At 33.6% G+C, this 61,645-nt stretch overlaps 1 protein-coding gene and 5 pseudogenes across 2 annotated transcripts; 3 read left to right on the top strand and 3 right to left on the bottom strand.

Annotated features, from left to right (window-relative positions):
• Positions 1 to 11,980: 11,980 nt before the first annotated feature.
• On the top strand, positions 11,981 to 13,560 carry LOC148586567 (stemmadenine O-acetyltransferase pseudogene; annotated as a pseudogene).
• A 6,549-nt stretch (positions 13,561 to 20,109) lies between these two features.
• LOC132173503 (stemmadenine O-acetyltransferase-like) lies at positions 20,110 to 22,881 on the top strand (annotated as a pseudogene).
• A 4,503-nt stretch (positions 22,882 to 27,384) lies between these two features.
• Positions 27,385 to 28,671, top strand: LOC148586568 (stemmadenine O-acetyltransferase pseudogene; annotated as a pseudogene).
• Positions 28,672 to 30,053: 1,382 nt separating this feature from the next.
• On the bottom strand, positions 30,054 to 33,439 carry LOC148586569 (UPF0481 protein At3g47200-like; annotated as a pseudogene). The gene is made up of 2 exons (XR_015911968.1): positions 33,327 to 33,439; positions 30,054 to 31,554 (listed from the first exon to the last, which is right to left on the bottom strand). The product of XR_015911968.1 is annotated as a UPF0481 protein At3g47200-like (transcript).
• Positions 33,440 to 48,072: 14,633 nt separating this feature from the next.
• On the bottom strand, positions 48,073 to 49,598 carry LOC132179671 (UPF0481 protein At3g47200-like; annotated as a pseudogene).
• A 6,064-nt stretch (positions 49,599 to 55,662) lies between these two features.
• On the bottom strand, positions 55,663 to 57,020 carry LOC132178355 (UPF0481 protein At3g47200-like). Its single transcript, XM_059590798.2, has one exon. The coding sequence runs from the start codon at positions 57,018 to 57,020 to the stop codon at positions 55,743 to 55,745; it is 1,278 nt and encodes a 425-aa protein (XP_059446781.2). The 3' UTR covers positions 55,663 to 55,742.
• Between the last annotated feature and the right edge of the window lie 4,625 nt (positions 57,021 to 61,645).

The following is a 61,645-nucleotide window of genomic DNA, read 5'->3' on the forward strand; positions in this document are numbered from 1 at the left end:
ACTTTTATTTTTGGATTCTTTGCATTTAGAGAACCCAAAGTTAAATTTAACATTGAGTAGTATTTTGTGAATTTTATTAAAATTTTAGTGAAAAGCTTGAATATAAAGTTCATTGCGCTAAATACATTGGGAGTCATTTCCCACACCCTTTTTCCTCCCCTTATTTGTGAACACATTTAATCAGTACTCTGTAGCCATGTGACCTTCTCTGATTATGATCTGACACTCCTGATAAGTTTCGTCCTTGTGACTACTTTTTCCATTGTGTACTTGACTATTGATAGGGAAATTACAATAGGGAAAAAAAAATAAACGAAAAAAATTATTTTTTCTCGTATCTTTGTGAAGAATTGAATTTACGAAGAACCCATATGATATATTCTACAAAGAATTTAATAATAAATTTATTAGATTTGTAAAATTAGATAATTAAAAGATGATTGAAAAAAGTATATGTAACATATTTCTAAAAAAAATAGGTGTTTTGAGAGCATTCATTGTGAATGTTGTATAAAGTTTTAGAGAAAAGCTTGAAGTATAAAGTTTATTGTGAATGCTGTAAGTGTGCTAAATACATTGGGAGTCAAACTAATTAGTTCACAATTTTAGATTATATTATGGGATTTGATTTAAGTTATAATTGAATGTATTCAAATTATGAGATATAGTTTTATTGTATTTGATTTGATATTCTCTAATAAAATGTTGATATGTAAATGTTGTATAATTAATAATTAAATGGAACTTAGAGAATGTAAATGTTGATGATGACAAGAGTCTTCAGCAGCCAAGTTGTATAAGCAAGAAAAAGGGCAAGAAGGAAGAACAACTAAACTGGCTGGTAGGTGATATTGGGCTTGAACATGCACCTTGATTTTATCGGTAGATGGATATGTAATTGTCAGCTTGAAATTCATTAACATTAGTGATAGAGGTTTTGTGCAATGCATTTGGAACGGAGACTCGTACAATTTGTTTAGAACATGAGGCCTATTGATGAAGTTGTGTGAAAGAGGTTTTGTGCAGTGTATTTGGAACGGAGACTTGTACAATTTGTTTAGAACACGAGGTCTATTGATGGAGTTGAGTGATAAAGGTTTTGTGCAATGCATTTGAAACGGAGACTTATCAATTTCACCTATAGTGTCCCTTATACTTCATGTTATTTAACTCCAAACCCTAACAATATGTGTAACATTGTAAACTTTTTAAAGATGGACACATTAAATTTAGAGTTTAGGAAGATGATTGCAAAAACGTTAAAAATTTAGATACATTAAGTGAAGCTTTCCCTTAAAAGTATCATATTAGTAATGATTCTACACATACTTCCTCGAGGAAGTCAAATCTGTCTCCATTTTAAATTTAAGCTCAATTTGTTTCAACATATAATCTTCTTTTTGAAAATATTTTTCATATTTTCCAATGTTTAGTATGAATAAAAAATAGGAAAAAATATATTTTAACCATAGGAACTATCACTCATTTTACAATTATGCCTCAAAACTATAAAAAGTGGCATCGAGGCTCCCACATATTATCCTTCGTGCCAAATTAGACACTTTACAATGAGCTTATTGCAAATAATTTTGAGTATTATGTGAGTTTTTTTTTGTGTTTTGGAATATTTCTTAATGTCTTTTTTAAAGACAAAACAAATAAGTGAAGGGAAAAAAAAAATTATAGATACACATTGTTGATGCATAGTTTCCGAGTGATGACGTGGCACAATCTTCGTGAGATGCTGTTGTGTCCGAGGAGGAGTCGAGTTGCAAGAAAACAAACAAAAGGATCAAAGCTACTGGCGGCGGGAAAGCTTCGATGCCTAAGTCAATATTTGGGGTGAAGAGAATATGAGCAATAAAGAGCTAGAGAGCAAGGGTTACGATTACCTCAAAGTTGAGTTGAAACTTGTATTTTATAGGCATTGAGCAGTTTGTTTCCCGTATGCTTCAGCTCCCATATCCCTGGATATTTGCTGTGCAATTATCCTTGAAAGATATGGGTTGTTAGTCATTCTGTAATCTTAGGAGTCTAGAATCGTGGGATAAGCAGGTTTGCATTGTTGGCGCTAGATAGGGGTATCCAAGTCTTTGTGTTTAAACGCTCACAGTTGATCCATCTTTATTGATAGTAGATAGCTGTTTGAATATGAAAGATAGGATTATCACATTTGTATAGGGGTAGTATATATCTCTTAGGTGAGATGACCATTATTCCCCATGAATCGACTAGCTGTCAGGCTAGCTTACCGAGCTTTCACGTTGGCTTAATCTTAGCGAGTTTAGTTATCAGATTTGGGCTATGAGGTCAGTTGGGCCTTGCATGGCCAATCCCTGACCCAACACACATGATCCAAACACTTTCATTTTTTGTATTCCTTTTATGCATACATAGATAAGTACGCCTATGTAAAATCTGTTCTCTTTTTTCTTAAGATCATCATCAAGTCTTGATGGAATAACTTCTTATATAACCACAAATCAAATTTGACCATGTGGGAGCCAATGCTGTTGCCGGACATGTTAGCTGGGAACCATTTTTACAAATTCAAATTACAGAACATGATGGATAGAAAAAAAAATAAATCGTCGACAATATTTTAGCATGTTAGAGAAGGAAAACAAATCGAAAGAAAAAAAAAAAGAAGAAGGGTAATATTGGAACTTACTTTGGGTAAAAACTTGACTGTAGATGGCCTCTCAGATTGTTTCTTTGCCTTTAATCAAAACGCTAAAGCATAGAATTAATACAAGACGAATGACGACTATAGTGGCTCTTATAAGGAACTAGCTTTGCTATCTGCGTCAGCATGTGACGCATGTCTGAGAACACCTACGTTGTTGCTTACCCGGTTTTAATTACTGATCGACAACCAAACATGTCCCACACACCCTTTTTCCTATTTGTGAACACGTTTAATCAGTAGCCATGTGACCTTATCTGACTATGATATGAGTCTATGACACTACTGAAAAAATTTCGTCCTTTGACTACTTTCATTGTCTACTTAATTGTTGATAGAGAAATTACAATAAGATATATAAAAAAAAAAAAAAAAAAAAAAAACCGAAAAAAATTATATTTTCTCCTATCTTTCACTCATTTGAATACAGGAAAGGAGTTAATTCATAATTGAATTTGGGTAAGAGTCACATGATTTCATAAATTTAATAATAAATTCATTAAATTTGTAAAAATAGATAGTTGAAAGATGATTGAGAACATTATGTATAATATGCCTCTAAAAAAAATAAGGTGTTTTAAGAGCATTCACAATAAGTAGTCTTTCATAATTTTTTTAGAATTTAATTCTGAAAGTCCACTTTAATTAATTTAACTAACCACTTTTTAAAATCACTAAATATTAAACTCCCTAAATATTTCTCTACTTTAACTAAATATTTTATTTTATTTTATTGATGGAACTAACTTTTGGACTCTTTGCCAAAATAAATGACTTTTACTGTTGGATTCTTCGCATTTAGAGAACGAGAATTAAATTCAATATTGAATAAAAAATTTGCTAAATAGTGTATTTTGTGAGTTTTGTTAAAATTTTAGAGAAAAGCTTGAACTATAAAGTTCATTGTGAATGTTGCAAGAGCATTTCCAATTGAGGAGTTAAATTGTACTTTTATTTAAAATAGCTAATTAGATTAGCAAAAAAAAAAAAAAATGTTACATATAGCGGCACTTTTCTCAGGAACCATTTCTTTTTCTTTTTCATTTTTTTTTTCTCACTTGTTTTCTCTTTTCCAAATTTTTTCTCCTACTATTTCTCTTCAACATCTCTCTTTTCTAAAATTTTCTCCTACTATTTCTCTCTCTAGGTTTTGAACTAATTAGTTTGAAGCAAGTTCCTATTTTTGCTGTTGTCCTAATTCCTTAACAACATGAAGAGAGATCTCTTAATATTTTTCATGTTCTCATCATAATAGTTTTATCTTTTAAGAGAGATCTCTCTTAACAACATGAAGATTGCTAGTAGCTCAGGAAACTTTGACTTGAGGGATTGCCGACAGGTTTGAAAGCGATTCCTACTAGTAGTTTGATCAATCGGACATCGATCGTACATCAATCGAAGTCTTGAATTTTTCACCTTCAGCCCTTTTTTTTTTACAATTTGGGGCAAAACATAAACAACTATACAATTCCATGCATGGGGTTGAGCATTTTCAATTGAAGAGCCAAATTTTTATGTAAAATGACTTTTCAAAATGCACTTTATCTAATTTAACTAATGAATTTTTAAAAGTCTCTTACATCTGATTAGTTATATTTTTATCTATATCATTTAAATATTATTAAAAGTGAAAAATTTTTTGATAAAAAGAGAACATATGAGAGGAAAAATGGGAAAAGTTTTAGGAAAAAAGAGAACATGCGAGAGAAAAAGTAATAAAATATTTAGGAAAAAAAGAAAATAGTTGAGAGAAACAATAAAAAAATAAAATGGCTCCCTTGAAAAGTACTGTTACATTTAACTTCTTTTTTTTAGCTCTTTTAATCAAATATCTATTTTACATTTTTTTTTTTTTTTTGTTAATCTAATGTAGGAGGTTTTTTAAACATTTGAAGAGTCATTTTAGATAAAAGTAACATTTGGCTCTTCCATTAGGAATGTTTTTGCAAGACAATCCAATCAAACCACTAAGAGCATTCCCAATGGAAGAGCCAAATTTTTATGCAAAATGGCTTCTCAAAATGCACTTTATCTAGTTTAGCTAATGAATTTTTAAAGGTTTCCTCATTTAAATATTATTAAAAGTGAGAAAAATTTTGGAAAAAAAAAAAGAACATGTGAGAGGAAAAATGGGAAAAGTTTTGGGAAAAAGAGGACATGCTAGAGAAAAAGTAGGAAAAGATTTGGAAAAAAGAAAAAACAGGTAAAGAAAAACAATAAAAAATAAAATAGCTCCCTTCAAAAGTGCTGATGCATTTAACATTTTTTTTTTAGCTCTTCCAATCAAATATTTATTTTACATTTTTTTTTTGTTCTTCCAATCAAATATCTATTTTACTTTTCTTTTTTTTTTGACTAATTTAATATAAGAGTTTTTTAAACATTTGAAAAGTCATTTTATATAAAAATAACATTTGATTCTTTCGTTGGGAATGCTATGTACTTCAACGATTTGGCTTAAATATGGTTAACAAGTACAGAGGAGTCAAAAGCATAAAAAACATCAACTCCATCAAAAGCATCTATCAAATATCAACTATCCTCCTTTTATGCTCTAACGTGTAAACTTAATAATTTAATACCAACATTTTGATGCGAGAATGGTTGCTTTTCTTTATTTAGAATTTGGGAAAAAGAAAACGAAGAATAAGATTTTTTTTTTTTTTTTTTCTAGTCACTTATCTAGCCTAGTCCTACCTAATAAAGAATCACTATGCATGAGATGCAGCACTCAATGCAACACATTAACAACCTGTCAGGTATCATTGTTGAACTTTAACTTTGTAGAGTGTCACAATCTCTCACACTCAAGTTCATGGCATCTTTATTAGGGCACATGTCATTTTGTAGTGCTCCACATGATGTTACTATCTTGGCTCTAATTCTATAAATGTCACACTCTAAAATGACTAGTTACAATTAAAGTTTCTTAAAATCACTTATATAGTCCAATCTCACTTAATAAGAAATCAATAAAACACCTTTACAATCCTTCCATTAATGTGAGACTTAACTTTTTGGTGTGTCACAAAATGTGCATTCAGTTACAACCTAACAACCCATAAACCCCTATAGTGGTTCTCCTTGCAAAAGCTCTGAAAGGTTTTTTTTGGGAGAATTTTGTGTTGTCTTTGTAGCAACCCTTTGTTGCTGCTCTTGTTCTCTTGATGGGCCCCATTATTTTTTGGACCCATTCTCAAATGTTTCTTGGTTCTCTGGTTGCCTCACCATCTTTCTATTTATTTATTTTTTATTTTTTAAAGAAATAATAAGTCAGCCTCCAGACCTAAAAAGAAAAGCATCTGTTTTCTCAAAATACACCCATAAAAAGGTGTTGCAAGTATTTTTGAAAAGTGTTTTGTGTTTTGATTTTGAAAAAAATCTAGTGTTTTAAGAAGTAAATCCTTTGTTAATTGTTTTTAAAAAAGTGTTTCTTTTCTTTTTGAAAACAGAATATAGTTTTTGAGGAGTTAAACAAACACAGCCATTAATTACTCATAATGCATACCATCTTGTTCTCTCTTTTCATAGCCAATCAAAGAACTCTTTTCCTCTATGTTAGATTCAAGAGAACATGAAAGGCTCTGAACCATGGAATTGAATCATGATCTCCTTGTATTTCTTCTAGTTAATTTCGAGGGCATAGATAGTAGTAGCCAAAGCCTAAAGGTCTTAAATGCTCCTACGTACTCACCACACTAAATTCCATGGCCAATAGGTAGTTGGAACTACTTTTAGCGTACATTAACAATTTTTGTCCCTTTCAAAAAAATAATTGTTGGAAGTGTTTTTAGTGTACATAAATAATTTTGGTTGGAAGTTGGACAAGCATGTGGCTGTGTTTGCCGTAAAAGATTCGGCTTACATGCTATTATTTTAATAATAGTATATATGCGATAGTTTAATCAATGATCAAGATTAAATTTCTTAAATTTTTTTTTTTCATTTTCTCTCTCATATTAAAAGCTTCTAAAAATAAGTCAACTTTAAGATTCAATTTTGATCATTGATTAAACTACATTATACATGTATGCCGGATTCGCCAAAAAAAACTTGAAAAATTAAGTGGACTAAAAATGTAGCAGATTTGATTGATGTGAGAACAACTAATAATGTTTTGTATGAAAAAGAGAAAAAAAAAAAAATGTTTTGTAGGAATTTTTTTATTTGAATAGTAATAAAAAATGATTAATGTGATGTAAAAAGTAAGAGAATGGTCCCTAACTTATTCTAACCTAGCAGTAGCCGCCTCCTCTCTCACTCGCACTCTCGCCTCACCCTTGCCACTCCCTCTCTCTCTCGCCGCTCCCGTCTCACCCTTGCCACTCCCTCTCTCTCTCGCCGCTCCCGTCTCACTCTCGCCACTCCCTCTAGTCTCGGAGCACTGATCTAGCCACTGCACCGAGGTTTCTCTCTCACATCTCTCTCTCTTTCTTTGGGACTCAAAAAAAAGTTTCTACTATTCGTCTCAAAATTAACTCCAACATTCTTACTTTTTACATCACATCAATAACTTTTTATTATTATTCAAATAAAAAAAAAATCACTACAAAAAAATTTTATTTTATTTTTTTTTTAACTTTTTCATACAAAATATTCTTACTTTTTTTCTTACATCAATTAAATCTGTTACAGTTCCAACTCACTTCATTTTTCAAGTCTTTTGACAAACACAGCTCATGTGATTAAGGCTTTTGTGCATTCTCCCACCCATCTCCCCACCATCTTCTCTCTCTTAATTTTTTTTTTTTGTTGAAAAAATCAAGATATTAAAGAGAGAAGATAGTGGGGGAATGCATTGTCGCAATCCTCATAAAAGGACGCATCTCTAGAAAATAAAATATTTAGTTCGATAGAGTTTTGCTGATTTTCCAAATAATCGTCAAAAATGTGCAGTTGGACCATTAAATTTCTGACAAATTATGCTATAGTTTAATCAATGGTCAAGATTAAATTTCTTAAAATTTTTCTTCATTTTTTCTCTCATATTAAAAGCTTCTAAAAATAAGTCAACTTTAAGATTCAATTTTGATCATTGATTAAACTACATCATACATGTATGCCGGATCCGCCAAAAAAAACTTGAAAAATTAAGTGGACTAAAAATGTAGCAGATTTGATTGATGTGAGAAAAACTAATAATGTTTTGTATGAAAAAGTGAAAAAAAATAAAAATAAAAATAATGTTTTGTAGTGATTTTTTTATTTGAATAGTAATAAAAAATGATTAATGTGATGTAAAAAGTAAAAGAATGGTCCCTAACTTATTCTAACCTAGCAGTAGCCGCCTCCTCTCTCACTCGCACTCTCGCACTCTTGCCGCTCCCTCTCTCTCTCGCTGCTCCCGTCTCACTCTCGCCACTCCCTCTAGTCTCGGAGCACTGACCTAGCCGCTGCTCCGAGGTTTCTCTCTCACATCTCTGTCTCTTTCTTTGGGACTCAAAAAAAAGTTTCTACCATTTCTCTCAAAATTAACTCCAACATTCTTACTTTTTACATCACATCAATAACTTTTTATTATTATTCAAACAAAAAAAAAATCACTACAAAACAATTTTATTTTTTATTTTTTTTTCACTTTTTCATACAAAATATTTTTACTTTTTTTCTCACATCAATTAAATCTATTACAGTTCCAGCTCACTTCATTTTTCAAGTCTTTTGACAAACACAGCTCATGTGATTAAGGCTTTTGTGCATTCTCCCACCCATCTCCTCTCTCTTAATTTTTTTTTTCTTTTGAAAAAATCAAGATATTAAAGAGAGAAGATAGTGGGGGAATGCATTGTCGCAATCCTCATAAAACAACGCATCTCTAGAAAATAAAATATTTAGTTCGATAGAGTTTTGCTGATTTTCCAAATAATCGTAAAAAATGTGCAGTTGGACCATTAAATTTCTGACAAATTATGCTATAGTTTAATCAATGGTCAAAATTAAATTTCTTAAAATTTTTCTTCATTTTCTCTCTCATATTAAAAGCTTCTAAAAATAAGTCAACTTTAAGATTCAATTTTGATCATTGATTAAACTACATCATACATGTATGCCAAATCCGCCATAAAAAACTTGAAAAATTAAGTGGACTAAAAATGTAGCAGATTTGATTGATGTGAGAAAAACTAATAATGTTTTGTATGAAAAAGTGAAAAAAAATAAAAATAAAAATAATGTTTTGTAGTGATTTTTTTATTTGAATAGTAATAAAAAATTATTAATGTAATGTAAAAAGTAAGAGAATGGTCCCTAACTTATTCTAACCTAGCAGTAGCCGCCTCCTCTCTCACTCGCACTCTCGCCTCACTCTTGCCACTCCCTCTCTCTCTCGCCGCTCCCGTCTCACTCTCGCCACTCCCTCTAGTCTCGGAGCACTGACCTAGCCGCTGCTCCGAGGTTTCTCTCTCACATCTCTCTCTCTTTCTTTGGGACTCAAGAAAAAGTTTCTACCATTCCTCTCAAAATTAACTCCAACATTCTTACTTTTTACATCACATCAATAACTTTTTATTATTATTCAAACAAAAAAAAAAATCACTACAAAACAATTTTATTTATTTATTTTTTTTTTTCACTTTTTCATATAAAATATTTTTACTTTTTTTCTCACATCAATTAAATCTGTTACAATTCCAGCTCACTTCATTTTTCAAGTCTTTTGACAAACACAACTCATGTGATTAAGGCTTTTGTGCATTCTCCCACCCATCTCCTCTCTCTTAATTTTTTTTTTTTTTGAAAAAATCAAGATATTAAAGAGAGAAGATAGTGGGGGAATGCATTGTCGCAATCCTCATAAAACAACGCATCTCTAGAAAATAAAATATTTAGTTCGATAGAGTTTTGCTGATTTTCCAAATAATCGTCAAAAATGTTCAGTTGGACCATTAAATTTCTGACAAATTATGCTATAGTTTAATCAATGGTCAAAATTAAATTTCTTAAAAATTTTCTTCATTTTCTCTCTCATATTAAAAGTTTCTAAAAATAAGTCAACTTTAAGATTCAATTTTGATCATTGATTAAACTACATCATACATGTATGCCGGATCCGCCATAAAAAACTTGAAAAATTAAGTGGACTAAAAATGTAGCAGATTTGATTGATGTGAGAAAAACTAATAATGTTTTGTATGAAAAAGTGAAAAAAAATAAAAATAAAAATAATGTTTTGTAGTGATTTTTTTATTTGAATAGTAATAAAAAAATGATTAATGTGATGTAAAAAGTAAGAGAATGGTCCCTAACTTATTCTAACCTAGCAGTAGCCACCTCCTCTCTCACTCGCACTCTCGCCTCACTCTTGCTGCTCCCTCTCACTCTCGCCACTCCCTCTAGTCTCGGAGCACTGACCTAGCCGCTGCTCCGAGGTTTCTCTCTCACATCTCTCACTCTTTCTTTGGGACTCAAAAAAAAGTTTCTACTATTCCTCTCAAAATTAACTCTAACATTCTTATTTTTTACATCACATCAATAACTTTTTATTATTATTCAAATAAAAAAAAAATCACTACAAAACAATTTTATTTTATTTTTTTTCACTTTTTCATACAAAATATTCTTACTTTTTTTTCTCACATGAATTAAATCTATTACAGTTCCAGCTCACTTCATTTTTCAAGTCTTTTGACAAACACAGCTCATGTGATTAAGGCTTTTGTGCATTCTCCCACCCATCTCCCCACCATCTCTTCTCTCTTAATTTTTTTTTTTTTTTTTTTGAAAAAATCAAGATATTAAAGAGAGAAGATAGTGGGGGAATGCATTGTCGCAATCCTCATAAAAGGACGCATTTGTAGAAAATAAAATATTTAGTTCAATAGAGTTTTGTTGATTTTCCAAATAATCGTCAGAAATGTGCAGTTGGACCATTAAATTTCTGACAAATTATGCTATAGTTTAATCAATGGTCAAGATTAAATTTCTTAAAATTTGTCTTCATTTTCTCTCTCATATTAAAAGCTTCTAAAAATAAGTCAACTTTAAGATTCAATTTTGATCATTGATTAAACTACATCATACATGTATGCCGGATCCGCCAAAAAAAACTTGAAAAATTAAGTGGACTAAAAATGTAGCAGATTTGATTGATGTGAGAAAAACTAATAATGTTTTGTATGAAAATGTGAAAAAAAAAATAAAATAAAAAATAATGTTTTGTAGTGATTTTTTTATTTGAATAGTAATAAAAAATGATTAATGTGACGTAAAATGTAAGAGAATGGTCCCTAACTTATTCTAACCTACAGTAGCCGCCTCCTCTCTCACTAGCACTCTCGCCTCACTCTTGCCGCTCCCTCTCTCTCTCGCCGCTCCCGTCTCACTCATGCCACTCCCTCTAGTCTCGGAGCACTGACCTAGTCGCTGCTCCGAGGTTTCTCTCTCACATCTCTCACTCTTTCTTTGGGACTCAAAAAAAGTTTCTACTATTCCTCTCAAAATTAACTTCAACATTCTTACTTTTTACATCACATCAATAACTTTTTATTATTATTCAAATAAAATAAAAAATCACTACAAAACAATTTTTTATTTTATTTTTATTTTATTTTTCACTTTTTCATACAAAATATTCTTACTTTTTTTCTCACATCAATTAAATCTTCTCCAGTTCCAGCTCACTTCATTTTTCAAGTCTTTTGACAAACACAGCTCATGTGATTAAGGCTTTTGTGCATTCTCCCACCCATCTCCGGAATAGGATCCTCTCCATTTCAAAATCCCTCCATTTCCTCCATTTAGTGCATTTTGAAGGGTATTGCATTTATTGTACTACCATCATTAAAACTTTTGGACAACACTACCCTTCAAAATACACTAAATGGAGGAAATAGAGGGATTTTAAAATGGAGAGGATCCTTTTCCCCCATCTCCCCACCATCTCCTCTCTTAATTTTTTTTTTTTTGAAAAAATCAAGATATTAAAGAGAGAAGATAGTGGGGGAATGCATTGTCGCGATCCTCACAAAAGGACGCATCTCTAGAAAATAAAATATTTAGTACGATAGAGTTTTGCTGATTTTCCAAATAATTGTCAGAAATGTGCAGTTGGACCATTAAATTTCTGACAAATTATAGCTTTGAATGTTGTATTAGTGATTCAAAGTTTCTTACAAATTAATGCGACTGTCCATGTGATTCAAAGTTTCTAACTAAACCATTAAATTTACTTTACAAATTTTATTATTTACTTCATTTATTTGATCTTGAAATTTGAAAGAGATGTCTCCATCTCATTTCTATAAAAGCTAGCTGCAAGCTCTATCTTTAGAAAAGCATAAAACTTCAGTGGGCGGGTTAGCTTCTGGCCTAAATATAAAAGAGATCTATATATGGAGATGATGAAGGTTGAAATAATCTCAAAGGAAATTATTAAACCATCATCTCCAACACCCCATGAGCTTAGAAACCTCAAAGGTTCCTTCCTAGACCAACTTGCACCCACCACTTATATTCCTATCATTCTTTTTTATCAACCCAAGAGCGGCCATGACTTTGATCAACCCAAGAATCGCCTTAAAAAGTCCCTACAACAAACCCTCAACCACTTCTACCCTTTGGCTGGATCCGTCAAAGAAGACCACTTCATCGACTGCAACGATAAAGGGGTCGAGTTTTATGAAGCTCGAAGTGCCTGCAACTTATCACAAGTTCTCCAACACTTCAACTTGGAAATCTTGAACCAGTTTCTGCCATTTGAACCCCTTGGAACCCATGAAGTTCTCTTAGCTGTCAAATATAATGTCTTTGAATGTGGCGGAGTAGCCATTGGTGTGTGTTTTTCGCACAGGATCGCAGATGGAGCTTCAGCCACAACATTTCTTGGCGCCTGGAGCGCTACATCACGTGGGGGATCGGATGAAGATCATGTCTGTCCAAAATTTGATGTGGCCACGTACTTCCCACCAAAAGATTTGCCTTGGGGCATGGGAGACATTAAGGTCACAAAGGAAAAGATCGTAACAAGAAGATTGGTGTTCGACAAATCAAGCATCGCAGCTCTGAAAGAAAAGGCTTCCTCAACGCGCGTTGAGGCGGTTTCAGCGCTCATATGGAAACGTCTGATTGCGATAAACAAATCAAAACCGGTACCAGCAATAGTGCATGTAGCTGTTCATGCGGTGAACTTACGCCCCAGGATGGTCCCACCCTTGCCAACGCATTCCTTTGGGAATCTTTGGTACTTCGCCATGGCTGTATTATCACCGCTTGATCATCAGCTTGATCATGATGATGATCGTACGCTGGCGATCAAACTAAGTCATGTAATAAAAGAAATCGACGGTGATTACGTGAAGAAACTACAGAGCGATGAGTTTCCGGATTCGCTGACAAAGGCGGTGGAGGTGTGCTCGATGGGTGACGAGGAGTTGTATAAGTTTACAAGTTGGTGCAGGTTTCCTCTTTATGAAGTTGATTTTGGGTGGGGGGAGCCCACCTGGGCGTGCTGTCCCAGTATGCCTTTTAAGAATCTTGTCGTCTTGACGAGTACAAGAGATGGACATGGAATTGAGGCATCTGTCAACATATTAGAGGAAGACGCTGTCGTTTTTGACAGGGATGAAGAACTCCTTCCATTTGTTTCTTGGAAAATAGCTGAGTAGCTACTGAATGCTAGCAGCTGGGGGAAATATATATATATATATATATATATATATATATATATATATATATATATATATATATATATTTGTTTCTGTCGGAATAAACTTTATTTAATCAATGCTTAATTTGTTTAATTATCTGGTGACGAATGGAGTAATTCATGCACGCATGCATTATTCTGAATGTAATTCGCTCTTCTTCTCTGGTACTGTATCTCCAAATTTAATTGGAGTTTACTTGAATAAAAATTAAATATGCTTGATGTTGATATATATGGACTAGTAAGCTTGTGATTCGATTCAATGATTAATTTGGAGGAGAATATTTGAATATATGAGATGGGTTAATATGAGTCATATGACATGAATTAATAGGTGGGTGATGAATCGATAAGATAAGAGTGTCATGGCATGCATCACACAACATCCAATTAAGCGTAAAAAGAAATGAAGACTTTTCTTTTAATTAGTTTGTTTGATTCTACGTTGGATTTCCATGAATCTCGATCCATGAAACAGAGATTCTTTTGTTTCTTCTATGAGCGTTATAAAGCCTGTTGGTAGCAAAAGGTTTTACTCAGATTGAATGATTGGATTACCATGAGACTTTCGCACATGTGGCAAAATTGGTAACCGTTGGTACCTTGCTTTATATTACATCCATCAAGCAATGGTCACTACATCAACTTGACATTAATAATGTCTTTTTACAAGGTGATCTTAATGAAGAGGTATATATTAGGGGTGTCAACTCGGTTCGGTTTTTCGATTTTTGGCCAAAACCGGAACCGGAACCGGGGTACCCCGGTTATCGGTTTTGAGAAACCGGAACCGGAACCGGGACCCCGGTTCCCGGCCGGTTCCGGTTTTACCCGGTCCGGTAACCGGTTTTTGAAAAAAATTAGTATTTGGGGCTTATTTTAGGTATTAGGCCTAAAATAAGCCCATTATTTTTTTTATAAGTTAGCTCATTTAAAAAAAAAAACTATTAATCTTTTTGTCTAAATTAAAGAGGCTTTATTGTGATTGCTCCAAATAATTAAAAAAATAAACCTAAAAAAGCCTAAAAATCCTAAAAAATCAATGTTTTTGCCTATATGAGCCTTAGAAATAAAAATTCAAATTTTTTAAAATACCCTAAAAATCATTTTAAAACCTTCAAAACCAGAAAAGTGAGAAACCTAATTGCCTAAGGTCCTAAACGCTGCGTAAAAGACTAAAAGAATTAAAAAATATATATATATAATAATATATAAATATTATTTAATAAAATAAGACCCGTTTTTTTTTTTTTTGGGCAACCGGAACCGGAACCGGTCCCTGGTTTCCCGGTTTCCGGTTTCCCTGTTTTCCAGTCCCGGTTCTAGTTTCCCGATTATTTTTGACACCCCTAGTATATATGATACTTCCACCTGGGTTTTGCCGAAAGGGGGAGACACGGATTTGTAAACCGAACAAATCTATCCATGGGTTGAAGCAAAGATCACATCAGTGGTTTGCAAAATTTTCATCTACCATTATGCAAGCTGGTTTTTCTCAATCTAAGTCTGATTATTCATTGTTTTTTAATTATAATGGCAATTCTTCTACTTTTGTCTTGGTCTATGTAGACGACATCATCATTTAAGGAAACGATGATTTGGCTATTAACCAGCTCAAGCAATTTCTCGAGAAGAAATTCTTTATCAAAGATTTAGGAAAGTTTAAATATTTTCTTGGCACAGGGGTTGCCCGTTCGAAAAAGGGCATATTTCTTTTCAAAAGAAATACATCTTAGACATTCTCAAGGATAATGGTTTGACTGGAGGATGTGTCTCTGATTTTCCTATGGAGCAACACTTGCGTTTATCGCCAGATGATGGGACTTTACTTCCTGACCTCACTCCTTATCGTTGATTGATGGGATGTCTTATATATCTTACTGTTACAAGACTTGATATTAATTATTCGGTTAATATTCTTAGTTTATGCATTTTCCTTGAACGGCTCATCCTATTGGTAAGGGGGGTTTTTTTTATCATCATCAAGTACTATTCATTTGCAAGGTTATTGTGATTCAGATTGGGTGGGGTATCCCGTTACTCGACGATCTAGTACTATATGCTATTGCATTTTTCTTGGTTCCAATCTCATTTCTTAGAAAACCAAGAAGCAAGCTACAGTTTCTTGGTGGTCTTCTGCTAAAGCTGAATATCGAGCCATGACTACTTTAACATGTGAGCTTCAATGGTTAAAATATTTGTTGTGCAATATGGGTATTTCTTACAAGTACATCACAATATTTTGTGACAACCAAGCTGCCTTTCACATCGCTAAGAGCATTTCCAGTAGATTCTCTATAAAAGAGTCTATTCCCTATGTGTAGGGAATATGTTTAAAAAATCACAAAAAAGGTCTTACAGCAGATTTTCTAAATGAGCATCAACCATGAAGATCGCTACAGTGGAATCCAAAGTATAGGGTTCCACTATTCCAATCCTTATGATTATTAAAATAAAAATAAATAAAAAATAAAAATGTTTCTCTCTACTCTCTCCTCTTACAATTCTCTCTCCTCTCTCCTCTCATATATATAATATAATTTAAAAAAAAATATTTTAATGATATAAAAAATGATTAAGGAAAAATATTGTGATGTATTTTAACATAGGGAAGCAAAAAGTAATTTGAATCCTTAAATGTAGAAAAAATGATAAGGAAGCTGCTGAAAATGCTCTAATAATCCAATCTTTCACGAACGCGCACACCAAGCATATATATAAAAATCGATTGTCACTTCGTTCAAGAAAAGCTACAGTCCAAACTCATTGCTTCGAGATATATATACCTGCATCTAATCAACTTGCGGATGTATTGACAAAGCCATTGGATAAAGATGCATTTCATGGTTTAACGCAGACATTCAATTGTATTTAGTTAGCCTTAAATAATCTTGACGCATGATTACTTGTAACGTAGACATTTAGTTGTATTTGGCTAGCTTTGAATTATCTCTTGTAACATCCATAGCTGTAATGTATATAGCTGGATGCCAGTAACGTAGGTACGTAGTAATAAGTAGCTCACAGTAACGTAGGTCTACGTACGCAGTAATGTGTACAGATTGCATTTCATTTGTTTTCTCTTTCCTTGTAATCTATATTTTCTATTTAAGCTAATGAAAGAACAATCAGATAGGTGTGTGAGGAAATTATTTTTATTCATGTGTCAACTTTAACATGTTTTATGTGGTCGTACCAGACCCAAAAAAAAAAATTGAATTTAAAAATAACATATCTGTATGTTCCTGTAGATTGTTTGTCAGCTAAGAAAATGGAGGCAAGGAAAACTCCAATTCTCTCTATTTTCCCGGCGATCAAATAAAGTACTAGTTTTGCAAATTCAAAATTTAAATGGGGCCATTTCTTAATAATTGCAAAAAAAAAATTTCATAAATATCTGCTCCAACTTGAGAGAGGGAGCGTTAAGGAAGAGAATCCAAGCAAAGGAAATAAAGCAAGGGCCTCATCTTATCCACTCACCTACTACAAATTAATTGGTGGAAAAAAATATAAATAAGCTCTCTAAACTAACAATCGTGATAACGTTTCATAATATTCAAAAGATATTAAACTAGTCCATCAAACTAACAAATTGTATCAAAACGGCCATTTTTTTATTATTTTTTTTATATTCTTTTAGCAAATAAAATAATTATTAAAAAAAAAACCAAACAATTTAATAAAAATACAAAAAAACTAATGGCATGGGCGAATAAAAACAATTTTTTAACAGAATTTGACTCCATGGACAAAATTGTTTTTTTTTTTTTTTAATATCTCAAGAACTTTTGATTTTACTTTCATACAACATGGAGCAATTTATAATTTAAGTCAACTACAATGACTAATTATTTATTTATTCCAAAGAATTTTTTTTTTTCCAAATTGTTTGGTTTTTTTACAATTATTTTATTATTTTATTTGTTAAAAGAATAGGGGTATTATAGAAATATATAAAAATAAGTGGCATTTTTGATATATTTTGATAGTTTGATAACCTACTTTAATACATTTTGAACATTGTGGAGTTCTATCATAAACGAATGTTAGTTTGAGAGACTTTTTTATATTTTTTCCAATTAATTGAGAAAGGAAACTCCAGGCTCCAGCCATGAAATTTGTGAGCTTGCAAAGAAAAGCTGATCATCTTTTCCATTAACGCTGGCAATTTCTTGTATAATTAAATACCCAAAAATGTAATCAATCAAAGCATGAAGAAAATTAAATACTTGTCTCTATTATTTCATTTTCTCTTCGTCATCATCTTCCTCCTTTGAAATTTATCATTGCCTATTGTGTTTCTTGTATTTTGAGTGAGAATTTGAAGCTCTGTTTAATTTGAAATAGGCTCCCATCTTTATTTTTATTTTTCTTTTTGCCTCTTGTACGTCCATCTTTTCTCCATAAAAGTGCAAGCTCTTTTGATCAAAGAAACGAACCTTGACACATAACCTTAATGGTCAAATCACCGGTTTGTACACTACAAAAAAATTGCTATTTTCTGACGTGGCAAACAGTACATGATTTTTGCCACGTCAGCATTTTTTGGCGTGGCAAAAAATGCCACGTCAGAAAATATTTTCTGACGTGCTAAAAAATAGCACATCAGAAAATTCTGACGCGCTAGTTTGGTGCGTCAGAATTTTCTGACACACCTTGGCGCGTCAAAATTTTCTTACGCCCCAGTTTGGTGCGTCAGAAATTTCTGACGTGCTAAATATTGCACGTCAGAAGAAAAAAATAAAGGCCAAAATTTTAAAATTTTTCCCCCTTCTTATTTTCCCTCCACTTTTTTCCTCTTTTTATTCTTCCCTCCTCATTTATTTTTCCCACACTCTCTCTCTCTCTCCTCTCCCTTCTCTCCACGGCAGATCGAAGAAATTAAGCAGAAGAAGGAGAAGAGAAGAAGAAAAAGAAAGGGAGAAGAGAAGAAGAAGAGAAGCTGCAAAAGAAAAAGAAAGGAAGAAGAGAAGCAGAAGAAGAAAAAAAAAAAAAGAGGAGAAGAAGAAAAAGATCGAGGAAGAAGAAGAGCATGGTGCACCATCTCTGCACCATGGTGTGCAGAGATCGATCTCTGCACCATGGTGCAGCTGTGTTTCTCGATCTAGCTAGATCGAGAAACACAGATCTGCACGGCAGTGTGAGGGAGCTGCCATGCAGAGGAATTGGAAAAAAAAAATATATTAATTAATTAATTAATAAAATTTTTAATTCAAAAAAAAAAATTCCAAAAAAGATTTTTAAAAAAATTAATTAATTTTTTTTAAAATTTTTTAATTTTTTGATGCGCATCAGAACTATCACGTTAGAAAATTTTTTGATGTGTGAGACAGTGGAACATTAGAAAATTCTGATGTTATACCCACTGGCACTTTAGAAAAAAAAATTTTCCTGTCACCTATGCTTCTGACAATCGACGCGCGTAAAAAACGCCACGTCAGAAAACTCCAACGAGATTTTTTTTTTTTTTTTTTTTTTTTTTTTTTTTTGTAGTGGTAAGAATATGAGGTATGGTATTTATGTCATATTTATTATAATTACGGTTACAATATTGAGTGATTTATTCTAGCAAAAAGATGTTAGGAAATTGATTTTTACCAAGTGGTTTTACTCCTTGATGGCAGGATCAAAATCAATTTTGATCCTAGACCTGAGAATTTCATATTACAATTTTATTTGTCTTGTGATTTAAATTGTTCAGTATTAAAATTATAGTTTCTTTAATACATGAACTTATGAATATATTTATTCCTTTTATTTATATTGTTTAAATATAAATTGCTTGATGCCTAGACCTGAGAATAATTAATTAAGCCACATATGTTGGTAAATGTTTATGATACTATCCAAAATTACAATGTCTAGGAAAGTTCTGACAATGAAAGTCGTGGAATTTAAAAAGAGTGTCCAATGTATGCCCCCTCACTTTCCTAGTAACTTCTTCGGTTGAACTTTGGAAAATGCTTTGGGGGAGGCTGAACCATCCCAAGGGCCATGGGGGTGGGTTTGGCCACCCCTAAGGGCTAGTCCGGGGAGGCTTCAAACCCACCCCCAAGTGCCGATCTGGGGTGGCCGAAGCCACCCCCACCCATGGCCCTTAGGTGTGGATCAGCCACTTTAATGGCCAAATCATTTTTTTTATTATTTTTTTTGATTTGGCCCTTGGGGGGTGGTTCAGCCACCTCCATGCCCAACTGAGGTGGTCATCCGCCCTTTAATTTTTTATTATTTTCTTTTAATATTTTGTTTTTAATTATTTTTAAAATATAAATAATATTTTAGTATTATTTATATTAATGGAACATATGTCTCATTTATGGTCTTAAATTTTTTTTAAAGAAGTTTTGACCATTAACTGGATACTCTCCAGTCTATTTTGGACCGGAGAGAATCTAATTCATTATTATAATAGGTAGTGGGAAGTGCTTTCAAGGTACATTGTAAAATTCATTAAGAAGTATAGTTGGAATTCTTCTAATTTCGAGGGAATAATATCCAAAGCCTTAAAGGTTTTAAATGCTCCTCACCAAATCCCAATAGGTAGTTGGAAGTGCTTTTAATGTACTTGTTAAGTGAAATTTGTGTTGGTTAAACAACTAAATTTATCTTATAAATTTTGTTATCACTTTCGTGTACAATAACATAAATTTATTTCATCTTGAAACTTGAAAGAGGTCTCCATCTCGTCTCTATAAAAGCTAGCTGCAACCTCGATCTTTAGAAAAGCATGAACATTAATTCAGTGGGTTAATTAGCTTCTGAATAAAAGAGATCTGTGGCGATGATGAATGTTGAAATAATCTCAAAGGAAATCATTAAACCATCATAACCTTAGAAACCACAAACGTTCCTTCCCAGATCAACTTGCACCCACCACTTATATTCCTATCATCCTTTTTTATCAACCCAACAATGCCCATGATGACGTTGTGTTAGAAATAATTTTGGATGGTGCACAAATTCTCATTAATATAAAATAATTACAATATGAATATTAACAATAAAATAAATAAAATACAAGAGATAAAAAAAGAGTATGAAAAGATCTCACAATGCTATAAAATCACGCAAGAGCGTTGTCTTTAAAGGTTGATTCGTGCCTCCCGGAGTGTATAACTCGGTGCGATTGGATCCTTTGACATGCAACTTCCCAGGATTAGATTATAGCGTCTATCTTCGTTAAGAATGCACTTCCAAATACTTAACGATGAGTAATAGAACAACCAAATTGTGAAAGTTGATGAGGGACCTTAGAATATTATTTTGTAGAAAAACCAACAATAAAGCATATGCCATGAAACAAATGTTTTGCAACACACTATACGGCCTTAGCCTTAGATAGAAAATAAGTGATTTTTTCTTCTATCTCTCATATATGTTCTTACTTTCAATGTATTAATATATCTATATATACAAGTGCTGGAAAGTATGTCATAAAGAAAATCTTAATGACCAAAACGGTCAAAACGTTAAAAAACTCCCAAGCATAAAACTTGTTATAAAATGCAATAAAACATATTATTCAAATGGTTATAAAATGGTAAGGAAATCAATGGGTTAATGACATAACACCAAAAAAAGGTAAAACGTTTGTTAATAATCAAATGGTCAAACTACAATAAAATTTGTTAAAGACTAACGGTCAAAACTATAAAAGTCAATTAAAACTAATTTTTATTTAATAACTTATAACCAATTAATAAATACAAACGGTCATAACAGTTATATCTCATAATCAAGTAATAAATACAAACGGTTATAAACCAAAATGGTTAAAGATGATTTTTATTTCTCATAAAAACCTTTAAGAATATATTATCAAATGATAAAACATTTTCAAGCGACTAAAAAATGAATGTTTGCAACAAATATTACAACACGTTGATCATCATCAAGTCCAAAAATCCTGTCACCTTAAAAAGTCCCTTCAACAAACCCTCAACCGCTTCTACCCTTTGGTTGGAACCCTCAAATTAAGAAGACCACTCCATCGACTGCAACGATGAGGGGGTCGAGTTTTATGAAGCTCGAGTTGCGTGTAAGTTATCACAAGTTCTCCAACATTTCAACATGGAAATCTTAAACCAGTTTCTGCCATTTGAACCCCATGGAACCCATGATGTTCTCTTAGCTGTCAAATATAATATCTTTGAATGTGGTGGAGTAGCCGTTGGTGTGTGTGTTTCACACAGGATCTGATGCAGATCGCAGGTCCTCTGGAAGTACGATCGATCGCACATGTACCTGCGATCGAGCGCAATTCCAGACATTTGCACACCAAGTCCCTGAAACTGCGATCGATCGCACTTGTACCTGCGATCGATCGCACACGGAGTTGTTTATGTTATATTCTGCGTTTTAAATTAGGTTAAGCCGTCTTTATTTCTTTGTTTTAGTAGGATTAGGGTTTTAGGAGTCAATATTTCGTTATTTTATTAAGTTTAGGGTTTGGGGGGTATTTATGTAATATTTTATTATGTTTAGGGTTTTGGGCTATAAATATGTTTATAGCCTCCCGAGAAAATGGTTGTTGATTATTATTGATTTTGATTAATGAGAATACTCAGAGTTGAGTTTATTTATCTTTTCCTATAAACTTTAGAGAGTATCTATTGTTTTTAGAAGAATTCTTAGATCATTGATAGAATCTAAGTTTAGAATTAATTATCTGCTGCTTTATTGTTAGTTTTTTGCTACAACCTATTAAGTCACGCTGCATCAAGATCGTTGATGGAGCTACAGCCACAACATTTCTTGGCGCCTGGAGTGCCACATCCCGAGGAGATGAAGATCATGTCTGTCCAAAATTTGATGCGGCCACTTACTTCCCACCGAAAGATATATCTTGGGGGAAGGGAGACATTGGGGTGACCGAGGAGAAGATCGTAACTAGAAGATTGGTGTTCGACAAATCAAGCATAGCTGCTCTGAAAGAAAATGCTTCCTCAACGCGCGTTTTGGCGGTTTCAGCGTTCATATGGAAACGTCTGCTGGAGATATCCAAATCAAAACCGGCACCAGCGAGAGTGCACGTAGCAATTCATGCGGTGAACTTACGCCCGAGGATGGTCGCACCCATGCCAACGCATTCATTTGGGAATCTTTGGTACTTCGCTGCGGCTGTATTATCACCGCAGGATCAGCTTGATGGTGGTGATGATCATGATAGTAATCGTACGCTGGCGATGAAGCTAAGCAATGCAATAAAAGGAATCGACGGTGATTACGTGAAGAAACTACAGAGCGATGCGATTCCGAATTCGATGACAAATGAGGTGGAGATGGCCTCGAAGGGTGACGTGGAGTCGTATAAGTTTACAAGTTGGTGCAGGTTTCCTCTTTATGAAGCTGATTTTGGGTGGGGGGAGCCCACTTGGGTGTGCTGTCCCAGCATGCCTTTTAATAATCTCGCGGTGTTGACGAGGTGTTGACGAGTACAAGAGATGGGCATGGAATTGAGGTATTTGTGAACATATTAGAGGAAGACGCTGTCGTTTTTGATAGCGATGAAGAACTCCTTCCGTTTGTTTCTTGGGAAATAGCTGAGCATTGAATGCTGGTGGGGCCAATAATAATTTCTGTCGGGACATTCATGTTGAGTAAATTTTATTTAATCGTTCCCGATAGATAATTCAATTCGCCGTAGACCACGCATCTTGAAGCGAAAATTATTAGTTCGAATTTCTATTTTTTTTGTGTGGACATATCAAAAAAAAAAAAACTTTATTTAATCAATGTTTGGTTTGTTAACGTTTAATTATCTTCTGAATGTAATCCAATCTTCTTCTCTAGTTGTGTATCTCCAAATTTAATTGGAGTTTGCTTGAATAAAAATTAAATATCCGAATTGTGTTTTTTCACATATAAGTTAATGGTGAACCTCACATACCTAATCGTTGATTGTAAGAGAATATGAGCTAAATATGAAAAATTTATTGATCATATCATTTCCCTTACAATCAATTATTAGATTTGTAGACTTATGTAAATCTCACATAAGTCAATAGTGGACCCTACAAATCAAATTGTTGATTGTAAGAAAATATGAGTCAAATATAAGGAACTTATTGACCCTTAGCATTTCTCTTCTTCAAATATTTCAAAGCTTAAGCTAATAGGAAGAGGTAAATTTAATTACTTAATCAATACTTTAACATTCCCCTCACGTATGAGCTCAAACTTCCTTTTAATAGGTGATGCCCAACACGTGAAATATTTTTTAATTTTTTTTTTTTTGAAGAAAATATTTTTTAATTTAAATGGGGTGAATTGACGCAGTTAGTGTTCGGTCCTAGCCCTTTGGCTCTGATACCATGTTAAATTATCAATTATCCTAAAAGTTTAAGCTGATAGGAAGAAGTAAATTTAATCATTTAATCAATACTTTAATACCTTCAAAATGATCAGTCTCTCCAAATCTCTTGTGGACAAAATTTAAATGTTTTCGATAGGAGTAATACTGTAATACTGTAATACTAAAAAGAAAACTCATATTTTCTTTGTGTCTTCTAAAGATTAATGCGGCTATTGAAATTAACATTAAATTTGTGATAAATTACTATTATATATATATATATATATATATATTAAGAACATGAATGTAATATTTAACATTACTCTTTCAATAAAATAATTTGGTTTTGCAGGCAAGTCATGGCACCCTGGATAAACTTGTTCAATAGATGACGACTATCTGGAAGTTTTTCATCCAATGATAGATATTTGCCTTATATGCACGTCATTGACCAACCTTTGAGTAGCTTCTCCAAATCATGAAGAAAATTAAGCAAATCTCTCTATTATTTCATTTTCTCTTCGTCATCATCATCTTCCTCCTCTGAAATTTATCATAGCTTTTGTGTTTCTTGTATTTGAGTGAGAGGTTGAATTAGCTTTGCTCAACTCGAAATAGGTGCCCATCTATATTTTTATTGTTCTTTTTTGCCTCTTGTCCATCTTTTCTCCGTAAAAGTGCAAGCTCTTTAGATCAAAGAAACGTACCTTGACACATAACCTTATAAGGTTTTTTCATTTTTCATTTTTTATTTCTTCTATTTTCAGCTGGCAATCATTTTTTTTTTTTTTTTGTTTCATGTTATATATTAAAAAGCCATTTCCAACCACAGAATTAAAAATGTTTACAAATATATATAGTTCGAAGTTGGTACCTAACAAATATTCTAGATGCAAGAAAATAAAAGTCAATTGGATTATGCCTGACTCTTGGAGAACGAGTGAAGGGTTTACTGTAAAAATGTTAGAATATTAATTAAATGATTTAATTTACTATTTTTTATTAATTTAAATTTTTGAGACAAATGATGATTTAACATAATATATATATCAAAGTGAATTATGGTTCATTCAAACTTAACTTAAGCTTTTGAGGATTTAAAAAAAAAAAAAAAAAAAGCTTGAATTATTTCTCCACAAAATTAAGATTTGGAGATAAGTTGGTGAAGGATGTGCATATAGATGGAAGGCAACTATCTAACATTGCATGAAAAACTTCAAGATAGTCGTCATCTCGGGCACCATTACTTGCATGCAAAACCAAAGTAATCTGTTGAAAACGAGTGAAAAGTGTGCAAAAATCCCACCGACCACTTGAATTTAATTTGTCCACGAGAGATTTGGAGAGACTGCTCAAAAGTTGGTCAAAGATATATATATAATGCACATCCAACGTAGAATCAAACTAAAAGAAAAGTCTTCATTTCTTGAACAACTTTCTTTTTACAATTTTCTCTATATATGGATTTTAATAATTAGACAGAAAAACAAGGATAAAAAGTAGAAAAGCTAGATATTGTAATAATTTTTAAAAGAAGAGAAAAACTAGATAAAAAGACACAAGCACACATAACTTCTTGAAATTTTTTAGATATGTCGTCATACTTTCATATGAATTGATTATTATTTTCTCAATTTACTCTTAATAACCAAATTATCTTTCTAAATTTTTTGTTTTGGACTGTTCTTTTAAGTTGAGTTTCTAAATGTGAAAAACTGTCGAAAACAACTAATAAATTAACATAAAAAAAAAAAAAAAAAAATCAAAGTACAAGTTCAATTTATATATTTTAAACGATAATTAATTATATAATATTTAATTGCTTCATTTATTTTGTTACTTATATTATCATTCAATATTGTTTCAACTCTTTCTTTTAACCTTGTCTCCCCTTAACCCATGTGATTGAATTGAATATACACAGGTGCATGCATATATATATAGTGCATACATGATAAGATCAACGTCACCTACCAGATCCATCTTATCGATCACTTTCCTTCTCTTCTTTATTTATTTGTCGGGGGCCAATAAATAGGAAACAGATAGAGAAGCAATGTGCCAAAATAAAGTATTTATTTATACACTCGGTTCATATTATTCATGTTTATCTTACTTACCATTCGACCGCTATCGATCGTGCTTTAACTGTAGATCGAGCTTTTTAGAAAAGAAAAGAAGCATAAACATTCCGTCAGTTGATTAGCTTCTGAATAAGAGAGATGGTGATGATGAATATTGTTGAATTAATCTCCATGAAAATAATTAAACATACATACATCATCTCCAACACCCCATGACGTTTGAAACCAATAGCTTTAATTTCCTTCCTAGCTAGACCAGCTTGCACCAACCCACTTGTATTCCGTATATCATCCCTTTTATCAAGAACGTGTTAGGTGAACACCGGTCAATTAAGGATAAACACAAAGTCATTCCCCACCCCACACTCCCCCCCGCCCCACTTTTTTTTTTTTTACTTGAAAAACCCTTGATAACCATGAGACCTAATCCAATTAAACCCACATGCAGCGACAATAAGAAATTCAATATCAAAGATGAAATACAAAATAGCAAAGAGAAAATCACTTAAAATTCAAAGTTTCAATATACTAAAATCTCAAATAAAAATTTTTCTCTAAGTAGAGACAAGAATACAATTTTTTTTTATTTTTTGCAGGGACAAATGACAGTTTTGTTTCGATCTCTTCTTTTCTCTCATTGGCAATGCCAAGAAGAAAGAAGCAATCTCTCCTAGCACTCTTGTGCAGTGCCTCTAAGAAGGAATTGCATTCTCTCCATTTCAAATGGTTCATTATATTTGAAGGGTAAATTTGTCATTTTACTTATCCTAATTATAAGAAACCGGCTCCTCTCTAGTTCATTTGAGCTAGAGATTAGGATTCAAATTCCTCCGAGAACAAAGAAAAACAATCTCTCTTGCAACCCCATACGCGCTAATTATCTATTCAATAACATGGCTACACGTAGAAAACAATAAAAGACATAACTTATGCAGAGCTGCTATTGCTAGATTTCCCTCGCAACCCCCTCTCTTTTCCATTCCCTTGTTTTTAGAAGAAAATCAACATATTTTCAAAACTACTTTATTTTTCCTCTCACAAAAGTTAACATTTTAATGTATTTTTATATTAAATCAATCACTTTTTATCACTCAATCAAAAATTTTTCATAAAAGGAATAATGCCGGCTATTCTCGAAGACCAAAACCAAGTTGGAGTAGTAGTAAAGGTACTAGTGGTAGGATTGATTGACTTGATGGGGGACTGAAATTTTCTCAAAATTGGTCTGGAGGAAATATCTTTCAACCCACGTAAAATAATGCAAATGTCTCTAAACATTAAAAATGCACATTAAATTCTTAACCTCATTAATATCAGTTTACTAATTTAGACTAAATTTAATGTACCTTTTAAATGTTTACAGACACTTGACACTATTTTACATGAGTTATAAGATATTTTCTCTAGACTGGTTTGAAGAAAATTTCTGTCTATTGATGGGTGAAAGACACTATTTTTTTTTTTTTTTTTTTTAAGAGGGTGAAAGACACCCTAGCTCAACATGAACATGCTTGCAAATGGGAACTAGGCGCAGCCGCAAGCTGCATAGTTAACCTTGAAATTTGATGGGAGGTATCCACATCATGCATGTCACTATAAAATTCTGCAAGCTCTTTGGAAAAGAAGCTTAAGCAGTGGTTCAGTGGGTTAATTAGCTTCTGAAATCTGAATAGAAGAGATGGCGATGATGAATGTTGAAATAATCTCAAAGGAAATCATTAATTAAACCATCATCTCCAACACCCCATCACCTTCGAACCCACAAACTCTCCTTCCTAGACCAATTTCCACCCACCACTTATATTCCTATCATCCTTTTTTATCATGCCAATAATGCCCATGACGACGTTGATCATCAAGTCCAAAAATCTAATCGTCTTAAAAAGTCCCTAATACAAACCCTCAACCGCTTCTACCCTTTGTCTGGAACCGTCAAAGAAGACCACTCCATCGACTGCAACGATGAGGGGGTCGAGTTTTACGAAGCTAAAGTTGCCTGTAAGTTATCACGAGTTCTCCAACACTTCAACATGGAAATCTTGAACCAGTTTCTGCCATTTCAACCCTATGGAAGCCATGAAGTTCTCTTAGCTGTCAAATATAATATCTTTGAATGTGGCGGAGTAGCCGTTGGTGTGTGTGTTTCACACAGGATCGCTGATGGATCTTCAGCCACAACATTTCTTGGCGCCTGGAGCGCCACATCCCGTGGAGATGAAGATCATGTCTGTCCAAAATTTGATGCGGCCACGTACTTCCCACCGAAAGATATATCTTGGGGGAAGGGAGACATTGGGGTGACCAAGGAGAAGATCGCAACAAGAAGATTGGTGTTCGACAAATCAAGCATAGCTGCTCTGAAAGAAAAGGCTTCCTCAAGGCGCGTTTTGGCGGTTACAGCGTTCATATGGAAACGTCTGATGGCGATATCCAAATCAAAACCCGCACCAGCGAGAGTGCATGTTGCAATTCATGCGGTGAACTTACGCCCCAGGATGGTGCCTCCCATGCCAACGCATTCATTTGGGAATCTTTGGTACTTCGCCACGGCTGTATTATCACCGCACGATCAGCTTTATGGTGGTGATGATCACGATAGTAATCGTGCGCTGGCAATGAAGCTAAGTAAGGCAATAAAAGGAATCAACGGTGATTACGTGAAGAAAGCGACGCAATTCCGAATTCGCTGACAAAGGCGTTGGAGATGTCGTCAAAGGGTGACGTGGAGTCGCATAGGTTTACAAGTTGGTGCAGGTTTGGTCTTTATGAAGCTGATTTTGGGTGGGGGGAGCCTACCTGGGTGTGCTGTCCCAGTATGCCTTTCAAGAATCTCGTGGTGTTGACAAGTACAAGAGATGGGCATGGAATTGAGGCATTTGTGAACATATTAGAGGAAGACGCTGTCGTTTTTGATAGCGATGAAGAACTCCTTCCGTTTGTTTCTTGGGAAATAGCTGACTACTGAGTGCAGGGGCCAAACATATTCGATCTCTTTTCCTTTGTGTATCTCCAGGTTAATTTCTTGGGGTTTACTGGAATAAGGTACGTACTTTAATATCCTTATTGTGCTGACTAACAATCTCCTGTTAGAGCCTTGTTCATTAACATAAATCCCAAGAAAAAAATAAAGTGACCCCAAATCTTTGAAGCAAACTTTCAATTGAAGTAGACATTTTCCCTGTGAATTGTCCATATAAGAAATTAAGAATGCATTTTTACAAATCGATCAATTTGTCTTATGAGCTAGTCGGGAGAAGTAGCTAGCTAGCCTGAGAGAAGATGTGCGAATGGTCGTGGGAAAGCTGTTGATCTCATTCCTCTGCTGACTCCTGCTGTGATGGAGAAGATTGAGGCAGTTGTTCAAAGCAAGCCAAAGCGCCCAGATTCATATAGGTGAAACAATGTACTTAGCTGTCACTGCCTGGTGCTTAGTCATTTCTTGTTTCTTTGAACTACTACTTATGAGATTTCATATGTACCGGCTACTTTTTCTTTCATTATCATTTTTTTCTCCCCTTTTGGTTTCTTGTTTTAGGGACTTGGGAGAGATTTATGGATGAAGGTCAACTCTAGTGAAACAAACAAATCTGTTTGATTTGCTTACTTTAAATATGATTTTGTTGAGTATTTGCGTTAGGTTAGATCTTATTTAAGGTTAATTCCCAACAAGGCTATAAAAAATAATCAAGGGAAATATTGATAGAGGAATGGGCCAGAAGGGCGAGGCTGGTTTCATCAATTCTTGAATTTGACTCTAGGCTCTTGAAGCTCTGTAGCACTAGGTATTGAATTTGTCTTTTTCACTCTTTTTATTTTATTGGTCAATACAAGAAGTGATTTCTATTAAACTCCTCCTTTGGTGGGGAGTGCAGGTTTAATTAAAGAAGGAAATTGATCATTTCTCTACCCTATAAATTTATGCAACTTCTATCATTTTATGTAGCCTAAGATTGAGGGTAAAGTGAATTATGAATTTTGGTATGTTCTTTACAATTTCTACATTATTGGTTTATTGTTAAAATAATAATTTAAGATATAACTATTTAAAAAAAGAAGAAGATGAATTTAATGAATTTATATATATATACCAATTTACACATCCTTGTTAAAAACTTCAACACACACCAAAGAAAAAAGAAAAAAGAAGAAACATGTTCCTAGCTAGCATGTTTGTGTTCATATATATGGTTCCAAATGATAGAAAGCCACAAAAAAATGTGTAAAAAATCTAGCGACCCTCTAATTATGAACAAATTGCAATTATCAGATTCATGAATGAGAGAGTTTCATTTGGAAATCGAAAATAAGCCAACAATTCCATTGATGCGTAGAACATTAGTACAAACCCATAAGCAACCTCTAATAAGGTAGTTCCCAAGACAATAACCATTTGAGTACAGCAAAGATGACTCTAGTTCAGCAGAAAGATTTCCTGAGGAGCCATTTAAGTCATTGAATTTTCTAAAACATTATTTCAAAATTATGTAATATGAACTAATTATGGGATCAAAATAACATGTACTTGTTACTTTTTGGAAACAATGTAAGAAATAACGGAAAATATGGTCTGTGTTAAAGCAAGCAGGAGCAAAAAGGCAGCTGCAATAAATGAAATCAATGCCCAAGGACTATTGAAATAGTTGCGCCTCAATTTTGCTCTCCGCACATTCCAAGGTCTGCGGCAATGGTTGTTCACATCTCTGAGAATTTGAGTATAACATAAGTTGGTTACACCGACATTGTGACAAATCTTGTTAAACATGGTGGAGACAGCTTCATCATCACCCAAACAATTTTCAATAATTCCTCATCGACGAAGCAATTCAACATCCTTTGGAGAGTTGATGAGATTATCCATGAAGCCCATATATTCTGTGAAGTATTGAGGAGTCTTATTTCGACTGTATTGCTCATACGCAACCAGATTTCGGAACATACATTCTGTTTCATCAACTATTCTCAAAAATGGAATTTCCATGACCCCATTCTTGAACTTTATGTCTAAGAAGCCATCCGTTTCAAGCTTCTTGAATTCAACTCCAGCCTCTTGAAGCTCTGTGGCACTACGTATCGACTTCCACCCTTCAGCATTCCCACCTGTACTGATTCTGACATGTGGTAGAGTAGTGACAGATTTATGTGCCAAAGCAAGTAGATGCCCAATGTTTTGGGCATCTACTTGATACCCAATTCTAAGTGGCAAAACAAATAGATAAAGCCCGAGTTGGGTCAATTCATGACTTGATAATATTAAACATCTGGAAAAGAGCATGAAAAGAAGACTAAAGTTGTCCTGCTGGTTGGAAACTAGCTGAGTCATCTTGCACAATTTAGTGAGAACAAATAATGGAAGTTGGTTTTCGAATAGCAGTACATCACACCATAACATAGGGAGCATCCAACCCAATTGGAAGATTGGGTCACATTCATCTCTTAGCTCCTCCTTTGCGCACTTGCGAAACAGCTCAATGATGAAACACCCATCAAGTAGCATCATTTCTACAAACTCATCCGTGGTTAGGCTAATGGGTTCTGCATAGTATCTTCGAGCTCTTCCTTCCAATTCTCTCATGGCCTTACTGTATCTTTCCACACTTTTTTCCTCTCTCCTTTGAAGAAGTTGTTGTAAATACAACAATTTGTGATCTTCCATCTGCTTCAACTCGTCCTTGCCGTGGTGGTAAGGACCAATGGCAAGCAGTTTAGGTTCGTATGCTTTCTCATTTACCTTGCGTAACTGGGTATGCACTCTAAATATACAACACTCTGGATCATTTGGAGTAATACCAGCAAGTTTTTCATCAATACAAATGGAGACAAGATCAACTTCATCAACATCGCTCATGTTCTAAACAAATTGTACAAGTCAGATCTGTTCCAAATACTTTGCACAAAACCAATCACTAACTTTAATGAATTTCAAGCTCACAATTACATATCCATCTACCAGTCTGTTTAGTTTTTTCTTTCCTTCCTTCCCCTCCTCTTGCAGTCTTGCTTACACAACTAGCTAGGCTGCTGAAGATTTCGATCTCATTGGCATTTACATTCACTTAGGTTCCATTTTCAAAGCATTATCTTAGAGCGACTATTATTTTATTTTATAGGTAATTAGTAATAGGGTTGTAGCAACTTATTTATTTCACTTTCACTTTCCTGGTGATGGGATATGAAGATACATGATCCTATTTCCTTCAAACTTCTTACTTCAATTACATTTAACATAAAACGACAAGTTGTTTCTATTGTTTCGCAAGGTTGAAAAATAAAATATAAAATAAATAAAATGCTAGAAGTTGATGGCGGGTGCTAGGATGCAGCACCAATATGAATATAAATCACGATTTCCAATGGACATGGAGGGTGAAACTCAATATGAGAACTTTTTTTTTTGAACCTCAATATGAGGACTTAAGACTCTTTAAAGGATCCAAAATGTAATAAACAAGAGTTGAGAGTAACATATTGAACAGATTAATATGGTCAGTAGATTAAAGAGTAAAATAATCATATTAGTGATTCTCTTACATTTTAAGTTAGACTCCATTTGTTTCGATATAACAAGTCAATGCCCAACATATCAATATGCACACTAGCTAGATTAAAAGAACGAAAAATTTCAATTAACCCTAAAAAAACTTTCGGCCCTTTTGCAATTTTTAAAACACTTAATTTAGTATATCAAACTTTAAAAAATTTGCAATGTCACCTCTGCATTAGTTTTTTTTTTGTTAAATCCTAACTGAGCTTGCTAAAATACCCAAAATGCCACTGTTTAAAAATTATTATTATTATTATTATTTAAAAAAAAAAAAAAACAAAACAAATTGCTGCTTGGCTGCCGTGGGTTCCATTCCTTTTTTTCCTAGAATATGATTCTTTTAAGGGAAAACTTTACTTAATTCATCTGAACTTTCAGCGTTTTTGTAATCATTCCCTAAACTTTAAAAACTCTAATTTAGTATGTTAAAACTTTAAAAAGTTTGTAATATTATCTATACTGTTGGAAGTCAAGTCAGTCTCCATTTTAAATTTAGGCTCAATTTGTTTCAACATAAAATTTTTTTAAAAATATTTCTTCATATTTTCCAATGTTTAGCATGAATAAAAAATAGGAAAAAAATATACTTTAACCTCTCGAACTATCACTCATTTTGTACTAATGCCTCCAAACTTTAAAAATGACATCAAGGTTCCACATACTATCATTGCATTTCAATCTAGACACTTTACAAGGAGCTTATTGCAAATAATTTTGAGTATTATGTGAGTTTTTTGTGTTATGGAATATTTGTTAATATGTCTTTTAAAGACAAAACAAATAAGTGAATTGAAGGAAAAGAAAAAATTATCAAAGGAAGTGAAGTTTTTATAGATACACATAATCCAAACACTTTTATTTTTGGTATTCTTTTTATGCATACATAGATAAGGAGGTCTAAGTAAAATATGTTCTCTTTTTTCTTAAGATCATCATCCAGTGATGGAATAAATTCAAATTACAGAACATGATAGGTAGAAAAAAGAAATCGTCTACAATATTTTAGCATGTTAGAGAAGGAAAACAAATCTCAAAAAAAGAAAAAAAAAAAAAAAAGGAAGAAGGGTAATGGAACTCACTTAATTTGTGTAAAGACTTGACTGTAGATGGCCTCTGCAGATTGTTTCTTGGCCTTTAATCAAAACGCTAAAGCATAGAATTGATACAAGACGGATGACGACTGTAGTGGCTCTTATAAGGAACTAGCTTTGCTATCTGCGTCAGGATGTCTGAGAACACCTACGTTGTTGCTTACCCGGTTCTAATTATTGATCAACAACCAAACATGTCCCACACCCTTTTTCCTCCCCTTATTTGTGAACACGTTTAATCAGTACTTTGTAGCCATGTGACCTTCTCTGATTATGATCTGACACTCCTGATAAGTTTCGTCCTTATGACTACTTTTTCCATTGTGTACTTGACTATTGATAGAGAAATTACAATAGGTAAAAAAAATGAACGAAAAAAATTATTTTTTCTCGTATCTTAGCGAATGATTGAATTCATAATTGAAATTATGAAGGACCCATATGATATATTCTACGAAGAATCTAATTGATAAATTTATTAGATTTGTAAAATTAGATAATTAAAAGATGATTGAAAAAAGTATATGGAACATATTTCTAAAAAAAAATAGGCGTTTTAAGAGCATTCATTGTGAATGCTGTATAAAGTTTTAGAGAAAAGCTTGAAGTATAAAGTTTATTGTGAATGCTGTATAAAGTTTTAGAGAAAAGCTTGAAGTATAAAGTTTATTGTGAATGCTGTAAGTGCGCTAAATACATTGGGAGTCAAACTAATTAGTTCACACTGTTGTAGTATATATATTATTGGATTTGATTTAAGTTATAATTGAATGTATTCAAATTATGAGATATAGTTTTATTGTATTTGATTTGATATTCTCTAAAATGTTGATATGAAAATGTTGTATAATTAATAATTAAATGGAACTTAAAAAATGTAAATGTTGATGATGAGCAGAGTCTTCAGCAGCCAAGTTGTATAAGCAAGAAAAAGGGCAAGAAGGAAAGAACAACTAAACTGGCTGGTAGGTGATATTGGGCTTGAACACCTTGATTTTATCGGTAGATGGATATGTAATTATCAGCTTGAAATTCATTAACATTAGTGATAGAGGTTTTGTGCAATGCGTTTGGAACGGAGACTTGTACAATTTGTTTCACTACAAAAAATTTGGTCATTAGCGGCGACTCCAAGTCGCCGCTAATGACCCAAAAATGGCTGCTATTTACCAATAGCGGCAACAAAGTGGCTGCTATTTGGTTGCTGCTAGTAATCGGACGCTGATGCCAAATAGCGGCGACTTTTAGGATCGCCGCTAATAAGGGATCATTAGCGGCAACTTTGAGTTGCCGCTAATGACTTTTTTGGTCGCCGCAAAAATATGTTCGAAATTACCTCAAGGTCGCCGCTATTGGTATATCATTAGCGGCGACTTTAAGGTCGCCGCTAATTATATAAAAAAAATTTAAAAAAAATTAATAGCGGCAACTCTTAGTTGCCGCTATTCCACTATCATCAGCGACGACTCTAAGAGTCGCCGCTATTACACTATCATTAGCGGCGACTTAAGGTCGCCGCTAATTATATAAAAAAATTTAAAAAAATTAATAGCGGCAACTCTTAGTTGCCGCTATTCCACTATCATCAGCGACGACTCTAAGAGTTGCTGCTATTACACTATCATTAGCGGCGACGTTAATGTTGCCGCTAATTATATAAAAAAATTTAAAAAATTAATAGCAGCAACCGAGAGTTGCCGCTATTCCACTATTATCAGCGACGACTCTAAGAGTCGCCGCTATTCCACTATCATTAGCGGCGACTTTAAGGTCGCCGCTAATGATATGAGAAAATTTAAAAAAATAATAATAATAATAATAATTAATTTTTGGATTTTATTATATATATAGTAGTTATAATAGGCCAAACTTACCATTAAACTCTTACATCATACAAGTATTTTCACACCCTATTTGAGTAAAATATGATTTACATTAAATTAAAAGTATATATATATATATATATATATATATATATATATATATATATATTATGCTCACATAACTATTGAAAAGGAAAATTATCTGAATAAAAACTTTGCAAGAGATCACATTATAATCTCAATTGTTTCTATGTGACAGGTCTAGAAAGATTTGTATTTTGAATTGCTATTTTTCTCCAAGTCCTACTATACCTAAAGAAAAATAGCTATGCAAGTACATATGCACAAAATAAGTGTCAACAAAGAAGAATTTCATTAGAAACAGAGAAGAAAAGCTTCTTATCCTAGTAACACTTGGTAGTTATTGAGATTAATTAGTCTTCAAAAAGATTCCCCTGCTGCCCTTCAAACCATACTCTATAAGGCACATGTTCACAGCAAAAATATGAGACCTGTCCAGCTTGTGTCCATTTGTCTTCTCTCTAGCGAGCTCAGCTTCCTACAATAGGGACATAAAAAAACCAGATCTAATGAAAATACATTAAACCACACCACACTACAGTATAGAACAGCATTAATACCCACAGCCAGTGTTTGGAAATGTATAGAAACTAGCTACAAGCAGATGAACAGAAACTTTAATAATAATCCAAATGTGTATATTATTATCCAAAGGTTATTACTACGATGGTCATTTTTCAATCAAGCCTTGTCCATCAACTTGAGATTGGATAAGTAAATTTTAGAACTCAGGAAGCAAATCCCACAGCATTCAACAACAAATCTTAAAACCAAAAGCAAATTCCTAACATGTAAACAACTTTCAATAAAAAAAAGAAAAGGACAAAGCAATGTAAAAGGAACGTAAAACATTTTTCATGAAGTTTATGGGCAGTCGATTTCCATCCATAATGAATTAATTTGACTCAAACCAGATATTCTAAAACCCAATAAAATTAAATATAATGGATAGATGATTCATCTTTTACACCCATCAATTGCTGGCCTGAGGTGGATTGTTCTACACTCTTTAACATGGAAAACTTCTAATAACTACATAAATAAAAAGAATTCGTATATAAATTGAAATCTTTAAAATCATATGCTTTACAGAAAGATAATATACTCCTAATGTATACTACCACCTGCAATGATTTGACATCTTTACGCTAACAAAATATGCAAGATAACTCCCTCCCTATGGAATGGTTCTTTCCCAAGACAAGAAATAAATAAAAGCAAACTTTTTTTCCTTTTCCTTCTTAGAGATCGTTAAACTTCAAAACCAAAACATTAACAATGTAGGAAGAGAAGAGAGTTGAACAAAGTGTGTATTATGCAAGACAAGCAATAAGAAAAATGCAATCAAGAATATGTGTATTAAGAAAAATGCAATCAAGAAAAATGCAATCAAGAATATGAAAATAGAAATTTCTTTTTTAGTTGACTGCACTATTGCCCTTCCCCATCAAATCAATCAAAATGAGAATCTTCTAGAAAGGGATATAGAGGTCAAGAACTTAAATAAACAACAAACTTCTTTAGCAGAACAAGACAAGACATTGACATTTTCTTACTCCTTTTTGATGTTTTTGGATACAAAAGAAGCTCACCACTAACAAAGAAGGCATCTGCTCAAGGAAAACAGAAAGGGACAACTCAAACCATATGCCAAACAAAATGCAGCAATTTAAATTAACACACACACACGACCTTCCACATATCCATGAGTAGATTCATCATCCTCACAATTAACTTTCCATAGAGTTCAGCAAATGCAAGATAACCATAGCAGATACACAACCCAAACTAAAAATTTCTCCTAGCATATTATTTCACAAAATAAACCTAGTTTATGATACCTCAAATCATACTCTTAATAAACCTAGTTTATGATACCTCAAAGCATATTATGGAATGAACTACAAACACGTATCCCACGGATAACATAAGTCAAAATATTAATACTTAAACCTGGATGGGCACTAACTACAAACAAGTCAAGATAACATGAGTCGAAAGCCATTTAGATACTAGGAGCAACATCAGAACCAGATATACCTCATTGTTATTCTGTTTTGAAACTGCTAGAATTCTGTTTAAGCCTCATCCAAACCCATCCCTTTTAGCCATCTCACAGCAAGACAAAATTGAGCAGCTATGTTAGCCATAAGCACCCTTCATTGCCAGCAAGAAGAAGCAAATTCTAACACCTGGCCTTGACAGCAAATTCCTTTGGATTCACCCAAATGGCCTTCATTATTTTATTTTATTTTATTTTTTGACAATATTGAAATGTTGTAGCCTATATGTATTTGTGATATATATTGTGAGCCTATGGGAATGCTTTGTGAGAAATGATAAACAAACAACCGAATTGCAGAGGAGATCCTTGTCACTATCTAACCAGAGGCTAAGGAGGGGGTTGTCTAGCGGCCTATACGTTTGTGATATTGTGAGCACATCAATTTGCTCTCCTATGGCCTTTATTCATTCTTGACACAAAAGTTACATCTTTTCATTCAGCCACATAGCTTTCCTTCTTGACCCAACAGTTCAAAAAACTCTCTTTTTTGTTCATTCAACACTTTATTATGATTTGATCTTCTTAACTATATATATATATATATATATATGCTTTGATCTTGTTAGCTTCAAATTTTTTGTCTTAGCATAACAAAAAAAAAAAATGTAATGATCTTCTTTGTTATGTTGGCGCAGCCTCCTATATCTTAGCATGCATATATATATATATATATATATATATGGGACCAATTTCTATTTCATTATAGACTATAGGTGCAATCCATTTTAGCAAACGAAATCAACAACTAGTAGAAAGCCCAATTACAGAAAAATATCTTAACATGATATCATCAAAACTGCAGTAAAACTTACTGTATCTAAATGTCCAAAAAGTCGAAAGCCATTTTGAAACTGCTAGAATTCTGTTTAAGCCTCATCCAAACCCATCCCTTTCCCCCATCGCAAACCTCACAGTGGCAGACCTTATCCCCCCCCTCCAAAGAAGCTGGAACTGTATTACATGAACCAACCCTTCATCAGATCCCTTTTTGACCCCAACTCTTCATCAAAAATTTTGGACATACACCTCTCCCAAAGGCCGACTACAGATTGATGATTTTCATACTAACTCTTCTTATTATATAATCAACTAAATAGCCAAAACCCTTTACAAATGAGAAAGAATAGAGAAAAGACCAAAATAAACATCTCCCACAAAATACCCAATAAAGATCACTACATGTATACAAAGCTATCTATCACCATCAGTTATGGAAAAGGACGTATAACATGGGGAAAAAAAATGTAAAGCAACAAATGAAGAGGAAAAAACCAAAAATAAGACCAACACACAAGAATATTCTCTACTTAGAGCCAAAATAAATCATATATAATTTTTAAAAAAAAATGCAAAAACAATCTAAATAACCAACAAAAAAGATGAATAGCGGAAGAAAAAAAAAAGGGATCCACAAAGTGAAACAAAACACCAAATCAAAGACAAACCGAAATGTAAAATCCCAAAATAAAAAAGAGCAAGACAGAGTGAGAGTTACAGTGGGTCCGTGAACAGGGTCTGAAGCAATGAACTCTTCAACATCGGAAGCGGACCATGAGAGGAGGGGCTTATCGATGAACCTGGTATTGGCCTATTGCATACAATCACTTTGTGCCTACACAATCACAGAGAATATGTCACCCTTCAAATGTAAATAAACTAGACTGAAAGAGACAGAGACAGAGAGAAACGAAGAGACAGCTTCGCCGGTGGCCGATCGAAGACCTCGCTGGAGTGAGAGAGTGGTGAGCAGCAGGAGAGAGATCGAGTGAGAGGGGGGTTATTTTTTAGGGAGAGAGATCGAGAGTGAGAGTGATGAGGGAGGTGAGTGAGAGAGGGTGTTAGGGATTTTGGTGTTTTGAGGATTGGGGGAAAAAAACGCGGTTCATAAAATTTTTGTCCAAAAATTTCAGAAACCGCGCCATTGGTAATTGGCGCTTTATTTTTCGCACTCATTAGCGGCGACTCTTAAGTGTCGCCGCTGTTTGGACCAAATAGCGGCAACTTTTGTTGCCGCTAATTACTTTAATTTTTTAAAAATAATTTTAATTTAAAATGTAGAGTCAATTTGAAATTCTATAACATTTATAAGGGTATAAAAGTCATTTTTCAGGAAACATATAATTCACAAGATATTTTTTTATAATTTATTAATAGCTTAAATTTTTTAAATAAAAATAAACAATTCACCAATAATTAAAATAAAAATAACGATCAATTAAACTAATTCGCTAGGATCGATCGGATGTTCATATACACAAAAATATAGGAAATTATATATATATATTCACATTTGCTCTTATCTTCACATTTAAATAAGAATAAAAAATAGAAAATTTCAATAATGGTATATAAATCGAACTAATTCACTAGGATCGATCGGATGTTCGATCGAACATTTGATCCTATCACGATCAATCGAACTAATTCATTAGGATCGATCGGATATTCGATCGATCATTTGATCCTATCACGATCAATCGAACTAATTCATTAGGATTGATCGAATGTTTAATCAATCATTTGATCATATCACGATCAATAGAATTAATTTAGTAGGATCGATCAGATGTTTGATGGATCATTTGATCCTATATTCCTATCACAATCAATCAAATTAATTCAATAGGATCCATCGAATGTTCGATCGATCATATGATCATATCACGATCAATCGAACTAATTCACCAGGATCGATTGGAAGTTTGATCTATCATCATCAATTAAACTAATTCATTATGATTGATCAAATGTTTCGACCGGATGTTTGATCTATCATGATCAATCGAACTAATTCATTAGAATTGATCGGATGTTTGATCCTATCACGTTCAATCGAACTAATTCAATAAGATCGATTAGATGTTTGAACTAACATTTGATCCTATCACGATCAATCAAATTAATTCAGTAAGATCCATCGGATGTTCGATCGATCATTTGATCATATCACGATCAATCGAACTAATTCATTAGGATTGATCGGAAGTTTGATCTATCATGATCAATCGAACTAATTCATTATGATCAATCGGATGTTCGATCAGAAGTTTGATCTATCATGATCAATCGAACTAATTTATTAGGATCAATCGGATGTTCGATCGAAAATTTGATCTATCATGATCAATCGAACTAATTCATTATGATCGATCGGATGTTTGATCCTATCAGGTTCAATCAAACTAATTCAATAAGATCGATTGGATGTTTGATCGAACATTTGATCCTATCACGATTAATCGAACTAATTCACTAGGATCGATCAGATGTTTGATTGAACATTTGATTCTATCACGATCAATTGAACTAATTCACTAAGAAATAGAAAACTTCAATAACAATATAAAAAAAATAATAATAATAATTTTTCTAAGCGTTTTAATTTAATAGGAAATTTTGTTTTATTTAAAAGAAAAAAATAAATATTTATTTTTTAAATAAAATAAGAATAGAAAAAAAAAAAGAAAAAAAAAATCACCAATAATTAATATAAAAGAAATAATGACATATTATCGGAGGTGAATTTTTGGGAAATAACTTTTTTTTCCATTATATATGTAGGGTCAATAGCATCACCCCAATATTTATTTATTTATTTATTTTTTTTTATTTTTTTCAGGGGTCAATAGCGGCCACCCAAACGTCGCCGCTATTAACCACGGAACAGCGGCGACTTACAGGAGTTGCCGCTGTTGACGCCAATTAGCGGCAACTTTCGGTTGCCGCTAATGAGCTTTTTAATTTTTTTAATTATTTTTTTTCTTATCAATAGCGGCAACGGGAAAGTGGCTGCTATTGAACACTCATCAGCGGCAACTTTCAATAGTCGCCGCTGTTGAACACTCATTAGCGGCAACTTAATGGTTGCCGCTAATGATATAATTACTTTTTTAGAATATTTTTTTCTCATTCAATAGCGGCAACCCAAAAGTTGCCGCTATTGCCACTGATTAGCGGCAACTTTGAGGAGTTGCCGCTGTTTACGCCAATTAGCGGCAACTTTCCCGTTGCCGCTATTGAGCTTTTTAAATCATTTTTTTCTCATTCAATAGCGGCAACCCAAAAGTTGCCGCTATTGCCACTGATCAGCGGCAACTTTGAGGAGTTGCCGCTGTTTACGCCAATTAGCGGCAACTTTTCCGTTGCCGCTATTGAGCTTTTTAATTTTTTTAAATCATTTTTTTCTCATTCAATAGCGGCAACCCAAAAGTTGCCGCTATTGCCACTGATTAGCGGCAACTTTGAGGAGTTGCCGCTGTTTACGCCAATTAGCGGCAACTTTCCCGTTGCCGCTATTGAGCTTTTTAATTTTTTTAAATCATTTTTTTCTCATTCAATAGCGGCAACCCAAAAGTTGCCGCTATTGCCACTGATCAGCGGCAACTTTGAGGAGTTGCCGCTGTTTACGCCAATTAGCGGCCACTTTCCCGTTGCCGCTATTGAGCTTTTTAATTTTTTTAAATCATTTTTTTCTCATTCAATAGCGGCAACGCGAAAGTTGCCGCTATTTGCCACCCATCAGCGGCGACTCGCAGGAGTTGCCGCTATTTACCCTCATTAGCGGCAACTTTATTGTTGCCGCTAATGAGTTTTTTAATTTTTTAAAATTATTTTTTCTCATTCAATAGCGGCAACCCGAAAGTTGCCGCTATTGACCACCCATCAGCGGCGACAGGCAGGAGTCGCCGCTATTTACCCTCATTAGCGGCAACTTTATTGTTGCCGCTGATTTAATCGTATTAGCGGCGACTATTATTGCCACTATTGATGTTAAATAGCGGCGACTTCTGAGAGTTGCCGCTAATGATGGTAAATAGCAGCAACTATGAGTGGCCACTATTGTTGTTGTTGCTAAATAATATATTTTTTTGCTTTTAGCGGCCACTATTAGCGGCAACTCTATAGTTGCCGCTATTGAGGGGTCATTAGCGGCAACTTTCAAAAGTTGCTGCTAATGACCCCTCAATAGCGGCAACTTTGGGGTCGCCGCTATTTATTTGGTCGCTAAAGACCATATTGCTTGTAGTGTTTAGAACATGAGGCCTATTGATGGAGTTGAGTGATAGAGGTTTTGTGCAATGCGTTTGGAACAGAGACTTGTCAATTTCACCTATAGTGTCCCTTATACTTCATGTTATTTAACTCAAAACCCTAACGGTATGTGTAACATTGCAAACATTTTAAAGTTGGACACACTAAATTTAGAGTTTTAAAGTTTAAGAGGATGATGCCAAAAATATTGAAAATTTAGATAGATTAAGTGAAGCTTTCCCTTAAAAGTATCATATTAGTAATGATTCTACACATACTTCCTCGAGGAAGTCAAATCTGTCTCCATTTTAAATTTAAGCTTAATTTGTTTCAACATATAATCTCTTTTTGTAATTATTTTTCATATTTTCCAATGTTTAGTATGAATAAAAAATAGGAAAAAATATATTTTAGCCATGGGAACCATCACTCATTTTACAATTATGCCTTGAAATTTTTAAAAGTGGCATCGAGGCTCCCACATATTATCCTTACGTGCCAAATTAGACACTTTACAAGGAGCTTATTGCAAATAATTTTGAGTATTATGTGAGTTTTTTTGTGTTTTGGAATATTTCTTAATGTCTTTTTTAAAGACAAAACAAATAAGTGAAGGAAAAAAAAAATTATAGATACACATTGTTGATGCATAGTTTCCGAGTGATGACGTGGCACGATCTCCTTGAGACGCTGTTGTGTCCGAGGAGGAGTCGGGTTGCAAGAAAGCAAACAAAAGGATCAAAGCTACCCGTGGATACTCTGGCGGGGAAGCTCCGATGTCTAAGTCAGTATTTGGGGTGAAGAAAATATGAGTAACAAAGAGCTAGAGACAGGCGTTGCGATTACCTCAAAGTTGAGTTGAGACTTGTATTTTATAGGCATTGAGCAGTTTGTTCCCCGTACACTTCGGCTCCCCTATTTGCTGTGCAATTATCATTGAAAGATATGGGTTGTTAGTCATTCTGTGATCTTAGGAGTCTAGAATCGTGGGATAAGTAGGTTTGCATTGTTGGCGCTAAATAGGGGTACCCGACTTTCTTGGGTACATGTCTTTGTGTTTAAACGCTCGCAGTTGATCCATCTTTGTTGAAAGTAGATAGTTGTTTGAATATGAAAGATAGAATTATCCCATTTGTATAGAGATAGTATATATCTCTTAGGTGAGATGACCGATCTATCCTCGGCATAAGACCATTATGCCCCGTGAACCGACTAGCTGCCGGGCTGGCTTACTGAGCTTTCACGTGGGCTTAGTCGTAACGAGTTCAATTATCGGATTTTGGCTATAAGGTCTGTTGGACCTTGCGTGGCCGATCCATGACCCAACACACATGATCCAAACACTTTCATTTTTTGTATTCTTTTTATGCATACATGGATAAGGACGCCTATGTAAAATCTGTTCTCTTTTTTCTTAAGATCATCATCAAGTCATGATGGAATAACTTCTTATATAACCACAAATCAAATTTGACCTAGTGGGAGCCAATGCTGTTGCCGGACATGTTAGCTGGGTACCATTTTTACAAATTCAAATTACAGAACATGATGGATAGAAAAAAAATAAATCGTCGACAATATTTTAGCATGTTAGAGATGAAAAAAAAAAAAAAAGAAAAAAAAAGGGCAATATTGGAACTTACTTTGGGTAAAGACTTGACTGTAGATCTGCAGATTGTTTCTTGGCCTTTAATCAAAACGCTAAAGCATAGAATTAATACCAGACGGATGACGACTATAGTGGCTCTTATAAGTAACTAGCTTTGCTATCTGCGTCAGCATGTCTGAGAAGACCTACGTTGTTGCTTACCCGGTTTTAATTACTCAACAACCAAAAATGTCCCACACACCCTTTTTCCTATTTGTGAACACGTTTAATCAGTAGCCATGTGACCTTATCTTACTATGATATGACAATACTGAAAAAATTTCGTCCTTATGACGACTTTCATTGTCTACTTAATTATTGATAGAGAAATTACAATAAGATAAAAAAAAATAAACGAATTTTTTTTTTTTCTCCTATCTTTCGCTAATTTGAATACAGAGAATGAGTTAATTTATAATTAAATTTATGTATGACTCACATAATTTCATAAATTCAATAATAAATTAATTAAATTTGTAAAAGTAAATAGTTGAAAGATTATTAAGAAAATTATGTGTGACATGTCTCTAAGAAAAATAAGGTGTTTTAATAGCATTCACAATAAGTAGTCCTTCATAATTTTTTTAGAATTTAATTCTAAAAGTCTACTTTAATTAATTTAACTAACCACTTTTCAAAACCACTAAACAATAAACTCTCTAATTATTTCTCTACTTTAATTAAATATTTTATTTTATTGATCGAACTAACTTTTGGACTCTTTGCAAAAATAAATGACTTTTTACTTTCGGACTCTTTGCATTTAGAGAACAAGAGTTAAATTTAACATTGAGTATAAAATTTGTTAAATAGTGTATTTTGTGAGTTTTGTTAAAATTTTAGAGAAAATCATGAAGTATAAAGTTCACTGTGAATGCTGTAAGTGCGCTAAATACATTGGGAGTCGAACTAATTATTCAATTAGAAAAAAAAAAAAAAAAATTAGTTTACACTGTTAGAGTATATATATTATGGGCTTTTGATTTAAGTTATAATTGAATGTATTCAAATTATGAGATATAGTTTTATTGTATTTGATTTGATATTCTATTTAATTGTCTTTATTTTTCTATTTAATTGTCTTTTCTTTCATATCAGAACTAGTGGCGAATGCCAGTGGGGCACCCTTTCCTTTTCTCCTCCCCCATTAAAAAAATATATATATGTTGAAGCAAGTTCCTCTTTTTTCCTTCGTGGTCCCATATGTTTCTTTCATATTGAATTACCAAACGCTGGTGTGTGTGAGTTGGAGATAAGCTTTTCTCCAACCCACACCACACGATTTCAGCACTACCCAGAAAATATCTTGTGAGTTAGAGATATGCTTTTCTCCAACCCACACCACACGATTTCAGCATATTAGAGAAGAAAAAAACCGAAGGAAGGAGGGTAATGGAACTTACCTTGTTTAAAGACCGACTGTAGATGGCCTCTGCAGATTGTCTCTTACACTTTAATCAAAACTAGTACAGTTAGAGGATAGTTTTATCTTTTAAGAGAGATCTCTCTTAACAACATGAAGGCTGCTAGTAGCTCAGGAAACTTTGACTTGAGGGATTGCCGGCGGGTTGAAAGCGAGTCCTACTAGTAGTTTGATCAATCGGACATCGATTGTACATCAATCGAAGTCTTGAATTTTTCACCTTCAGCGCTTTTTGACAATTTTGTGACAAAACACAAACAACGATTCAACTTCATGCATGGGTTAGAGCATTCCCAGTGGAAGAGTCAAACTTTTATTCAAAATGGCTTCTCAAAACGTACTTTATCTAATTTAACTAATGAATTTTTAAAGGTCTTCTGCATTCGATTAGTTATATTTTTATCTATATCATTTAAATATTATTAAAAAGGAGAAAAGTTTTGAAAAAAAAGAAAACATGTAAGAAGAAAAATTGGAAAAGTTTAAGGAAAAAAAGAACATGCGAAAGAAAAAGTAAGAAAAGATTTGGGAAAAAAGAGAAAACAGGTGAGAAAAACAATAAAAAATAAAATAGCTCCCTTCAAAAGTGCTGCTACATTTAGTTTTTTTTTTTTTAGCTCTTCCAATCAAATATATATATATATATATATATATATATATATATATATATATATATATATATATATTTGTTAATTCAATATAGGAGATTTTTTAAATATTTGAAGAATTATTTTAGATAAAAATAATATTTGACTTTTACATTGAGAATGCTTTAAACGGACGATTTTGCTTAAATATGGTTAACAAGTACAAAGGTGTCAAAAGCATAAAAAACATCAAGTCCATCAAAAACATCTATCAACTATCAACTATCCAGCCTCCTTTTATGCTCACACGTGTATACTTAATAATTTTATACCAACATTTTGTTGCGAGAATGGTTGCTTTTCTTTATTTAGAGTATGGGAAAAAGAAAAAAGAAGACTAAGAATTTTTTTTTTTTTTTGTTTTTTGTAGTGCTCCGCCGTCACATGATGTTACTAACTTGGCTTTGATTCTATAAATGTCACACCCCAAAATGACTAGTTACAATTAAAGTTCCTTAAAATCACTTATATAGTCCAATCTCATAATAAGAAACCAATAAAACAACTTTACAATCCTCCCATTAATGTGAGACTTAATTTTTTGGTGTGTCACAAAATGTACATTCAGTTACAACCTAACAACCCATAAACCCCTATAATGGTTCTCCTTGTAAGAGTTCCTGAAAGGTTTTCTTTTGGAGAATTTTGTGTTGTCTTTGTTAGCAACGCTTTTTGTTCTCTTGATGGGCCACCTTATTTTTTGGACCCATTCTCGAACGTTTCTTGGTTCTCCGGTAGCCTCACTGTCTTTTGGTTGGCTCGAGGCTTGTGTTTGAATTGATTACCCATTTCTCGAATCAATAGTAGAAAATGGGAGAGGCTTACATGCGGTAGACAAAACTACCGCATATCTGCGGTAGTTTTGCTCTACCGCTGGGATTTATCTTTTAAGGTTCAAAAAAAAAAAAAAAAACACCGTCAACTCCCGTTAATTCTATTTTTTTTTTTCTACCCAAACCACAAGCCGCCTTCTCTCTTTTCTCACCATACCCAAAATCGACACCCACGAGAGTCGAGAGTCATGGATTCTCTCCTGCAAGCCTTTCAACATCAACCTTTGCACATGGTGGCCTTCTTCATCATCCCCTTCCTGTTCCTATTGGGCATAGTTTTTCGTATTCACCGGAGGTTGCCTTATCCTCCGGGGCCCAGAGGGTTACCGACGAGTGCGAGGCCGCAGTTATCCTCTGCACTGGTTGAAATCTGGAGGTGGTTGTAAGTTGGATGATGTAAGAAGAAAGGGGTGAATGAAGATGAAAGTCAAAATCTATTTTCCAGTAAAATTGCTTTGAACTTTTTTGCCTCATTCCCATTCTTCCACCGTCTCATTCCCCTTCTTCTTCTTTGTGCAAAAAATCCCTTTCAGATCTTGGTTTAATTTTTTTGTTTTGCTTGTGGCTTTGGAGATGTTGTGGATGATCTGCAGTGGAGGGTTTTAATCCAGTAGATGTCATGATTTTCGGATTCAACTCTTTTAGAATGAGCTTGTGAGGCTTTGTTGCAGAAGAGAATTGGGGTTTCTACTCTCCCGAGGAAGAAAACTTGCATTGTAAATGATGTTTCATCCTCAAAGAGCTTCAAAACACTCTCATAGTCTTCTTACTGGAGATAAACTTCAGAAGAATGTTGTAGAGGATAAACAGTGCAATATTTAATTTTGGGTATGGTGAGAAAAGAGAGAAGAGGTTTGGGTAGAAAAAAACAAAAGAAATTGACGGGAGTTAAACGTGAGATTTGACGGTGTTTTTTCTTTTTACTTATGTTATTAGAAAAGAAATCTCAGCGGTAGACCAAACTACCGCATATCTGCGGTAGTTTGGTCTACCGCATGTAAGCCTCTCCCGTAGAAAATACCCTACTAATTGATCCCCTTCTCTTTCCATATATTTCACTTAAAAAAAAAAAAAAAAACAACAACAACAACAACTATAAGTTCGTTCTCATCATAATAGCCACTGGAATTCAACAAAAAAATATTGTAGCTTAACAAAAAAGATTCCAAAAGCATGTAACTGATCAAGCATTGCTAAAATATTGTTCAAAATTGTACTACATCAATTGAGAACAACAATACTATTGTGTACTTATGACTTGGAAATTTAAGAGATAATGGAAAATATGGTCTGGGTTAAAGTAAGTAGAAGCAATGAGGTAGCTGCAAGAAATGAAATAAACGCCCACGGACTGCTGAAATAATTGTGCTTCAAATTCGCAATCCATACATTCTGACGTCTGCGGCAATGCTTGTTCACATTTCTAAAAAGTTCAGCAAAATGTAAGTTGACAATGGCATCGTCACCAATGTTCTTAAACATGCTGGATACAGCTTCATCATCACCCAAAAAATTTTCAATAATTCCTTGTCTACGAAGAAATTCAACATCCTTTGGAGAGTTGATGAGATAGCCCATGAAGCTCACATAGCCTGTGATGAATTTGAGATGATTATTTTGGCTGTATTGCTCATATGCCGCTAAATTTCGAAAGATAGATTCTGAGTGTTCTTTTATTTTCGTATGTGGAATTTCCATCACTCCATTGTTGAACTACTTTATGTCAAAAAGGGTACCTTTATCTAGCTTCTTGAATTTGACTCCGGCCTTTTGAAGTTCTATGGCGCTAGGTATTGAACTCCACTCTTCCTCATGTACAATACTCCAACCTATCCCAATTTCTGCAGATGGTGAAGTAAAAGATTTATATACCAAATCAAGTAGATGCTTAATGTTTTGGAGCGATCCATCACATGATACACAGATATGGCCTCGACATGGGAATGAGACACTGAAAAAAAGTATGGCTACATCAATAAGGTTGTTCTGCTGGTTAGGAACCTCAGTCATCTTGAACAATTTAGTGAGAAGAAAGAATGGAATTTGATTTTCGAATAACTGTAGATCACGCGTTAAGCTATTGAACATCCAACCCAATTGGAAGATTGGGTCATATTCATCCATTAGAACCTTCATTGTACGCTTGCGAAGCAACTCAATGATAAAAAACCCATCAAGTAACATCATTTCTACAAACTCATCCGTGGTTAGGCTAATGGGTTCTGCATAGAATTCACGAGCTCTTCCTTCCAATTCTCTAATGGCCTTAATGTATGTTTCCGCATTGCTCTCTCTTCTCCTTTGAAGAAGTAGTTGTAAATAGCGTAATTTGTGATTTTCCATAAGCCTCAAGTCATCCTTGCCACGGTGGTAAGGACCGATGGCAAGCAGCTGAGGCTCGTATGCCTTCTCATTTGTCTTGCGTAATTGGGTATGCACTCTGAATATACAGCATTCTGGGGTACTTGGAATCAACCCAGCAAGCTTTTCATGAATACGAATGGAGACAGGATCAGCTCCATCAACAAGCATCATATTCCGAAATAAACACTATATTGCAGAAAACCTGTCACAAATGATCTTACTCTTCCAAGGATTGTATGTATTCAACATATGCAACTCTTCAGTTGCAATTATATCTATATATAAAAGAATGCATTGGTGCAAGGTTTTGGAATTCTATTGCTCACAAGAGACCAAACACCCACATAAAAGAAATCATCATTTTCAGATAAACCATGATCGGTTACTTTAATTACTTTGAACAGTCAAAAAAACAGAAAACTTTCTAAATGTTTTACTACGTTAGAGAAGTGAGAAATCCCAGAAGAAAGAAAAGAGAAGAAACGTAATGGAACTTACTTACCTCTTTGAAAACTCACAGTAGGTCGCCTCTGCAGATTGTTTCTTTAGCTTCAATGGAAAACACAAAGAGTAGGCCACAAAAATGTTGAGTACCAAGAACAAGTGGTTGAGAAAGAGCAAGTGAAAATTCCCATGCCGCTAAGTCGTCGAGGAAATGTTGACTGATCAGACGCCGCCCTCTAAATGAAGTCCATATCAATGATAAATGGAGACCACGACACAAACATATTATGCGTTATTTCGTTTTTATTCCCTCTTTTTTTTTTTTTTTTTTTTTACATTTTTTTGTGTTTTTTTGTGCAAAAATGTGAAATATGATGAAAATGTCTGTTTTTATTTATTTTTTAAGTGATTATTCTGCAATCGTTTAGGTTTATGATATTTATTTTTTGTACCATTTTTGTTGAACTCTAGCTATAGATCGTGTTTAGTTTATTTTGCTATTGTTTATAGGGGAAACTTCAGTTTGGCCCCCTGAACTTCCAGCTAATTTTATAAACTCCCTAAACTTTCAAATCTCTCACTTTGGATCCCTAAACTTTTAATTTCTATCACTTTGGACCTCTCCATTAGTTACCTAGAACCCTGCCGGGACATGATCGAGACCTGCCAGGACCTGACGTCGGAAAATATTTTCGGCAGAAAACATTTTCCTTGAAAATGATTTTTTAGAAAATATTTTCCGGTATTTGGCATGTACGGAAAATTAGGGGGGTCCCGTTCATGTTCCCAACGTCGAAAAATGTTTTCAGTAGAAAACATTTTCACGGAAATCATTTTTCAGTATTTGAAGTGTACGCACAATCATATTTTAATCAATTATTTGTCTCACTACAATATTAAACATTAAATTATGAAAGTGTCCATGTTGGGTCTTGAGCGGGTCCTACCAAGGTCCCGGGCTGATCCCGACGGGGTCCCGATAGGGTCTAGGTGGGTCCCGGGTGAGTTGTTGTGGGGTCCTTGCGGGACTCAATTCGGACACCCCTAAGACTTGGTCGAGACATTTTCGTAATTTAAAGTTTAATATAATTTAATGAAATATATATATATATATATATATATATAAATAAAAAATAAAAATTGTGATTTTCCATATGCATCATACACCGTAAAATATTTTTCAAAAAATTATTTTTCAAGAAAATATTTTCCGACGAAAATCATTTTAAACGGAGTTGTAATTATCTTTTATTTCATGATATAAGTATCAGAACCACTGGCGAATGCCAGTGGGCCACGTTTCCTTTTCACTTCCGCCGTTAAAAAAATATATGTGTCGAAGCAAGTTCCTATTTTTGTTGTTGTCCTAATTCCTTCGTGGTCCCATATGTTTCTTTCATATTGAATTGCCAAACGCTGGTGTGTGTGACTTGGAGATAAGCTTTTCTCCAACCCACACCACACGATTTCAGCACTACCAGAAAATATCCTTGGCCTCGTCTGCAACCACCCAGCTTCTCTCCCGAGAACTTCCTTGAACGTTGTCTTCAAGTCCAGCATGGCCAAATTCCCATCATATCTTGAGGGTGAGTCTCTTCCCTGAAGGGTTGAACGGTATGGGTTTTGTATGAAAGTCTGAATACGCTCCATTGTGTCTTGGCCTTGACTGTGAAAGACACGGTCATTCACTGGCTAATCAAGTGCTTGAGTCCTTCGCCATCCTTCTTACATATCATACTTATTTTGTTCTATTTTGATGTAAAAACAAAAAAGAAAGGAAGAATACCGAGAAAATTATATATATATATATATATATAGGTTTTGGTTTGTTGTGCAGGATGTTAAATTACCACTTATCCCAAAAGTTTAAGCTGATAGGAAGATGTAAATTTAATCACTTAACTATTACTTAAACACTCCCCTTCACGTGCGAGCTCAAACTCCCTTTTAATAGGTAAGGCCAAACACGTGAAATATTTAATTTAAATTGGGGGTGATTTGACGGAGTTAAGGTTCGATTCCATGACCTTTGACTTTAATATTATGTTAAATCACCACTTGTCTCAAAAGCTTAAACTAATAGGAATATGCAAATTTAATCACTTAATCATTACTTTAACACAGGAGACACAAGGTTTACTCCGAAAGTGATGCGCTCAGAAACATGTGAGGCGTAGAGGAAAAAAAAAAGCCCAAAAGGCATATGTTTGGTCCAGTTAGCCTTATCTTTTGGTCATTTGTTTGCTCAATTTTATTTCGACATTTGTGGTATTATTTAAAATTTAGCATTATTTTAGCCCATAGTTAGCTCTTCTTTCAACCCCTTATTGGCATAATTTATGGCATTTGTAGTATTACTTAAAACACAAGCTCATTTTAGCCTATAGTCAGCTCTCATTCAAAGCCTATAATTGGCTTCATTTTCAGCCCGTTTGTTGGCTTTTATTCTAGTCCATAATTGGCCCTCTTTTGGGGCATGGCTTTGCTTCATATTTCCATATGAATGCATTTTAAAAATGGTTTTGTTATTTTAAGGCCGCGTTTGTTATACTTTTCAATTTTTGTTTTTGTTTTTATAAAGAAAAAACACACTTTTTAAAAACAATTAACAAAGGATTTACTTCTTAAAACACAAGTTTTTTTTTCAAAAACAAAACACAAAACACTTTTCGAATACTTATAACACCTTTTTATAGGTGTATTTTGAGAAAACATGGTTATCTTTTTAGGTTTGGAGGCTGACTTATCATTTCTTTAAAAAAAAAAAATAATAATAGTAAAATAAAAAAATAAAAAAGAGAAAAAAGATAGATAAATAGAGGTGACAGCACAACTATAAAATCTGTCTATAGTTTGCTTGAAAAACAAAGATAACTCCAAAGACAAAGAAATATGGGTGATAAGCCCATGGCACGATCAATCTTTATTACATAGTACTGTTGGGCAACCTGACCCAAAAGAATTTGGTAGGCCAAGCCATTCCACCACGTATAAATGTATATTAATGGTCATGAGGGTTAAGTTGTCAGTTTCATATATATGGTTCCAAATGATGAACAGCCACAAAAAATAAATAAATAAATAACTAGCCACTTTCTAATTATGAACAAATTGCAACAACTTGCAATTGCATGGTGTGCCATGGTTTGTGTTTGTTTATCATTCAACTTTATTAAAGGAGACTGATAATACATAATTATTATTATTATTTTTTTTTTTTTAATTTGTAATGTGGAATATAGCCATTGTGCTTCTTTGTGTCCAAGCTGCATTCATGCCCGACACATGTTGTCACAGCTCCTCTATCGGGGCATGTCTTTGCTTCATATTTCCCTGTCAATGCATTTTAAAAATGGTTTTGTCGAATGTTAACCAAAGAGAAACGCTCTCTTCTCTCTCCTCCAGAAACATCCCCCAAGCTCATTCTCGGAAGACTTGGAGGAGGAAGCCGATGGTTTCCTCCTCCCCCCACCCTTTTTTCTCTATTTCCTTTATCTCCCCTCTCCCACCCTTTCTAGCCTCCTCAGAGGCTAAAATTGTCTCTTTAGAGACCCTATCTACCTCCTCGGAGGCCTTATCTGTGTCCAAAAATTGCAACGATCCATCCTCCACCGCAAAACCTTCGACCTTCACCATCTTCAGCCGCTCCAAGTCTGGGTTTAGTTTTTCTCTTGAAATCTTTGGATATGTTTTCTTCAAAATCTATTCTTTTGATTTCAGGAAGTCTTGGATGCACACGAGCCACTCCACAGGTTCCTGGTCGTCTCCGCCAATGCCTGCCACCAGCGATCCGCCCATCTGACCTCCACGCGCCGAAGCATGTCTAACACGCGCCTGCGAGTAGATCTTACTCGCGGGCGCGTGTCCCCCACGCGCCGGCATGTGAGGCCTCTTTCTCGCCGCTCCACCTCCACCCACCTACTACGCCGATCTTCTGGTTCCCTCTCCGGTTCGTGGGCCCGAGCGTCTCAGACTTCTCCGCCGTTGTTGGTTTTTGGACATTTTACTCTGCTTTTTAACTTGCTTTTATGCTCTGTAACGCTGTTGTGTTACTATTCTGTAACTTGTTTGTTTTGTTTTCTGTTAACTCCGATCCGATTAGGTTTCAGACTTCTCATAAGTGTAGTGGATTTTTTTTCCTTTTCTTTTTGGTTTCTTTTTGGAAACCTTTCTTCCACTGTTACCGTTACCGTGCATCTAAATTTCCATGGCTTTTGTGAAAGTCTGTTTAGATGCTTCTATGGAGTATTCGTACTCCCGATGGATAAGTCCATCAGATTGAGCCGCGGCAAGGGGTTTCTCGAGCTGCATTCGCAGATGCCTTCCATCTGCACTTTCTTTGAGGAATTTATAGTCTGGTTGGATTGGGTTAATCTGTCTAAGTTGCTTAGCTTAATGTTGTCTGTCCTGTAAATTTCTTATGTTTTAATGAAATTCGGTTTAGTACAAAAAAAAAAAAAAAAAAAAATTAGTTTTGTGGTTTTAATTTTTCCACTGAGGATAGGGGTGGTTGTGCGATCGCCTTTGTCTTGTTGGAGTGGTAGTGCAGCCACCTTTATCAAGTTGGGGTGGTTGTGTGGCGGCCTTTCGCGTCCACCCTTCTCCATTAGGGTTGGTTAACTTGGTTGTGCTACCACCTCTTTCTATTTTTTTTTTTTTTTTGAAAGAAATAATAAGTCAGCTGCACATGTTTTCTCAAAATACACCTATGTGTTACAAGTGTTTTGAAAAAAATCTTTGTGTTTTAAGAAGTAAATACTTTGTTAATTGTTTTAAAAAAAGTGTGTTTTCTTTTTGAAAACAGAAAACAGTTTTTGAAGAGTTAAACAAACACAGCCATTAATTACTCATAATGTATGCCATCTTGTTCTCCCTTTTCATAGCCAATTAAAGAACTCTTTTCCTCTATGTAGATTCAAGAGAACATGAAAGCTGTTGATCTCATCCCTCTACTGACGCCTGCTGTGATGGAGAAGATAGAGGCTGTTGTTCAAAGCAAGCCAAAGCGCCCAGATTCATATAGGTGAAACAATGTATTTAGTTGTCACTGCCTAGTGCTTAGTCATTTCAAGTTTCTCTGAACTACTAATGGGATTTCATATGTACCTGCTACTTTTTCTGTCATTACCATTTTTTTCTCCCCTTTTGGTTTCTTGTTTTAGGGACATGGGGAGAGATTAATTTGTGGATGAAGGTCAATTCTAGTGAAACAAACAAATCTGTTTGATTTGCTTACTTTAAATATGATTTTTTTTGAGTATTTGCGTTAGCTTAGATCTCATTTAAGGTTAATTCCCAACAAGGCTATAAAAAATAATCAAGGGAAATATTGATAGAGGAATGGGCCAGAAGGGCGAGGCTGGTTTCATCAATTCTTGAATTTGTCTTTTTCACTCTTTCTATTTTATTGGTCAATACGAGAAGTGATTTCTATTAAACTCCTCATTTGGTGGGGAGTGGAGTTTTAATTAAAGAAGGAAATTGATCATTTCCCTACCCTATAAATTTATGCAAGTTCTATCATTTTATGTAGCCTAAGATTGAGGGTAAAGTGAATTGTGAATTTTGGTATGTTGTTTACAATTTCTATATTATTGATTTATTGTTAAAATAATAATTTAAGATTTAACTATTAAAACGTGAAGAAGATGAATTTAAATAGACCCTAGTTAGCATGTTTGTGTTCATATATATGGTTCCAAATGATAGAAAGCCACAAAAAAATGTAAAAATAAAATAAAAATTCTAGCAACCCTCTAATTATGAACAAATTGCAATTATCAGATTCATGAATGAGAGAGTTTCATTTGGAAATCGAAAATAAGCCAACAATTCCATTGATGCGTAGAACATTAGTACAAACCCATAAGCAACCTCTAATAAGGTGGTTCCCAAGACAATAACCATTTGAAAACAACAAAGATGACTCTAGCTCAGCAGAAAGATTTGCTGAGGAGCCATTTAAGTCGTTGAATTTAATAAAACATTATGTCAAAATCATGTAATATGAACTAATAATTATGGGATCAAACTAATAGGTACTTGTTACTTTTGGGGAGTAATGTAAGGAAGAAAGCAAAATGTGGTCTGTGTTAAAGCAAGCAGGATCACAAAGACAGCTGCAAAAACCGAAATTAATGCCCAAGGACTGTTGAAGTAGTTGTGCCTCAATTTTGCCACCCGCACATTCCAAGGTCTGCAGCAATGCTTGTTCACATCTCTGAAAATTTGAGCATAGCTGAAGTTGGATACCGTGACACAGTCCCCAAGCTTGTTAAACATGGTGGAGACAGCTTCATCATCACCCAACCAATTTTCAATAATTCCTCGTCGACGAAGTAATTCAACATCCTTTGGAGAGTTGATGAGATTATCCATGAAGTTCATATATTCTGTGAAGTATTGGGCATTATTATTTCGACTGTATTGCTCATATGCAATCAGATTTCGGAACAAAGATTCTAATCCATCATCTATTTGCAAAGGTGGAATTTCCATTAACCCATTGTTGAACTTTATGTTAAACAAGTTGACTCCCTCTAGCTTCTTGAATTTGACTCCAGCCTCTTTAATCTCTGTGGCACTAGGTATCGTATTCCACTCTTCCATATCTATAACATTCACATGTGTATTGATTCGTACATGTGGTGGAGTGATAGATTTATGTGCCAAAGCAAGTAGATGCCCACTGTTTTGGAGCGATTCAGAGTTACGGCATCCACATGGCAATGAGTTTTCCAAGAAAAACAAGGCTAGATCAATAAGGTTGCCCTGCTGGTTTGGAACAGCTGTCATCTCGAACAATTTAGTGAGAACAAAGAATGGAAGTTGGTTTTCGAATAGCAATACATCACTCAATAACATAGGCCACATCCAATCCAATTGGAAGATTGGGTCACATGGATCACCTATTAGATACCTCCTTCTGAACTTGCGAAACAACTCAATGATGAAACACCCATCAAGAAGCATCATTTCTACAAACTCATCAGTGGTTAGGCTAATGGGTTCTGCATAGCATCTACGAGCTCTTCCTTCCAATTCTCTCATGGCACGAATGTATGCTTTCACACTACTTTTGTTTGTCCTTCGAAGAAGTAGGTGTAAATAGCGCAATTTGTGCTCTTCCATCTGCCTCAACCCATCCTTGCCACGGTGGTAAGGACCAATGGCAAGTAACTGAGGCTCATATGCCTTGTCATTTATGTTGCGTAACTGGCTATGCACTCTAAATATACAACACCCCGGATCATTTGGAGTCAAGCTAGCAAGCTTTCCATCAATACAATGGGAGAGAAGATCAAATCCATTAACGGGCATCATGTACGTCCTAAACAAATTGTGCAAGTCCAATCTGTGCCAAATACTTTGCACAAAACCAAACACTAACTTTAACGAATTTCAAGCTCACAATTACATATATTCATCTACTAATTAATAAAGTCAATGTGTTGAAGCCCAATTTCACCTACCAGTCTGTTTAGGTTTTTTCTTTCCTTATTTCCCTTCTTTTGCTTACACAACTAGCTAGGCTGCTGAAGATTTGGATCTCATTGGCATTTACATTCACTTAGGTTCCATTTTCAAAGCATTATCTTAGAGCCACTATTATTTTATTTTATAGCTAATTAGTAATAGGATTGTAGCAACATATTTATTTCACTTTCATGGTAACTAGCACATAACCCGTGCTATGCGCGGGATTCTTGATTATAATTTAATTTCAAAAACTTAAACGCATCCCATCTTACTTTTCATTATACGTTAAAATATGTGTGTACAAAAATTTATCACACTTCTTTTAATGAAAATACATACTAAATGTTATGCACCTATACATTACTGAACATGTACTTTTTCTTTTTTGAAGTGTACCAAACATGTACTTAATGAAAAGTATAAAAGAAAAAAAAAATAGTAAGAAGAAAGCTTGAATTCTGATTATCAAAATATTAATAGAAAATTAGTAGCAAACTTTGTTATTGTTGATGTGATAGTTATTATATTTCAATACAAATAAAACCTATAAAGTTCTAATCATTTTAAAAAAATACAGAGTAAAATAAACAAAATCTTACGAAGAATATATATCATTCCTTCTTTTTGAAATAGTAGTCATTGCTTTCTCATTAAAACAAATCAACCCATGGAATGGTACGTTCCATCGTTACAATGTCCGAGATACAATCAAAATAAAATCTTCACTCAATAAACAAAATCTTCTCTCTTCTTTTTAATACAAAATAAAACACATATTTCACTCAATATTTAATGCAATCAAATAAACCTCTTCAACACTTTCAAAAAATGCTAGAAAATCCGAGTAGATCACAAAAAAAAAAAAAAAAAAAAATCCAATAAAATATTCAAATGAATTAAAACATAAAATCTTATTGGTGTAATACCTATTATATTTCAATACAAAGAAACTTTCTATAGGAACAAACATAAAAATAATCAATTTACTTTTGTGAAAAATTTATATATAGAAACACAAAGATAAATCCAAGCAAAAAAAATTTCAATTAAATAGAAACCCCAGACGGAATCAAATACAATGCAAAAATAAACAAAATCTTTTTATTTATAAATACCTAATAAAACAAGATATTACACTCAACATTTGGCGCATTCAGATAAATCCTCTCAGGTTCAATATTTAATTATCTCTTTAGTGTTTCGAAAGAGTTTATATTCTTTTCTTTTCTTTTCTTTTCTTTTGCACAAAAATCAAATAAACACATTATAATCTTCCATTAGCCCACTAAAAATCCAAACAATTTATTATCTTAATTCAGAAGTTGCAATTTTCATCAAAGAACAAACTAAAAAAAATAAAATTAAAATTAAAAAAAAAAAAAAAAAAAAAAAAAAAAAAGCTACAAATACAGTTAATACTCAATTTTAATTGTTTGGAGAGGGTTGTGTTATTCTTATTAAGGGTTTGTTTGAAATTGCAGTTTTAATAAGTACGATTTTAAAAATTAATTTTAAAAAAAATTGTGTTTTTGTAAGGTTAAGAATAATAATTACTTCGAGATTGAATTTTTTAGGTTATTATTGTTGAAGAGTGAAGAAAAAAAAAAAAAAGAAAAGTTAATTCTTGAAGTTGTAGTTTTTCTCAAATAAAAAATATATAGATGGAAGATTATTAAGAAGAATAATTACTTCAGGTTGATATTTTAGGTTGTTATATTTGAAGAGTTGAGAGAGAGACGTGGGAAGAGATAGAGAGAAAAAAAAAAAAAAAAGTCAAATCGGTGAGAGAAAAAAAAAATCCGAAATAATTGGGAGATCTTTATTTTGTAGATAAACTATTATTAATCAAATTGTTTTTCAATGGCTTATTATTTAGAAAAAAAATAATTCTTATTTTATAAATTATCTATTATTACATGCACAAAGTATATGTAGAAAAAAAAAATCTTATTCTCTAACCTTTTCTAAATTTGAATTAAAAATATTAAAGTGACTAAAAGTATTAATACATAATAATTTGATTTATATTATTTGTTTCCTTATTTGATTTGGACATTAATAATACTTAATATTGTGCATTAAATGTTTGAATTTAATAAAATCACATATAAGGAAAATTATTGAAATATAATTAAATGCATTTAATTAAGCTAATTTAATGACCGGTTCACTATTGAAAAATAAGTTCACTCTTAAAAAACTGGTTCAAAAATTATACCTTAAAAAACCGGTTTATGCTTTTAAAAAAAAAATGGTTCACACCATATGTCGCAATATTAAGGCATTTTTTAGAGTGATTCTGTTTATATATATATATATGATGGGATAGGAAGATACATGACCCTATTTCCTTCAAACTTCTTACTTCAATTACATAACATAAAACGACAAGCTGTTTCTATTGTTTAGCGGCCGGGGTTGAAAAGGAAAATAAAAAATAAATAAAATGCTAGGAGTGGATGGGGGGTGATAGGATGCAGCACCAATATGAATATTAATCATGATTTTCAGTTGAAATGGAGGGTGAAACTCAATATGAGAACATTAAAGGATCTTAAATGTAATAAACAGGAGTTGAGAGTAACATATTTAACAGTTATATTAAACTTTGAGTTAAGAAGGATAATGAAACTTACTTGTTTAACGATAGACTGACTATAGATTGATCGCCTCTGCAGATTGTTTCTTCAATCGCCTTTAATCATAAAATACAAGAACGCTAATTAGTACTACACTTAAAGATAGTTTTTATCTTTGAAGAGAGCAAGTAGAAGTGGTGGTAGACAACATGCATGAAGATCCTATATATATAGTAAACTTTGACTTATTAAATGCAACCTTTGCTTTGTCCGATAGACGTGCCAAGTAGGGAATTAAGGTCTATTTCAGCAACTTGCATTTCATATAATGTCACATGCATTGTAACCACTTCGAGCAAAGTGGGCAATTAAAGTTGACGCAATCCGTGAGTTCCACATACATAATGTAGAGTCATCCATACGCAATATGTGGTAAAAACCCCACTACCACATTTACAGTTACACCTTTAAACTTTCACTCACTGCAACTTACATCACATGTCTACCATTTACATTTAAAGGTTCAATCTGACCCGAAGTGCAACTCAAAAGGAAATGATAATTCGTAGGGACAAACTGTAATAAGTCAAAGTTAGGTGTGAGTTCAAATAGAGTGCTAGTTTGATCAACAAAGTACAATTTACCCTTGATTAAAATAAATTCAATTGAAGGCTGGAAGCCTGGAAGACCTCAACCTTGACCCATTTTTTGAGAGGTCATTTTATATAATTTTATTATTATTATTATTATTATTGTTTTGAGAGCTGATTCAATATAATTTTATTTTTTAAGGGGACCAGATCATCACATGGACTTATAATTTTTAAAAAATAAAAAATTGATGGTTAGCCTAGGACTAGGAGCCTTGACCCATTTTTTGAGAGGTCATTTTATATAATTTTATTATTATTATTATTATTATTATTATTATTGTTGTTGTTTTGAGAGCTGATTCAATATAATTTTATTTTTTAAGGGGACCAGACCATCGCATGGACTTATAATTTTTAAAAAATAAAAAACTGATGGTTAGCCTAGGACTAGGAGCCTTGACCCATTTTTTGAGAGGTCATTTTATATAATTTTTATTATTATTATTATTATTATTATTGTTATGAGAGGTGATTCAATATAATTTTTTTTTTTAAGGGGACCAGACCATCGCATGGACTTATAATTCTTTTTAAAAATAAAAAATTGATGGTTAGCCTAGGACTAGGAACTTTTCGATTTGAGCTTAAAACATATATATATATATATATATATATATATATATATATATTTCAAGAATTATATTGTGAGGAGAAACATTTTAAATATTATTTTTTTGGCTTCTGATTACCATGTAGATTTTTGTTTTAGTTCTCTTTTAGGGAAGGCTAGCTTGAGCTTGGACTTAAAAGATTTCTGTAATTTTATTAGGGAAGGCTAACCACGAGCCATCCCAGCTATGGTTTGCCCACCACCGGGGTGGTTAGCTTCCGACCACCCCATAATGGTTGCGGGTGGTCACCCCTTAAGTTTTATTAATTTTTTATTTAATTTTATAAATTAAATTAATAAAAAATTATTATGCTAATGTAGCAAAACAGTGTGTTTCAACGAATCTAACAGCATTTAAAAAGATTTGATGGTCAAAAGTTAATTTATTAGCATTTCGATTGACCCAATGAGTAAATTGTAAAAAAAAAAAAAAATTTAAGAAAATTTTAATTTTGACGGGTTGACTCAAGGACTTATGATATATTAAAAAAATAAATAAAGCTTTTTGAACCGACCACTGCTCAGTGCTCACGTGATGGATAACCATCCCTCCTTTTCTTTATGTGAGGGGAGAGGGGTTACGGGTATAAAAACGACATTATTTTATTTTTTAACTTATAAATACCA

Source organism: Corylus avellana, chromosome 4, assembly GCF_965113065.1.
Source record: "Corylus avellana chromosome 4, dhCorAvel1.hap1.2, whole genome shotgun sequence".
Taxonomy (NCBI): Eukaryota; Viridiplantae; Streptophyta; class Magnoliopsida; order Fagales; family Betulaceae; genus Corylus; species Corylus avellana.

What these genes read in the sequence shown, in the direction of transcription:
- LOC132178355 (XM_059590798.2), bottom strand. Translation starts at nt 57,020, where the DNA reads ATGATGCCCGTTAATGGATTTGATCTTCTCTCCCATTGTATTGATGGA.